The following is a 69,452-nucleotide window of genomic DNA, read 5'->3' as shown; positions in this document are numbered from 1 at the left end:
AAAAGCTGCATTGTACTTTTGCATTTTTCTCCCAAACGAAAGACACTAGAATGAAAATTTTAAAGCCTCCTGTTAGTGCTTCATCTACACGTTATAGCCCTGAATTTTCCAATGCCTATCTCTTTGCCAAAGAGAGATATCGGCAAGGAAAAACTGTATTGTACCTTTGCATTTTTCTCCCAAACGAAAGACACTAGAATTAAAATTTTAAAGCCTCCTGTTAGTGCTTCATCTACACGTTATAGCCCTGAATTTTCCAATGCCTATCTCTTTGCAAAAGAGAGATATCGGCAAGGAAAAGCTGTATTGTACCTTTGCATTTTTCTCCCAAACGAAGGACACTAGAATGAAAATTTAAAAGCCTCCTGTTAGTGCTTCATCTACACGGTATAGCCCTGAATTTTCCAATGCCTAGCTCTTTGCAAAAGAGAGATATTGGCAAGGAAAAGCTGTATTGTACCTTTGCATTTTTCTCCCAAACGAAAGACACTAGAATGAAAATTTTAAAGCCTACTGTTAGTGCTTCATCTACACGTTATAGCCCTGAATTTTCCAATGCCTAGCTCTTTGCAAAAGAGAGATATCGGCAAGGAAAAGCTGTATTGTACCTTTGCATTTTTCTCCCAAACGAAAGACACTAGAATGAAAATTTTAAAAAGCCTCCTGTCAGTGCTTCATCTACACGTTATAGCCCTGAATTTTCCAATGCCTATCTCTTTGCAAAAGAGAGATATCGGCAAGGAAAAGCTGTTTTGTACCTTTGCATTTTTCTCCCAAACGAAGGACACTAGAATGAAAATTTAAAAGCCTCCTGTTAGTGCTTCAACTACACGTTATAGCCCTGAATTTTCCAATGCCTATCTCTTTGCAAAAGAGAGATATCGGCAAGGAAATGCTGTATTATACCTTTGCATTTTTCTCCCAAACGAAAGACACTAGAATGAAAATTTTAAAGCCTCCTGTTAGTGCTTCATCTACACGTTATAGCCCTGCATTTTCCAATGCCTATCTCTTTGCAAAAGAGAGATATCGGCAAGGAAAAGCTGCATTGTACTTTTGCATTTTTCTCCCAAACGAAAGACACTAGAATGAAAATTTTAAAGCCTCCTGTTAGTGCTTCATCTACACGTAATAGCCCTGAATTTTCCAATGCCTATCTCTTTACAAAAGAGAGATATCGGCAAGGAAATGCTGTATTGTACCTTTGCATTTTTCTCCCAAACGAAAGACACTAGAATGAAAATTTTAAAGCCTCCTGTTAGTGCTTCATCTACACGTAATAGCCCTGAATTTTCCAATGCCTATCTCTTTGCAAAAGAGAGATATCGGCAAGGAAAAGCTGTATTGTACCTTTGCATTTTTCTCCCAAACGAAAGACACTAGAATGAAAATTTTAAAGCCTCCTGTTAGTGCTTCATCTACACGTTATAGCCCTGAATTTTCCAATGCCTATCTCTTTGCCAAAGAGAGATATCGGCAAGGAAAAACTGTATTGTACCTTTGCATTTTTCTCCCAAACGAAAGACACTAGAATTAAAATTTTAAAGCCTCCTGTTAGTGCTTCATCTACACGTAATAGCCCTGAATTTTCCAATGCCTATCTCTTTACAAAAGAGAGATATCGGCAAGGAAATGCTGTATTGTACCTTTGCATTTTTCTCCCAAACGAAAGACACTAGAATGAAAATTTTAAAGCCTCCTGTTAGTGCTTCATCTACACGTTATAGCCCTGCATTTTCCAATGCCTATCTCTTTGCAAAAGAGAGATATCGGCAAGGAAAAGCTGCATTGTACTTTTGCATTTTTCTCCCAAACGAAAGACACTAGAATGAAAATTTTAAAGCCTCCTGTTAGTGCTTCATCTACACGTTATAGCCCTGAATTTTCCAATGCCTATCTCTTTGCCAAAGAGAGATATCGGCAAGGAAAAACTGTATTGTACCTTTGCATTTTTCTCCCAAACGAAAGACACTAGAATTAAAATTTTAAAGCCTCCTGTTAGTGCTTCATCTACACGTTATAGCCCTGAATTTTCCAATGCATATCTCTTTGCAAAAGAGAGATATCGGCAAGGAAAAGCTGTATTGTACCTTTTCATTTTTCTCCCAAACGAAGGACACTAGAATGAAAATTTAAAAGCCTCCTGTTAGTGCTTCATCTACACGGTATAGCCCTGAATTTTCCAATGCCTAGATCTTTGCAAAAGAGAGATATTGGCAAGGAAAAGCTGTATTGTACCTTTGCATTTTTCTCCCAAACGAAAGACACTAGAATGAAAATTTTAAAGCCTACTGTTAGTGCTTCATCTACACGTTATAGCCCTGAATTTTCCAATGCCTAGCTCTTTGCAAAAGAGAGATATCGGCAATGAAAAGCTGTATTGTACCTTTGCATTTTTCTCCCAAACGAAAGACACTAGAATGAAAATTTTAAAAAGCCTCCTGTCAGTGCTTCATCTACACGTTATAGCCCTGAATTTTCCAATGCCTATCTCTTTGCAAAAGAGAGATATCGGCAAGGAAAAGCTGTATTGTACCTTTGCATTTTTCTCCCAAACGAAGGACACTAGAATGAAAATTTAAAAGCCTCCTGTTAGTGCTTCAACTACACGGTATAGCCCTGAATTTTCCAATGCCTAGCTCTTTGCAAAAGAGAGATATTGGCAAGGAAAAGCTGTATTGTACCTTTGCATTTTTCTCCCAAACGAAGGACACTAGAATGAAAATTTTAAAGCCTCCTGTTAGTGCTTCATCTACACGTTATAGCCCTGAATTTTCCAATGCCTAGCTCTTTGCAAAAGAGAGATATCGGCAAGGAAAATCTGTATTGTACCTTTGCATTTTTCTCCCAAACGAAAGACACTAGAATGAAAATTTTAAAGCCTCCTGTTAGTGCTTCATCTACACGTTATAGCCCTGCATTTTCCAATGCCTATCTCTTTGCAAAAGAGAGATATTGGCAAGGAAAAGCTGTATTGTACCTTTGCATTTTTCTCCCAAACGAAAGACACTAGAATGAAAATTTTAAAGCCTACTGTTAGTGCTTCATCTACACGTTATAGCTCTGAATTTTCCAATGCCTAGCTCTTTGCAAAAGAGAGATATCGGCAAGGAAAAGCTGTATTGTACCTTTGCATTTTTCTCCCAAACGAAAGACACTAGAATGAAAATTTTAAAGCCTCCTGTTAGTGCTTCGTCTACACGTTATAGCCCTGAATTTTCCAATGCCTATCTCTTTGCAAAAGAGAGATATCGGCAAGGAAAAGCTGTATTGTACCTTTGCATTTTTCTCCCAAACGAAGGACACTAGAATGAAAATTTTAAAGCCTCCTATTAGTGCTTCATCTACACGTTATAGCCCTGAATTTTCCAATGCCTATCTCTTTGCAAAAGAGAGATATCGGCAAGGAAAAGCTGTATTGTACCTTTGCATTTTTCTCCCAAACGAAAGACACTAGAATGAAAATTTTAAAGCCTCCTGTTAGTGCTTCATCTACACGTTATAGCGCTGCATTTTCCAATGCCTATCTCTTTGCAAAAGAGAGATATCGGCAAGGAAAAGCTGCATTGTACTTTTGCATTTTTCTCCCAAACGAAAGACACTAGAATGAAAAATTTAAAGCCTCCTGTTAGTGCTTCATCTACACGTAATAGCCCTGAATTTTCCAATGCCTATCTCTTTGCAAAAGAGAGATATCGGCAAGGAAATGCTGTATTGTACCTTTGCATTTTTCTCCCAAACGAAAGACACTAGAATGAAAATTTTAAAGCCTCCTGTTAGTGCTTCATCTACACGTTATAGCCCTGCATTTTCCAATGCCTATCTCTTTGCAAAAGAGAGATATCGGCAAGGAAAAGCTGCATTGTACTTTTGCATTTTTCTCCCAAACGAAAGACACTAGAATGAAAATTTTAAAGCCTCCTGTTAGTGCTTCATCTACACGTTATAGCCCTGAATTTTCCAATTCCTATCTCTTTGCAAAAGAGAGATATCGGCAAGGAAAAGCTGTATTGTACCTTTGCATTTTTCTCCCAAACGAAGGACACTAGAATGAAAATTTTAAAGCCTCCTATTAGTGCTTCATCTACACGTTATAGCCCTGAATTTTCCAATGCCTATCTCTTTGCAAAAGAGAGATATCGGCAAGGAAAAGCTGTATTGTACCTTTGCATTTTTCTCCCAAACGAAGGACACTAGAATGAAAATTTTAAAGCCTCCTATTAGTGCTTCATCTACACGTTATAGCCCTGAATTTTCCAATGCCTATCTCTTTGCAAAAGAGAGATATCGGCAAGGAAAAGCTGTATTGCACCTTTGCATTTTTCTCCCAAACGAAGGACACTAGAATGAAAATTTTAAAGCCTCCTGTTAGTGCTTCATCTACACGTTATAGCCCTGCATTTTCCAATGCCTATCTCTTTGCAAAAGAGAGATATCGGCAAGGAAAAGCTGCATTGTACTTTTGCATTTTTGTCCCAAACGAAAGACACTAGAATGAAAATTTTAAAGCCTCCTATTAGTGCTTCATCTACACGTAATAGCCCTGAATTTTCCAATGCCTATCTCTTTGCAAAAGAGAGATATCGGCAAGGAAATGCTGTATTGTACCTTTGCATTTTTCTCCCAAACGAAAGACACTAGAATGAAAATTTTAAAGCCTCCTGTTAGTGCTTCATCTACACGTTATAGCCCTGCATTTTCCAATGCCTATCTCTTTGCAAAAGAGAGATATCGGCAAGGAAAAGCTGCATTGTACTTTTGCATTTTTCTCCCAAACGAAAGACACTAGAATGAAAATTTTAAAGCCTCCTGTTAGTGCTTCATCTACACGTTATAGCCCTGAATTTTCCAATTCCTATCTCTTTGCAAAAGAGAGATATCGGCAAGGAAAAGCTGTATTGTACCTTTGCATTTTTCTCCCAAACGAAGGACACTAGAATGAAAATTTTAAAGCCTCCTATTAGTGCTTCATCTACACGTTATAGCCCTGAATTTTCCAATGCCTATCTCTTTGCAAAAGAGAGATATCGGCAAGGAAAAGCTGTATTGTACCTTTGCATTTTTCTCCCAAACGAAGGACACTAGAATGAAAATTTTAAAGCCTCCTATTAGTGCTTCATCTACACGTTATAGCCCTGAATTTTCCAATGCCTATCTCTTTGCAAAAGAGAGATATCGGCAAGGAAAAGCTGTATTGCACCTTTGCATTTTTCTCCCAAACGAAGGACACTAGAATGAAAATTTTAAAGCCTCCTGTTAGTGCTTAATCTACACGTTATAGCCCTGAATTTTCCAATGCCTATCTCTTTGCAAAAGAGAGATATCGGCAAGGAAATGCTGTATTGTACCTTTGCATTTTTCTCCCAAACGAAAGACACTAGAATGAAAATTTTAAAGCCTCCTGTTAGTGCTTCATCTACACGTTATAGCCCTGCATTTTCCAATGCCTATCTCTTTGCAAAAGAGAGATATCGGCAAGGAAAAGCTGCATTGTACTTTTGCATTTTTGTCCCAAACGAAAGACACTAGAATGAAAATTTTAAAGCCTCCTATTAGTGCTTCATCTACACGTAATAGCCCTGAATTTTCCAATGCCTATCTCTTTGCAAAAGAGAGATATCGGCAAGGAAATGCTGTATTGTACCTTTGCATTTTTCTCCCAAACGAAAGACACTAGAATGAAAATTTTAAAGCCTCCTGTTAGTGCTTCATCTACACGTTATAGCCCTGCATTTTCCAATGCCTATCTCTTTGCAAAAGAGAGATATCGGCAAGGAAAAGCTGCATTGTACTTTTGCATTTTTCTCCCAAACGAAAGACACTAGAATGAAAATTTTAAAGCCTCCTGTTAGTGCTTCATCTACACGTTATAGCCCTGAATTTTCCAATGCCTATCTCTTTGCAAAAGAGAGATATCGGCAAGGAAAAGCTGTATTGTACCTTTGCATTTTTCTCCCAAACGAAGGACACTAGAATAAAAATTTTAAAGCCTCCTGTTAGTGCTTCATCTACACGTTATAGCCCTGAATTTTCCAATGCCTATCTCTTTGCAAAAGAGAGATATCGGCAAGGAAAAGCTGTATTGTACCTTTGCATTTTTCTCCCAAACGAAGGACACTAGAATGAAAATTTTAAAGCCTCCTGTTAATGCTTCATCTACACGTTATAGCCCTGAATTTTCCAATGCCTATCTCTTTGCAAAAGAGAGATATCGGCAAGGAAAAGCTGTATTGTACCTTTGCATTTTTCTCCCAAACGAAAGACACTAGAATGAAAATTTTAAAGCCTCCTGTTAGTGCTTCATCTACTTGTTATAGCCCTGAATTTTCCAATGCCTATCTCTTTGTTATCATGCTGTTAACTGGGTTCAGATCACAAGTTGTACGGTGTGATTGGTGTGGCTGGTATGAGTCTTACCCGGGATTCAAAATCCTTCCTTATTGTGTACGCTCGTCCGGGCACAGTATCCTAACTGAGGCTTGGAGGAGGGTCATAGGGGGAGGAGCCAGTGCACACCAGCTAGTCCTAAAGCTTTTACTTTGTGCCCAGTCTCCTGCGGAGCCGCTATTCCCCATGGTCCTTTCGGAGTCCCCAGCATCCACTACGGACTATGAGAAATAGAATTATCGGTAAGTAAATTCTTATTTTCTGGACTGTGTCCAGGATCATCCTTAGGAATAGAAGACGTGTCGTCGGGATCAGCTGCGATTTTGGAATATTAAGAATCCAACCGTGCTGCCGCAACACTACCTGAGATAGTGCTACCCCGACTACCAACTGTTCCCTGGATCTTTCCCTTATCCGGAGATCGTCCAAGTAAGGGATAATTAAAACTCCCTTCCTTCGAAGGAGTATCATCATTTCGGCCATTACTTTGGTAAAGACCCGGGGTGCCGTGGACAAACCAAACGGCAGCGTCTGAAACTGATAGTGACAGTTCTGTACCACAAACCTGAGGTACCCTTGGTGAGAAGGGTAATTTGGGACATGGAGATAAGCATCCTTGATGTCCAGAGACACCATATAATCCCCTTCTTCCCGGTTTGCCATCACCGCTCTGAGTGACTCCATCTTGAATTTGAACCTTTGTATGTAAGTGTTCAAGGATTTCAGATTTAAATTAGGTCTCACCGAGCCGTCCGGCTTCGGTACCACAAACAGCGTGGAATAATACCCCTTTCCCTGTTGTAGGAGGGGTACCTTGATTATCACCTGCTGGGAATACAGCTTGTGAATGGCTTCCCATACCGCCTCCCTGTCGGAGGGAGACGTCGGTAAAGCAGACTTTAGGAAAACGGCGAAGGGGAGACGTCTCGAATTCCAATTTGTACCCCTGAGATACCACCTGAAGGATCCAGGGGTCCACCTGTGAGTGAGCCCACTGCACGCTGAAATTTATGAGACGGGCCCACACCGTTTCTGTTCCTGGGAACTGGCTGTTTGCTGCAGCCTTTTTCCTCTCCCTCTGCCACGGGGCAGAAATGAGGAGCCTTTTGCCCGCTTGCCCTTATGGGGCCCAAAGGACTGCGCCTGATAATACGGCGTCTTCTTATGTTGAGAGGCTACCTGGGGTAAAAATGTGGATTTCCCAGCCGTTGCCGTGGCCACCAGGTCTGTTAGACCTACCCCAAATAACTCCTCCCTTTTATAAGGCGATACTTCCATATGCCTTTTGGAATCAGCATCACCTGACCACTGTCTTGTCCATAACCCTCTTCTGGCAGAAATGGACAGCGCACTTACTCTTGATGCCAGTCGGCAAATATCCCTCTGTGCATCACGCATATATAGAAAGCATATTTTAAATGCTCTATAGTCAGTAATATACTGTCCCTATCTAGGGTATCAATATTGTCAGTCAGGGAATCCGACCAAGCCACCCCAGCACTGCACATCCAGGCTGAGGCGATTGCTGGTCGCAGTATCACACCCGTGTGAGTGTATATACATTTTAGGATATTTTACTGCTTTCTGTCAGCAGGTTCCTTAAGGGCGGCCGTATCCGGGGACGGTAGTGCCACCTGTTTAGACAAGCGTGTGAGCGCTTTATTCACCCTAGGGGGTGTTTCCCAATGTGCCCTATCCTCTGGCGGGAAGGGGTATGATGCTAATAACTTTTTAGGAATTAACAGTTTTTATCGGGGGAAACCCACGCATCATCACACACTTCATTTAATTCCTCAGATGCAGGAAAAACTACAGGCAGTTTTTTCTCACCCAACATAATACCCTTTTTAGTGGTACTGGTATTATCAGAAATGTGTAAAAACATTTTCCATAGCCTCAATCATGTAACGTGTGGCCCTACTGGAAGTCACATTCGTCTCTTAATCGTCGACACTGGAATCAGTATCCGTGTCGGCGTCTGTATCTGCCATCTGCGGTAACGGGCGTTTTAGAGCCCCTGATGGCTTTTGAGACACCTGGACAGGCACAGGCTGAGTAGCCGGCTGTCTCATGTCATCAATCTTTTGTAAAGAGCTGACACTGTCACGTAATTCCTTCCATAAGCTCAGCCACTCAGGTGTTGACTCCCTAGGGGGTGACAACTCCATTACAGGCAATTGCTCCGCCTCCACACCATTTTCCTCCTCATACATGTCGACACAATCGTACCGACACACAGCACACACACAGGGAATGCTCTGATAGAGGACAGGACCCCACTAGCCCTTTGGGGAGACAGAGGGAGAGTATGCCAGCACACACCAGAGCGCTAATAATATATATACAGGGATAACCTTATATAAGTGTTTTTCCCCTTATAGCTGCTGTATTGTTATACTACGCCTAATTAGTGCCCCCCTCTCTTTTTTAACCCCTTTCTGTAGTGTAGTAACTGCAGGGGAGAGCCAGGGAGCTTCCCTCCAACGGAGCTGTGAGAGAAAATGGCGCCAGTGTGCTGAGGAGATAGGCTCCGCCCCCTTCTCGGCGGCCTTTTCTCCCGTTTTTCTGTGGAATCTGGCAGGGGTTAAAATTCATCCATATAGCCCTGGGGGCTATATGTGATGTATTTTCGCCAGCCAAGGTGTTTCTATTGCTGCTCAGGGCGCCCCCCCCTAGCGCCCTGCACCCTCAGTGACCGAAGTGTGAAGTGTGCTGAGGAGCAATGGCGCACAGCTGCAGTGCTGTGCGCTACCTTGGTGAAGACAGGATGTCTTCTGCCGCCGATTTTCCGGACCTCTTCTTGCTTCTGGCTCTGTAAGGGGGCCGGCGGCGCGGCTCTGGGACCGAGCTCCGAGGCTGTGCCTGTGTTCGGTCCCTCTGGAGCTAATGGTGTCCAGTAGCCTAAGAAGCCCAATCCACTCTGCACGCAGGTGAGTTCGCTTCTTCTCCCCTTAGTCCCTCGATGCAGTGAGCCTGTTGCCAGCAGGTCTCACTGAAAATAAAAAACCTAAAACTAAACTTTCACTAAGAAGCTCAGGAGAGCCCCTAGTGTGCACCCTTCTCGGCCGGGCACAAAAATCTAACTGAGGCTTGGAGGATTGTCATAGGGGGAGGAGCCAGTGCACACCAGGTAGTCCTAAAGCTTTACTTTTGTGCCCAGTCTCCAGCGGAGCCGCTAATCCCCATGGTCCTTATGGAGTTCCCAGCATCCACTAGGACGTCAGAGAAACACTGATAGAGTACATTATATTTATGAATTAATTGCTTCCAGATTCTGCAGCAGCATCATCAGCACCACCAGTGTTACTCACAGTCACTTCACACTGACTGCTGCACAACACATCACTTAATTTCCGGGCCGCCCGCCACCTGGTGAAGAGACATGGGAGATGAAGGACCAGCAGTGCCACGTTGAGCGGAAGTATTGTGAATTAGTTACCCACACACTCCTTGTGACACCTGCTCCCCGTCTGCCCTCCCACCCGCCGCCTGCCGTCCGGAACCCGCACTGACAAGTAAGTCTCAGCAGAATGTGTCTGCCAGCAGCTCCCAGTCCCTCCTAGAGGAACACTGCCAGTGGTGTGGCGGCCGCGGCACACTAGGACTGAGAGACCGCAGCAGGAGGAAAGCACAGGTGGGCGGGAGGAGAGCATGGGCGGACATCACCATGTCACATTGCAAGGTGACGCCAGTCCCCCCAGTGAGGCCGCCGACGAATGCACTCAGCATAGTATTAGCAGCAGGCAGAGGGGGGTCGGGTGCAGCGGTGGTGGGAGGTACGGAAATGAGCTGCAGGCTAGGCTCCACCGATCACACACTCAGCGATCACTGTGCTACAGCAAGCGTGGCGTGCAGCGGTGCTGGACATTAGGGAGTGCCTGTGCGCACCAGGCACCCCCTGTACGCACGCCTATGCGCTACCACCACCCATATGCCACACTACATCACTATGCTACAGCCCTCCCATATGCTGCACTTCATAATTACACTATACCCCCCATACAACATACTACATCACCACACTACACTACTCACAATAAAATTAAAACATCCCAGTTCCTCATTCTTAATGAGCTCACGTGAGTTCTCTCCCCAACGGAGCTCCAGACCAAGTAACAATGAAGACACCAGCAGCGTGTAGGGGGCAGGCCTGGTCCACTTGTCAGGAGAGAGCAGTCACAGGAGGGTAAGAAGGGGGCGGGGCCTAGTCCTACAGACGGGAGAGAGCACAGACAGGAGAGAGCAAGGTACAGGGGTAGAAGGGGACGGAGCCTATTCTTACACGCTTTCAAAATTCGACTTTAAAATTCGACATTTGACAAATTCGACTTTTCTGCAATGGTACAAATGCGGCAATTCGACAAAAGTATATTCAATTGAAGTTTGTAAATTCGACAACAGTGCTTTTAAACAGTAAATTCGTCATTTTCAATCCGCCACACTTTGCTGGCGGAATCTAATAAAAAAAATTTAAAAACATGTTTTTTTTTTTGCAGTTTTTTTTTTTTGGTAATAGCATATCTATTTATATTAGAAGGGATTAGGTACTTGGTTTGTCTTTTTTGGAGGCACAAGTATTATTTATATATTTTTTAAAATATTATTTATTTTTTAAATGGAATGTGAAAAACCCGAAAAAAAATTGCGTGGGTCCCCCCTCCAAAGCATAACCAGCCTCGGGCTCTTCGAGCCGGTCCTGGTTCTAAAAATCTGGGGGAAAAACGGACAGGGGATCCCCCGTATTTTTAAAACCAGCACCGGGCTCTGCGCCTGGTGCTGGTGCAAAAAATACGGGGAACAAAAAGAGTAGGGGTCCCCCGTATTTTTTACACCAGCATCGGGCTCCACTAGCTGGACAGATAATGCCACAGCCGGGGGTCACTTTTATACAGTGCCCTGCGGCCGTGGCATTAAATATCCAACTAGTCACCCCTGGCCGGGGTACCCTTGGGGAGTGGGGACCCCTTCAATCAAGGGGTCCCCCCCAGCCACCCAAGGGCCAGGGGTGAAGCCCGAGGCTGTCCCCCCCATCCAAGGGCTGCGGATGGGAGGCTGATAGCCTTGAGAAAATTTAAAGAATATTGTTTTTTCTAGTAGTACTACAAGTCCCAGCAAGCCTCCCCCGCAAGCTGGTACTTGGAGAACCACAAGTACCAGCATGCAGGAGAAAAACGGGCCCGCTGGTACCTGTAGTTCTACTGGGGAAAAAATACCCAAATAAAAACAGGACACAGACACCGTAAAAATTTAACTTTATTTCCCACCTGCCGACACACCCATACTTACCTATGTTGACATGAAGCAGTCGGTCCTCTTCTCCAAGTAGAATCCACGGGTACCTGAAAATAAAAGATAATTATACTCACCTGATCCAGGTTCCAGATTAAATCCACGTACTTGGCAAAACAACAAACCGAACACCCGGACCAGACGGACTGAAAGGGGTCCCATGTTTACACATGGGATCCCTTTCCACGAATGCAGACATCCGAATCTCGCGAGAATCCGACAGCGGGATGATGACGTTCGTGCGCGCTCGGGCTAGCCGAGCAAGGCGGGAAGGTTCGAACCTGCCTCGGACCCGTGTAAAATGGGTGAAGTTCGGGGGGTTCGGATTCCGACGAACCGAACCCACTCATCACTAGTATGTACGTGAGTGTCAGGTGCCGTGCGCGTACATACGTGTCAGTGCCGTGCGTGTACGTACGTGTGTGTCAAGTGTCGTGCGTGTACGTGTGTGTGTGTGTGTCAGGTGGCGCGTACCTACATGTGTGTATGTCAGGTGCTGTGCATGTGTGTACGTACAGGCGTGTGTCAGGTGCCGCGCGTGTACGTACGTGTGTGTGTGTGTGCCAGGAGCCGCGCGTGTACATGCGTGTGGGTGTCAGGAGCCGTGCGTATACGTACATACGTGTAGGTGTCAGGTGCCGTGCGTATACGTATATACGTGTGTGTGTCAGGAGCCGCGCGTGTTCGTACATGTGTGTGTGTGTCAGGAGCCACGCGTGTGTGTGTGTGTGTCAGGAGCCGCGCGTGTTCGTACATGTGTGTCAGGTGCCGCACGTGTATGTGTGTGTGTGTGTTAAATTCCGCGTGTGTACGTACGTATGTGTGTGCCTGGAGCCGCGCGTGTACATACATGTGTGTGTGTGTCAGGTGCTGTACGTGTATGTGTGTGTCTCAGGTGCTGCACGTGTATATGTGTGTATCTCAGGTGCTGCATTTGTATGCGTCAGCTGCCACGTGGGTGTCAGGTGTTGAGCGTGTATGTGTTTGTGTCGCATCTGTATGTGTGTGACTGTCAGGTGCTGCACGTGTATGTGTGTGTCAGGTGCTGCATGTATATATGTGTGTGTTAGGTGCTGTTCATGTATGTGGGAGTGGCAGGTGCTACATGTGTATATATGTGTGAGTGGCAGGTGCTGCGTGTGTATACGAGTGTGTGTGAGGTGCTGCGAGTGTATGTGTGTGTTAGGTGCTCTGAGTGTATATGATTGTGTGTCAGGTGCTGTGCGTGTGTGCGTTAAATGCCACATGTATGTATGTATGTGTGTCAGGTGCTGCGTGTGTGTGTGGGTGTGTCAGGTGCTGCATGTGTGTGTGTGTGTGTGTCTGTCAGGTGCTGCATGTGTGTGTCAGGTGCTGCATGTCTGCGTGTGTGTCAGGCGCTGCATGTCTGTGTCAGGTGCTGCGTGTGTGTGTGTGTGTGTGTGTGTGTGTGTGTGTCAGGTGCTGTGTGTGTGTGTGTGTGTGTGTCAGGTGCTGCGTGTCTGCGTGTGTGTGTCAGGTGCTGCGTGTCTGCGTGTGTGTGTCAGGTGCTGCGTGTGTGTGTGTGTGTGTCAGGTGCTGCGTGTCTGCGTGTGTGTGTCAGGTGCTGCATGTCTGCGTGTGTGTGTCAGGCGCTGCATGTCTGTGTGTCAGGTGCTGCGTGTGTGTGTGTCAGGTGCTGTGTGTGTGTGTCAGGTGCTGCGTGCCGTGTGCGTGTGTCAGGTGCGTGAGTGTGCGTGTGTCAGGTGCGTGAGTGTGTGTGTGTCAGGTGCGTGAGTGTGTGTGTGTGTGTCAGGTGCGTGAGTGTGTGTGTCAGGTGCGTGAGTGTGTGTGTGTCAGGCGCTGCGTGTCTGTGTGTGTCAGGCGCTGCGTGTCTGTGTGTGTAAGGCGCTGCGTGTGAGTGTGTGCGTGTGTGTCAGGTCCGTGTGAGTGTCAGGTGCTGCGTCTGTGTGTGTGTGTCAGGTGCTGCGTGTGTGCGTGTGTGTCAGGCGCTGCGTGTGCGTGTGTCAGGCGCTGCAGAGAGGGCGGGGGGGACGGACAGCAGGGAGGGCGGGGGGGGGACGGACACACAGCAGGGAGGGCGGGGGGAGAACGGACACACAGCAGAGAGGAGGAGGGGGGGTGGCCGGACACAGCGGGAGGAGGGGGGGTGGCCGGACACAGCGGGAGGAGGGGGGTGGCCGGACACAGCGGGAGGAGGGGGGGTGGCCGGACACAGCGGGAGGAGAGGGGGTGGCCGGACACAGCGGGAGGGGGGGGTGGCCGGACACAGCGGGAGGGGGGGGTGGCCGGACACAGCGGGAGGGGGGGGTGGACGGACACAGCGGGAGGGGGGGTGGCCGGACACAGCGGGAGGGGGGGGGTGGCCGGACACAGCGGGAGGAGGGGAGGGTGGCATGACACAGCGGGAGGGGGGGGTGGCCAGACACAGCGGGAGGAAGGGGTGGCCGGACACAGCGGGAGGGGGGGGTGGCCGGACACAGCGGGAGGGGGGGTGGACGGACACAGCGAGAGGGGGGGGTGGCCGGACACAGCGGGAGGGGGGGGTGGCCGGACACAGCGGGAGGAGGGGAGGGTGGCCGGACACAGCGGGAGGAGGGGAGGGTGGCCGGACACACAGCAGGGAGGGCGCGGGGGGGAACACACTGCAGGGAGGAGGGGGGGGACACACAGCAGGGAGGGCAAGGGGGGGGCGACGGACACACAGCAGGGGGGGGGAGGGAGACGGACACACAGCAGGGAGGGCGAGAGGGGGAGGGGGGGGTGACTGGTGACCATAGAGACCTTGATAAATACCGCATACTGCACGGAGGGAGGGCCGGACACAGCGGGAGGAGGAGAAGGGAGGAGTGGCCGGACACAGCTGCCCGAGGCGCCTCCTACTGCCAGCCGCACTACAGACGCGGGGAGGAGACGCAGGCAGCCACCAGGGAAGGTCCGGCGGGCGGCCGGGCACACAGCGGGCGAGCGGGCGGGCGAGCGGGCGGGCGGGCGGGAGGGGAGGGTGGCCGGGCGGGCGGGAGGGGAGGGTGGCCGGACACGCGGGGGAGAAGTGGAAGCTGGGTACACAGCGGTGGGCTGCCTGACAGAACTCACCCAGTGCTACGCAGCTCCGGCGATCTCCTCCCGCTTTATGGACCTCAATGAACTCACACGCCGGGAACCGCTGGCTGTCCTCCTGCAGCTCCACGTGACTCCTTCCCGCTCTGTCTCCTCGTGCCCAACTGCCAGAGCTACTCTCTGTACACCCCCTGCTGGCGGTCACTGCGCAGGCGCAACAAATTGAAATGCCCTATCTCTATAATGGGGCATATTTCTCTTAATTAAAAAAACCCTATAACTTTCTGAAAAACCACAACCCCAAAAGGCACTACACTGGGGCATACTCTATCTAGTAAAACAAACCCCAAGTCTTAATTCGTCCTCTATCCTGACTTATGCCTTCCCAAAAAAATCTTCATTCACTCTATGGGAAAACGTTGTCAAAAAGCCACAGAGGGAGTGGCAGAAAAAAACTGACAGTTGGAAATTTAGCTTACTCCCAATTCCTCATTTTTTATTATTTTGCCCTGAAATTTGTCCTGCAGCAGCGGGTGACGATTCTACGCGTCCATACCAAATTTCAGCTCAGTACGTCCAATCAGTTTTGAGGTGTAGCCCCTCAAACACCATGCCCCCATCTCAGAAGTTCCCTATGGGAGAATTCCGTTTGTTCGATTCAGCCTTAATATAAGGGCACGACCGTGCCCTTATAATTGACTGTATTGTTTTCTTTCAAAAATCCACTTAATTTTCTTTACCCGATTATTAAAATGGTAATTGACAAAAACAAACTACATTGTCACCAGAAGAGCAATACAAAATGTACAAGTGATATATTAAAATCATCTTTCCAGCTTGAATTTCAATGATGCATTGGGGCAACGATTTTGTGAGAAACATCTTCACCCTTAAATAAAGATTTTCTTAATTCCTTACCTGTGTGCTAATTAGATATCACCTTGTTTTCACATTAAACAGACTTCCACATGAGAAAACAGCAAAGATGCAGTAGCGTTAATGTTTCCTGGTGTCAACCTGTATTATTTCCGTAGATATTGAAATGAGGATGCATCTTGCTGCCTTTCCAATGAAGCAAGTTTAATTTAGTAATAGGTGAAAAACCATCCCTACAAAGATGTTAATCAGATACTTGGCTTTGTGGACACTTTTCAGAGAACAAATTTGTTATCATAAAAATAAAGCCAGAAAATGAAGAGCTGTTTAATCACTCAATTGGATTTTTCTGCCAGCATTTTTCTTTTTCTCTGCAACCCACTGCTAAATTGTGCTTCCTAGCTGTTTTTTTTATAAAATCACTTAATCAAATCTAACTCTGATTACATCAGAGAAGGCCAGGTACCCTACACCATAAGAGGGGGTTTGCAATTTTGACTTGTCTACTTAAATATCACCAAAATCTGATCACAAGGTCAATTACGTCCCTGGGTGGGATTGAACCACCAACCTTTTGATTAATAGCTGAACACACTAACCGATTGCGCCACAGAGACACTTTGCAAAAGCTATATACTGACAAAGACTAATAAGCATTCATCTAGAACGTTTCCTAGAAAAACTTTAAAAAGTCAATAATCTGGAGAGTTTTTGTAAGATGTTTCTTCCAGCAACCAATGAAGAAACACATTGGTACTTTCGCATGATGAGTGAGTGCTTCAGGATCTCTTGCACTTACATGTGCAGCAGAGTACTGCAATGGAAGCATGCTGGGCCCATAACCCAGAGGTAGGCAGATTGAAACTATCCTTTGCTATATGCATTTTTTTTTGTTCATTAAAGTAATCCAAAACTGGGATTGATATTTTAGCTTTTATTTTTACTTAAAGTACAATAACTTTTACCATTTTAATTTGTTTTAATAGTATATTGACAGTATTGTTTTCTTTCAAAAATCCACTTAATTTTCTTTACCCTATTATTAAAATGGTAATTGACAAAAACAAACTACATTGTCACCAGAAGAGCAATACAAAATGTACAAGTGATATATTAAAATCATCTTTCCAGCTTGAATTTCAATGATGCATTGGGGCAACGATTTTGTGAGAAACATCTTCACCCTTAAATAAAGATTTTCTTAATTCCTTACCTGTGTGCTAATTAGATATCACCTTGTTTTCACATTAAACAGACTTCCACATGAGAAAGCAGCAAGGATGCAGTGGCGTTAATGTTTCCTGGTGTCAACCTGTATTATTTCAGTAGATATTGAAATGAGGATGCATCTTGCTGCATTTCCAATGAAGCAAGTTTAATTTAGTAATAGGTGAAAAACCATCCCTACAAATATGTTAATCAGATACTTGGCTTTGTGGACACTTTTCAGAGAACAAATTAGTTAGCATAAAAATAAAGCCAGAAAATGAAGAGCTGTTTAATCACTCAATTGGATTTTTCTGCCAGCATATTTCTTTTTCTCTGCAACCCACTGCTAAATTGTGCTTCCTAGCTGTTTTTATAAAATCACTGAATCAAATCTAACTCTGATTACATCAGAGAAGGCCAGGTACCCTACACCATAACAGGGGGTTTGAAATTTTGACTTGTCTACTTAAAGATCACCAAAATCTGATAACAAGGTCAATTAAGTCCCTGGGTGGAATTGAACCACCAACCTTTTGGTTAATAGCCTTACACACTAACTGATTGCGCCACAGCAACACTTTGCAAAAGTAGATACTGACAAAGGCTAATAAGCATTCATCTAGAACGATTCCTAGAAATATTTTAAAAAGTCAATAATGTGGAGAGTTTTTGTAAGATGTTTCTTCCATCAACCAATGAAGAAACACATTGGTACTTTCCCATGATGAGTGAGTGCTTCAGGATCTCTTGCACTTACATGTGCAGCAGAGTACTGTAATGGAAGCATGCTGGGTCCATAACCCAGAGGTAGGCAGATTGAAACTATCCTCTGCTATATGCATTTTTTTTTGTTAATTAAAGTAATCCAAAACTGGGATTGATATTTTTGCTCTTTTATTTTTACTTAAAGTACAATAACTTTTACCATTTTAATTTGTTTTAATAGTATATTGACAGTATTGTTTTCTTTCAAAAATCCAATTAATTTTCTTTACCCGATTATTAAAATGGTAATTGACAAAAGCAAACTACATTGTCACCAGAAGAGCAATACAAAATGTACAAGTGATATATTAAAATCATCTTTCCAGCTTGAATTTCAATGATGCATTGGGGCAACGATTTTGTGAGAAACATCTTCACCCTTAAATAAAGATTTTCTTAATTCCTTACCTGTGTGCTAATTAGATATCTCCTTGTTTTCACATTAAACAGACTTCCACATGAGAAAGCAGCAAGGATGCAGTGGCGTTGATGTTTCCTGGTGTCAACCTGTATTATTTCAGTAGATATTGAAATGAGGATGCATCTTGCTGCCTTTCCAATGAAGCAAGTTTAATTTAGTAATAGGTGAAAAACCATCCCTACAAAGATGTTAATCAGATACTTGGCTTTGTGGACACTTTTCAGAGAACAAATTTGTTAGCATAAAAATAAAGCCAGAAAATGAAGAGCTGTTTAATCACTCAATTGGATTTTTTTGCCAGCATATTTCTTTTTCTCTGCAACCCACTGCTAAATTGTGCTTCCTAGCTGTTTTTATAAAATCACTGAATCAAATCTAATTCTGATTACATCAGAGAAGGCCAGGTACCCTACACCATAACAGGGGTATTCGAAATTTTTACTTGTCTACTTAAAGATCAACAAAATCTGATAACAAGGTCAATTACGTCCCTGGGTGGGATTGAACCACCAACCTTTTGGTTAATTGCCGTACACACTAACTGATTGCGCCACAGCGATACTTTTCAAAAGTACATACTGACAAAGGCTAATAAGCATTCATCTAGAACGTTTCCTATAAAAACTTTAAATAGTCAATAATCTGGAGAGTTTTTGTAAGATGTTTCTTCCATCAACCAATGAAGAAACACATTGGTACTTTCCCATGATGAGTGAGTGCTTCAGGATCTCTTGCACTTACATGTGCAGCAGAGTACTGTAATGGAAGCATGCTGGGTCCATAACCCAGAGGTAGGCAGATTGAAACTATCCTCTGCTATATGCATTTTTTTTTGTTAATTAAAGTAATCCAAATTTGGGATTGACATTTTTGCTCTTTTATTTTTACTTAAAGTACAATAACTTTTACCATTTTAATTTGTTTTAATAGTATATTGACAGTATTGTTTTCTTTCAAAAATCCAATTAATTTTCTTTACCCGATTATTAAAATGGTAATTGACAAAAACAAACTACATTGTCACCAGAAGAGCAATACAAAATGTACAAGTGATATATTAAAATCATCTTTCCAGCTTGAATTTCAATGATGCATTGGGGCAACGATTTTGTGAGAAACATCTTCACCCTTAAATAAAGATTTTCTTAATTCCTTACCTGTGTGCTAATTAGATATCACCTTGTTTTCACATTAAACAGACTTCCACATGAGAAAACAGCAAAGATGCAGTGGCGTTAATGTTTCCTGGTGTCAACCTGTATTATTTCCGTAGATATTGAAATGAGGATGCATCTTGCTGCCTTTCCAATGAAGCATGTTTAATTTAGTAATAGGTGAAAAACCATCCCTACAAAGATGTTAATCAGATACTTGGCTTTGTGGACACTTTTCAGAGAACAAATTTGTTATCATAAAAATAAAGCCAGAAAATGAAGAGCTGTTTAATCACTCAATTGGATTTTTCTGCCAGCATTTTTCTTTTTCTCTGCAACCCACTGCTAAATTGTGCTTCCTAGCTGTTTTTTTATAAAATCACTTAATCAAATCTAACTCTGATTACATCAGAGAAGGCCAGGTACCCTACACCATAAGAGGGGGTTTGCAATTTTGACTTGTCTACTTAAATATCACCAAAATCTGATCACAAGGTCAATTACGTCCCTGGGTGGGATTGAACCACCAACCTTTTGATTAATAGCTGAACACACTAACCGATTGCGCCACAGAGACACTTTGCAAAAAGTACATACTGACAAAGACTAATAAGCATTCATCTAGAACGTTTCCTAGAAAAACTTTAAAAAGTCAATAATCTGGAGAGTTTTTGTAAGATGTTTCTTCCAGCAACCAATGAAGAAACACATTGGTACTTTCGCATGATGAGTGAGTGCTTCAGGATCTCTTGCACTTACATGTGTAGCAGAGTACTGCACTGGAAGCATGCTGGGCCCATAACCCAGAGGTAGGCAGATTGAAACTATCCTTTGCTATATGCATTTTTTTTTGTTCATTAAAGTAATCCAAAACTGGGATTGATATTTTAGCTTTTATTTTTACTTAAAGTACAATAACTTTTACCATTTTAATTTGTTTTAATAGTATATTGACAGTATTGTTTTCTTTCAAAAATCCAATTAATTTTCTTTACCCGATTATTAAAATGGTAATTGACAAAAACAAACTACATTGTCACCAGAAGAGCAATACAAAATGTACAAGTGATATATTAAAATCATCTTTCCAGCTTGAATTTCAATGATGCATTGGGGCAACGATTTTGTGAGAAACATCTTCACCCTTAAATAAAGATTTTCTTAATTCCTTACCTGTGTGCTAATTAGATATCACCTTGTTTTCACATTAAACAGACTTCCATATGAGAAAACAGCAAAGATGCAGTGGCTTGGATTTTTGAAAGAAAACAATACTGTCAATATACTATTAAAACAAATTAAAATGGTAAAAGTTATTGTACTTTAAGTAAAAATAAAAGCTAAAATATCAATCCCAGTTATGAATTACTTTAATGTACAAAAAAATAATGCATATAGCAAAGGATAGTTTCAATCTGCCTACCTCTGGGTTATGGGCCCAGCATGCTTCCATTGCAGTACTCTGCTGCACATGTAAGTGCAAGAGATCCTGAAGCACTCACTCATCATGCGAAAGTACCAATGTGTTTCTTCATTGGTTGCTGGAAGAAACATCTTACAAAAACTCTCCAGATTATTGACTTTTTAAAGTTTTTCTAGGAAACGTTCTAGATGAATGCTTATTAGTCTTTGTCAGTATGTATTTTCTGCAAAGTGTCTCTGTGGCGCAATCGGTTAGTGTGTTCAGCTATTTATCAAAAGGTTGGTGGTTCAATCCCACCCAGGGACGTAATTGACCTTGTGATCAGATTTTGGTGATATTTAAGTAGACAAGTCAAAATTGCAAACCCCCTCTTATGGTGTAGGGTACCTGGCCTTCTCTGATGTAATCAGAGTTAGATTTGATTTAGTGATTTTATAAAAAAAACAGCTAGGAAGCACAATTTAGCAGTGGGTTGCAGAGAAAAAGAAAAATGCTGGCAGAAAAATCCAATTGAGTGATTAAACAGCTCTTCATTTTCTGGCTTTATTTTTATGATAACAAATTTGTTCTCAGAAAAGTGTCCACAAAGCCAAGTATCTGATTAACATCTTTGTAGGGATGGTTTTTCACCTATTACTAAATTAAACTTGCTTCATTGGAAAGGCAGCAAGATGCATCCTCATTTCAATATCTACGGAAATAATACAGGTTGACACCAGGAAACATTAACGCCACTGCATCTTTGCTGTTTTCTCATGTGGAAGTCTGTTTAATATGAAAACAAGGTGATATCTAATTAGCACACAGGTAAGGAATTAAGAAAATCTTTATTTAAGGGTGAAGATGTTTCTCACAAAATCGTTGCCCCAATGCATCATTGAAATTCAAGCTGGAAAGATGATTTTAATATATCACTTGTACATTTTGTATTGCTCTTCTGGTGACAATGTAGTTTGTTTTTGTCAATTACCATTTTAATAATCGGGTAAAGAAAATTAATTGGATTTTTGAAAGAAAACAATACTGTCAATATACTATTAAAACAAATTAAAATGGTAAAAGTTATTGTACTTTAAGTAAAAATAAAAGAGCAAAAATATCAATCCCAGTTTTGGATTACTTTAATTAACAAAAAAAAATGCATATAGCAGAGGATAGTTTCAATCTGCCTACCTCTGGGTTATGGACCCAGCACTTCCATTACAGTACTCTGCTGCACATGTAAGTGCAAAAGATCCTGAAGCACTCACTCATCATGGGAAAGTACCAATGTGTTTCTTCATTGGTTGATGGAAGAAACATCTTACAAAAACTCTCCACATTATTGACTTTTTAAAATGTTTCTAGGAATCGTTCTAGATGAATGCTTATTAGCCTTTGTCAGTATGGACTTTTGCAAAGTGTTGCTGTGGCGCAATCAGTTAGTGTGTAAGGCTATTAACCAAAAGGTTGGTGGTTCAATCCCACCCAGAGACTTAATTGACCTTGTTATCAGATTTTGGTGATCTTTAAGTAGACAAGTCAAAATTTCAAACCCCCTGTTATGGTGTAGGGTACCTGGCCTTCTCTGATGTAATCAGAGTTAGATTTGATTCAGTGATTTTATAAAAACAGCTAGGAAGCACAATTTAGCAGTGGGTTGCAGAGAAAAAGAAATATGCTGGCAGAAAAATCCAATTGAGTGATTAAACAGCTCTTCATTTTCTGGCTTTATTTTATGCTAACAAATTTGTGCTCTGAAAAGTGTCCACAAAGCCAAGTATCTGATTAACACCTTTGTAGGGATGGTTTTTCACCTATTATTAAATTAAACTTGCTTCATTGGAAAGGCAGCAAGTGATGTCATCCAAGCAGTGGGTCAAAGTTGGCTTCAAACCTCGTCTGCTTATGAAAAGAGAAAAGGGGTATGCAGGGCATGGCGGCCTTTTGCGGTGCTTGGATGACCCCTAGTTCGCATTAAATAATGCAGTCGAGTTTCCCACATTTGGGGAAATCACAGGGGTCAGCATACCCAGAATGCAATGAATGAACCGCTCCCTGGGAGAACAGTCTTCATGACCATGGTATCTCCTATGCAAAATAAGTATGATTTGGGATAGGGCTGGGGAGGGCCGCTGCTCAGGCACATCTCTGTCAAGTAAAGGAGATTCAACTGAGGCAGCACAAGGGAACTCTCATCTGGGGACAACAACTGCAGGGAGAACACATATTTTCAGATGAACATGGGAGGGCAGAAGGCTGCCTAATACTGAAGCACCCCCAAACAACAAACCAAATGCAACAACTAGTGCAAGCATTCCTGGGGGAAGGCCTGCAGCAGATGGATTTGCATATGGCGATGTCATCCAAGCAGTGGGTCAAAGTTGGCTTCAACCCTCGTCTGCATATGAAAAGAGAAAAGGGGCGTGCAGGGCATGGCGGCCTTTTGCGGCACTTGGATGACCCCTAGTTCACATTTCTTGCAGCAGCTGGGCACTGTAACAGCTCCAGAGCTGCTCTGTAAGGCAAGTAAAAGGGTGTGGGCCCTGCAGCACTACCTGTAGTTCGCATTGTGCGAGACCCCTAGTTCGCATTAAACACCCCCACCCTCCTTCGGTGTGGGGCTCATGTTGGCCATGCCCCAGCCCCTGAAGCATTCACGCTGATTTCTTGCAGCAGCTGGGCACTGTAACAGCTCAAGAGCTGCTCTGTAAGGCAAGTAAAAGGGTGTGGGCCCTGCAGCACTACCTGTAGTTTGCATTTTGCTTTGGAAGGCACAAAGTAAGCAGACGGGAAGAGAAGTCAGGATAGTGCACAAGGGTATAGACGGGAGGGGCTCAAGAAAAAAGAAGTGGAAACAGACAGCAAACTAGGCTTCCAATGCACAATGCAAACTACAGGTAGTGCTGCAGGGCCCACACCCTTTTACTTGCCTTACAGAGCAGCTCTGGAGCTGTTTAATCACTCAATTGGATTTTTCTGCCAGCATAATTTTTCTCTTACGTCCTAGAGGATGCTGGGGACTCCGTAAGGACCATGGGGGATAGACGGGCTCCGCAGGAGACATGGGCACTTTAAGAAAGACTTTAGATCTGGGTGTGCACTGGCTCCTCCCTCTATGCCCCTCCTCCAGACCTCAGTTTACTACTGTGCCCAGAGGAGACTGGGTGCTTTTCAGGGAGCTCTCCTGAGTTTCCTGACAGAAAGTATATTTGTTAGATTTTTTTATTTTCAGGGAGCCTGCTGGCAACAGACTCCCTGCATCGAGGGGCGGAGGGGAGAGATGCACACCTACTTCTGTGAGTTGATAGGCTCTGCTTCTTAGGCTACTGTACAGCATTAGCTCCAGAGGGATCGGTACGCAGGTCTCACCCTCGCCGTCTGTCCCAGCGCCGCGCCGCCGTCCCCCTCGCAGAGCCGGAAGATAGAAGCCGGGTGAGTATGAGAAGAAAAGAAGACTTCAGAGGCGGCGGAAGACTTCATGATCTTCACTGAGGTAACGCACAGCAGTAAAGCTGTGCTCCATTGCTCCCATACACCTCTCACACGGCAGTCAGTGTAAGGGTGAAGGGCGCAGGGGGGACGCCCTGGGCAGCAATATAGACCTCTCTTTGGCAAAATAAATATATATGCAGCTAGGCACTGTATATATATATATAAGAGCCCCCGCCTTTTTTTTACTATATTTGAGCGGGACAGAAGCCCGTCGCTGAGGGGGTGGGGCTTCTCCCTCAGCACTCACCAGCGCCATTTTCTCCACAGCACCGCTGAGGGGAAGCTCCACGGACTCTCCCCTGCTTATACCACGGTAGAAAGAGGGTCTTAAAGAAGAGGGGGGCACATAATTAGGCGCATATATATATGGAAATACAGCGCTACTGGGTAAACATAAAATTATTGTGTTTTTTTCCTGGGTCATATAGCGCTGGGGTGTGTGCTGGCATACTCTCTCTCTCTGTCTCTCCAAAGGGCCTTGTTGGGGAACTGTCCTCAGATAAGAGGATTCCCTGAGTGTATGGTGTGTCGGTACACGTGTGTCGACATGTCTGAGGTAGAAGGCTCTCCTAGAGAGGAGCAGGAGCAAATTAATGTGGTGTCTCCATCGACAACGCCGACACCTGACTGGATGGATATGTGGAATGTTTTAAGTGCTAATGTAAACTTATTACACAAGAGATTAGACAAAGCTGAAGCTAGGGAACAGTCAGGGAGTCAACCCATGCCTGTCCCTATGTCGCAGGGACCTTCGGGGTCTCAAAAGCGCCCACTATCCCAAATAGTTGACACAGATACCGACACGGATTCTGACTCCAGTGTCGACTACGATGATGCAAAGTTACAGCCAAAATTGGCTAAATGTATTCGATATATGATCATTGCACTAAAAGATGTTTTGCACATCACAGAGTCCCCTGTCCCTGACACGAGGGTACACATGTATAAGGGAAAGAAACCTGAGATAACCTTTCCCCCCTCACATGAGTTGAACGAATTATGTGAAAAAGCTTGGGAATCTCCAGACAAAAAGCTGCAGATTCCCAAAAGGATTCTTATGGCGTATCCTTTCCCGCCAATGGACAGGATACGGTGGGAATCCTCCCCTAGGGTGGATAAAGCATTGACACGCTTATCCAAAAAGGTAGCGCTGCCATCCCAGGATACGGCTACCATCAGGGACCCTGCTGACCGCAAGCAGGAGGTTACCCTAAAGTCCATTTACACACATTCTGGTACCTTACTCAGACCGGCAATTGCGTCGGCCGGGGTTGTAGCGCGGTGGCAGCGGAATTGCAGACCCGTCCTCAATTCCTGCTAAAAGTGGAATCATCCTTTCATATGAACCAACCTATTGTGATGCCTGTGGCTACGCGTGACTTGGAGGATTCCGAGTCCCTTGATGTGGTCAGGGCTTTGAAAATTTACGTGGCCAGAACGGCTAGAGTCAGAAAAACAGAAGCACTGTTTGTCCTGTATGCAGCCAACAAGATTGGCACCCCTGCTTCAAAGCAGACTATTGCTCTCTGGATCTGTAACACGATTCAGCAGGCGCATTCTATGGCGGCAAATCCATCTGCGAACTACAGGTAGTGCTGCAGGGCCCACACCCTTTTACTTGCCTTACAGAGCAGCTCTGGAGCTGTTACAGTGCCCAGCTGCTGCAAGAATTCAGCTTGAATGCTTCAGGGGCTGGGGCATAGCCAACATGAGCCCCACACCAAAGGAGGGTGGAGGTGTTTAATGCAAACTAGGGGTCAGCCAAGCGCCGCAAAAGGCCACCATGCCCTGCACGCCCCTTTTCTCTTTTCATATGCAGACGAGGGTTGAAGCCAACTTTGACCAACTGCTTGGATGACATCACCATATGCAAATCCATCTGCGGCAGGCCTTCCCCCAGGAATGCTTGCACTAGTTGTTGCATTTGGTTTGTTGTTTGGGGGTGCTTCAGTATTAGGCAGCCTTCTGCCCTCCCATGTTCATCTGAAAATATATGTTCTCCCTGCAGTTGTTGTCCCAAGATGAGAGTTCCCTTGTGCTGCCTCAGTTGAATCTCCTTTACTTGACAGAGATGTGCATGAGCAGCGGCCCTCCCCAGCCCTATTCCAAATCATACTTATTTTGCATAGGAGATACCATGGTCATGAAGATTTTTCTCCCAGGGTGAGGTTCATTCATTGCATTTTGGGTATGCTGACCCCTGTGATTTCCCCAAATGTGGGAAACTCGACTGCATTATTTGTGGTAGTGGGAGGCTGTGTTTGTGATTTCTTCTGGTCAGCTCTGGTAAAAGTCAGATTTCTTTGTTTCAGATTTTCCTTTAGCCTTGTTCTTCTTTCGAGAGTTCCCTTGTGCTGCCTCAGTTGGATCTCCTTCACTTAACAGGGGGGTGCCCGAGCAGCGACCCTCCCCAGCTCTAGCCCAACTCCTACTTACCTGCCAGGTGAGATACTATGATCATGAAGGTGCTTCTCCCAGGGCAAGGCTCACCCATTGCACTCTGGGTGTGCTGCCCCTGCGATTTCCCCAAATGTGGGAAACTTGACTGCATAATTTGTGTTTCCCCTGGTCGGCTCTCGTATAATTCAGATCTCTTTGTCTCAGATCTCTCTCCAGCCTAGTTTGCTGTCTGTTTCCACTTCTCTTTTCTTCAGCCGCTCCCTTCTATACCCTTGTGCACTATCCTGACTTCTCCTCCCGTCTGCTTACTTTGTGCCTTCCAATGCACAATGCAAACTACAGGTAGTGCTGCAGGGCCCACACCCTTTTACTTGCCTTACAGAGCGTCTCTGGAGCTGTTACAGTGCCCAGCTGCTGCAAGAAATCTGCTTGAATGCTTCAGGGGATGGGACATGGCCAACATGAGCCCCACACCAAAGGAGGGTGGAGCAGAAGGCTGCCTAATACTGAAGCACCCCCAAACAACAAACCAAATGCAACAACTAGTGCAAGCATTCCTGGGGGAAGGCCTGCCGCAGATGGATTTGTGGTGATGTCATCCAAGCAGTTGGTCAAAGGTGGCTTCAACCCTCGTCTGCATATGAAAACAGAAAAGGGGCGTGCAGGGCATGGTGGCCTTTTGCGGCGCTTGACTGACCCCTAGTTTGCATTAAACACCTCCACCCTCCTTCGGTGTGGGGCTCATGTTGGCTATGCCCCAGCCCCTGAAGCATTCAAGCTGATTTCTTGCAGCAGCTGGCCACTGTAACAGCTCCAGAGCTGCTCTGTAAGGCAAGTAAAAGGGTGTGGGCCCTGCAGCACTACCTGTAGTTTGCATTGTGCATTGGAAGGCACAAAGTAAGCAGACGGGAGGAGAAGTCAGGATAGTGCACAAGGGTATAGAAGGGAGCGGCTGAAGAAAAGAGAAGTGGAAACAGACAGCAAACTAGGCTGGAGAGAGACCTGAGACAAAGAGATCTGAATTATACGAGAGCCGACCAGGGGAAACACAAATTATGCAGTCAAGTTTCCCACATTTGGGGAAATCGCAGGAGCAGCACACCCAGAGTACAATGGGTGAGCCTTGCCCTGGGAGAAGCACCTTCATGATCATAGTATCTCACCTGGCAGGTAAGTAGGAGTTGGGCTAGAGCTGGGGAGGGTCGCTGCTCGGGTACCCCCCTGTAAAGTGAAGGAGATCCAACTGAGGCAGCACAAGGGAACTCTCGAAAGAAGAACAAGGCTAAAGGAAAATCTGAGACAAAGAAATCTGACTTTTACCAGAGCTGACCAGAAGAAATCACAAACACAGCCTCCCACTACCACAAATAATGCAGTCAAGTTTCCCACATTTGGGGAAATCACAGGGGTCAGCATACCCAAAATGCAATGAATAAACCTCACCCTGGGAGAAAAATCTTCATGACCATGGTATCTCCTATGCAAAATAAGTATGATTTGGAATAGGGCTGGGGAGGGCCGCTGCTCATGCACATCTCTGTCAAGTAAAGGAGATTTAACTGAGGCAACACAAGGGAACTCTCATCTGGGGACAACAACTGCAGGGAGAACATATATTTTCAGATGAACATGGGAGGGCAGAAGGCTGCCTAATACTGAAGCACCCCCAAACAACAAACCAAATGCAACAACTAGTGCAAGCATTCCTGGGGGAAGGCCTGCCGCAGATGGATTTGCATATGGTGATGTCATCCAAGCAGTGGGTCAAAGTTGGCTTCAACCCTCGTCTGCATATGAAAAGAGAAAAGGGGCGTGCAGGGCATGGTGGCCTTTTGCGGCGCTTGGCTGACCCCTAGTTTGCATTAAACACCTCCACCCTCCTTTGGTGTGGGGCTCATGTTGGCTATGCCCCAGCCCCTGAAGCATTCAAGCTGATTTCTTGCAGCAGCTGGGCACTGTAACAGCTCCAGAGCTGCTCTGTAAGGCAAGTAAAAGGGTGTGGGCCCTGCAGCACTACCTGTAGTTCGCATTGTGCGTTGGAAGGCACAAAGTAAGCAGACAGGAGGAGAAGTCAGGATAGTGCGCAAGGGCATAGAAGGGAGCGGCTCAAGAAAAGAGAAGTGGAAACAGACAGCAAACTAGGCTGGAGAGAGACCTGAGACAAAGAGATCTGAATTATACGAGAGCCGACCAGGGGAAACACAAATTATGCAGTCAAGTTTCCCACATTTGGGGAAATCGCAGGAGCAGCACACCCAGAGCAATGGGTGAGCCTTGCCCTGGGAGAAGCACCTTCATGATCATAGTATCTCACCTGGCAGGTAAGTAGGAGTTGGGCTAGAGCTGGGGAGGGTCGCTGCTCGGGTACCCCCCTGTAAAGTGAAGGAGATCCAACTGAGGCAGCACAAGGGAACTCTCGAAAGAAGAACAAGGCTAGAGGAAAATCTGAGACAAAGAAATCTGACTTTTACCATAGCTGACCAGAGGAAAGCACAAACACAGTCCCCCACTACCACAAATAATGCAGTCAAGTTTCCCACATTTGGGGAAATCACAGGGGTCAGCATACCCAAAATGCAATGAATGAACCTCACCCTGGGAGAACAATCTTCATGACCATGGTATCTCCTATGCAAAATAAGTATGATTTGGAATAGGGCTGGGGAGGGCCGCTGCTCATGCACATCTCTGTCAAGTAAAGGAGATTCAACTGAGGCAGCACAAGGGAACTCTCATCTGGGGACAACAACTGCAGGGAGAACACATATTTTCAGATGAACATGGGAGGGCAGAAGGCTGCCTAATACTGAAGCACCCCCAAACAACAAACCAAATGCAACAACTAGTGCAAGCATTCCTGGGGGAAGTTCTGCAGAAGACGGATTTGCATACGGTGATGTCATCCAAGCAGTGGGTCAAAGTTGGCTTCAACCCTCATCTGCATATGAAAAGAGAAAAGGGGCGTGCAGGGCATGGCGGCCTTTTGCGGTGCTTGGATGACCCCTAGTTCGCATTAAACACCTCCACCCTCCTTTGGTGTGGGGCTCATGTTGGCCATGCCCCATCCCCTGAAGCATTCAAGCAGATTTCTTGCAGCAGCTGGGCACTGTAACAGCTCCAGAGCTGCTCTGTAAGGCAAGTAAAAGGGTGTGGGCCCTGCAGCACTACCTGTAGTTTGCATTGTGCATTGGAAGGCACAAAGTAAGCAGACGGGAGGAGAAGTCAGGATAGTGCACAAGGGTATAGAAGGGAGCGGCTGAAGAAAAGAGAAGTGGAAACAGACAGCAAACTAGGCTGGAGAGAGACCTGAGACAAAGAGATCTGAATTATACGAGAGCCGACCAGGGGAAACACAAATTATGCAGTCAAGTTTCCCACATTTGGGGAAATCGCAGGGGCAGCACACCCAGAGTGCAATGGGTGAGCCTTGCCCTGGGAGAAGCACCATCATGATCATAGTATCTCACCTGGCAGGTAAGTAGGAGTTGGGCTAGAGCTGGGGAGGGTCTCTGCTCGGGCACCCCCCTGTCAAGTGAAGGAGATCCAACTGAGGCAGCACAAGGGAACTCTCAAAAGAAGAACAAGGCTAGAGGAAGATCTGAAACAAAGAAATCTGACTTTTACCAGAGCTGACCAGAGGAAAACACAAACACAGTCCCCCACTACCACAAATAAAGCAGTCGAGTTTCCCACATTTGGGGAAATCACAGGGGTCAGCATACCCAGAATGCAATGAATGAACCTCACCCTGGGAGAATAATCTTCATGACCATGGTATCTCCTATGCAAAATAAGTATGATTTGGGATAGAGCTGGGGTGGCCCGCTGCTCAGGCACATCTCTGTCAAGTAAAGGAGATTCAACTGAGGCAGCACAAGGGAACTCTCATCTGGGGACAACAACTGCAGGGAGAACACATATTTTCAGATGAACATGGGAGGGCAGAAGGCTGCCTAATACTGAAGCACCCCCAAACAACAAACCAAATGCAACAACTAGTGCAAGCATTCCTGGGGGAAGGCCTGCCGCAGATGGATTTGCATATGGTGATGTCATCCAAGCAGTGGGTCAAAGTTGGCTTCAACCCTCGTCTGCATATGAAAACAGAAAAGGGGCGTGCAGGGCATGGTGGCCTTTTGCGGCGCTTGTCTGACCCCTAGTTTGCATTAAACACCTCCACCCTCCTTCGGTGTGGGGCTCATGTTGGCTATGCCCCAGCCCCTGAAGCATTCAAGCTGATTTCTTGCAGCAGCTGGGCACTGTAACAGCTCCAGAGCTGCTCTGTAAGGCAAGTAAAAGGGTGTGGGCCCTGCAGCACTACCTGTAGTTTGCATTGTGCATTGGAAGGCACAAAGTAAGCAGACGGGAGGAGAAGTCAGGATAGTGCACAAGGGTATAGAAGGGAGCGGCTGAAGAAAAGAGAAGTGGAAACAGACAGCAAACTAGGCTGGAGAGAGACCTGAGACAGAGAGATCTGAATTATACGAGAGCCGACCAGGGGAAACACAAATTATGCAGTCAAGTTTCCCACATTTGGGGAAATTGCAGGAGCAGCACACCCAGAGTACAATGGGTGAGCCTTGCCCAGGGAGAAGCACCTTCATGATCATAGTATCTCACCTGGCAGGTAAGTAGGAGTTGGGCTAGAGCTGGGGAGGGTCGCTGCTCGGGTACCCCCCTGTAAAGTGAAGGAGATCCAACTGAGGCAGCACAAGGGAACTCTCGAAAGAAGAACAAGGCTAAAGGAAAATGTGAGACAAAGAAATCTGACTTTTACCAGAGCTGACCAGAGGAAAGCACAAACACAGTCTCCCACTACCACAAATAATGCAGTCAAGTTTCCCACATTTGGGGAAATCACAGGGGTCAGCATACCCAAAATGCAATGAATGAACCTCACCCTGGGAGAAAAATCTTCATGACCATGGTATCTCCTATGCAAAATAAGCATGATTTGGAATAGGGCTGGGGAGGGCCGCTGCTCATGCACATCTCTGTCAAGTAAAGGAGATTCAACTGAGGCAGCACAAGGGAACTCTCATCTTGGGTCAACAACTGCAGGGAGAACACATATTTTCAGATGAACATGGGAGGGCAGAAGGCTGCCTAATACTGAAGCACCCCCAAACAACAAACCAAATGCAACAACTAGTGCAAGCATTCCTGGGGGAAGTTCTGCAGAAGACGGATTTGCATACGGTGATGTCATCCAAGCAGTGGGTCAAAGTTGGCTTCAACCCTCATCTGCATATGAAAAGAGAAAAGGGGCGTGCAGGGCATGGCGGCCTTTTGCGGTGCTTGGATGACCCGTAGTTCGCATTAAACACCTCCACCCTCCTTTGGTGTGTGGCTCATGTTGGCCATGCCCCATCCCCTGAAGCATTCAAGCTGATATCTTGCAGCAGCTGGGCACTGTAACAGCTCCAGAGCTGCTCTGTAAGGCAAGTAAAAGGGTGTGGGCCCTGCAGCACTACCTGTAGTTTGCATTGTGCATTGGAAGGCACAAAGTAAGCAGACGGGAGGAGAAGTCAGGATAGTGCACAAGGGTATAGAAGGGAGCGGCTCAAGAAAAGAGAAGTGGAAACAGACAGCAAACTAGGCTGGAGAGAGACCTGAGACAAAGAGATCTGAATTATACGAGAGCCGACCAGGGGAAACACAAATTATGCAGTCAAGTTTCCCACATTTGGGGAAATCGCAGGAGCAGCACACCCAGAGTACAATGGGTGAGCCTTGCCCTGGGAGAAGCACCTTCATGATCATAGTATCTCACCTGGCAGGTAAGTAGGAGTTGGGCTAGAGCTGGGGAGGGTCGCTGCTTGGGTACCCCCCTGTAAAGTGAAGGAGATCCAACTGAGGCAGCACAAGGGAACTCTCGAAAGAAGAACAAGGCTAAAGGAAAATCTGAGACAAAGAAATCTGACTTTTACCAGAGCTGACCAGAGGAAAGCACAAACACAGTCTCCCACTACCACAAATAATGCAGTCAAGTTTCCCACATTTGGGGAAATCACAGGGGTCAGCATACCCAAAATGCAATGAATGAACCTCACCCTGGGAGAAAAATCTTCATGACCATGGTATCTCCTATGCAAAATAAGTATGATTTGGAATAGGGCTGGGGAGGGCCGCTGCTCATGCACATCTCTGTCAAGTAAAGGAGATTCAACTGAGGCAGAAAAAGGGAACTCTCATCTTGGGACAACAACTGCAGGGAGAACACATATTTTCAGATGAACATGGGAGGGCAGAAGGCTGCCTAATACTGAAGCACCCCCAAACAACAAACCAAATGCAACAACTAGTGCAAGCATTCCTGGGGGAAGGCCTGCAGCAGATGGATTTGCATACGGTGATGTCATCCAAGCAGTGGGTCAAAGTTGGCTTCAACCCTCGTCTGCATATGAAAACAGAAAAGGGGCGTGCAGGGCATGGTGGCCTTTTGCGGCGCTTGTCTGACCCCTAGTTTGCATTAAACACCTCCACCCTCCTTCGGTGTGGGGCTCATGTTGGCTATGCCCCAGCCCCTGAAGCATTCAAGCTGATTTCTTGCAGCAGCTGGGCACTGTAACAGCTCCAGAGCTGCTCTGTAAGGCAAGTAAAAGGGTGTGGGCCCTGCAGCACTACCTGTAGTTTGCATTGTGCATTGGAAGGCACAAAGTAAGCAGACGGGAGGAGAAGTCAGGATAGTGCACAAGGGTATAGAAGGGAGCGGCTGAAGAAAAGAGAAGTGGAAACAGACAGCAAACTAGGCTGGAGAGAGACCTGAGACAAAGAGATCTGAATTATACGAGAGCCGACCAGGGGAAACACAAATTATGCAGTCAAGTTTCCCACATTTGGGGAAATTGCAGGAGCAGCACACCCAGAGTACAATGGGTGAGCCTTGCCCTGGGAGAAGCACCTTCATGATCATAGTATCTCACCTGGCAGGTAAGTAGGAGTTGGGCTAGAGCTGGGGAGGGTCGCAGCTCGGGTACCCCCCTGTAAAGTGAAGGAGATCCAACTGAGGCAGCACAAGGGAACTCTCGAAAGAAGAACAAGGCTAAAGGAAAATCTGAGACAAAGAAATCTGACTTTTACCAGAGCTGACCAGAGGAAAGCACAAACACAGTCTCCCACTACCACAAATAATGCAGTCAAGTTTCCCACATTTGGGGAAATCACAGGGGTCAGCATACCCAAAATGCAATGAATGAACCTCACCCTGGGAGAAAACTCTTCATGACCATGGTATCTCCTATGCAAAATAAGTATGATTTGGAATAGGGCTGGGGAGGGCCGCTGCTCATGCACATCTCTGTCAAGTAAAGGAGATTCAACTGAGGCAGCACAAGGGAACTCTCATCTTGGGACAACAACTGCAGGGAGAACACATATTTTCAGATGAACATGGGAGGGCAGAAGGCTGCCTAATACTGAAGCACCCCCAAACAACAAACCAAATGCAACAACTAGTGCAAGCATTCCTGGGGGAAGTTCTGCAGAAGACGGATTTGCATACGGTGATGTCATCCAAGCAGTGGGTCAAAGTTGGCTTCAACCCTCATCTGCATATGAAAAGAGAAAAGGGGCATGCAGGGCATGGCGGCCTTTTGCGGCGCTTGGATGACCCTTAGTTCGCATTAAACACCCCCACCCTCCTTCGGTGTGGGGCTCATGTTGGCCATGCCCCATCCCCTGAAGCATTCAAGCTGATTTCTTGCAGCAGCTTGGCACTGTAACAGCTCCAGAGCTATTCTGTTAGGCAAGTAAAAGGGTGTGGGCCCTGCAGCACTACCTGTAGTTTGCATTGCGCATTGGAAGGCACAAAGTAAGCAGACAGGAGGAGAAGTCAGGATAGTGCACAAGGGTATAAAAGGGAGCGGCTCAAGAAAAGAGAAGTTGAAACAGACAGCAAACTAGGCTGGAGAGAGACCTGAGACAAAGAGATCTGAATTATACGAGACCTGACCAGGGGAAACACAAATTATGCAGTCAAGTTTCCCACATTTGGGGAAATCGCAGGGGCAGCACACCCAGAGTGCAATGGGTGAGCCTTGCCCTGGGAGAAGCACCTTCATGATCATAGTATCTCACCTGGCAGGTAAGTAGGAGTTGGGCTAGAGCTGGGGAGGGTCGCTGCTCGGGCACCCCCCTGTCAAGTGAAGGAGATCCAACTGAGGCAGCACAAGGAAACTCTCGAAAGAAGAACAAGGCTAGAGGAAGATCTGAGACAAAGAAATTTGACTTTTACCAGAGCTGACCAGAGGAAAACACAAACACAGTCCCCCACTACCAACAAATAAAGCAGTCGCGTTTCCCACATTTGGGGAAATCACAGGGGTCAGCATACCCAGAATGCAATGAATGAACCTCACCCTGGGAGAGTAATCTTCATGACCATGGTATCTCCTATGCAAAATAAGTATGATTTGGGATAGGGCTGGGGAGGGCCGCTGCTCATGCACATCTCTGTCAAGTAAAGGAGATTCAACTGAGGCAGCACAAGGGAACTCTCATCTGGGGACAACAACTGCAGGGAGAACACATATTTTCAGATGAACATGGGAGGGCAGAAGGCTGCCTAATACTGAAGCACCCCCAAACAACAAACCAAATGCAACAACTAGTGCAAGCATTCCTGGGGTAAGTTCTGCAGAAGACGGATTTGCATACGGTGATGTCATCCAAGCAGTGGGTCAAAGTTGGCTTCAACCCTCATCTGCATATGAAAAGAGAAAAGGGGCGTGCAGGGCATGGCGGCCTTTTGCGGTGCTTGGATGACCCCTATTTCGCATTAAACACCCCCACCCTCCTTTGGTGTGGGGCTCATGTTGGCCATGCCCCATCCCCTGAAGCATTCAAGCTGATTTATTGCAGCAGCTGGGCACTGTAACAGCTCCAGAGCTGCTCTGAACGGCAAGTAAAAGGGTGTGGGCCCTGCAGCACTACCTGTAGTTTGCATTGTGCATTGGAAGGCACAAAGTAAGCAGACGGGAGAAGTCAGGATAGTGCGCAAGGGCATAGAAGGGAGCGGCTCAAGAAAAGAGAAGTTGAAACAGACAGCAAACTAGGCTGGAGAGAGACCTGAGACAAAGAGATCTGAATTATACGAGAGCCGACCAGGGGAAACACAAATTATGCAGTCAAGTTTCCCACATTTGGGGAAATCGCAGGAGCAGCACACCCAGAGTGCAATGGGTGAGCCTTGCCCTGGGAGAAGCACCTTCCTGATTATAGTATCTCACCTGGCAGGTAAGTAGGAGTTGGGCTAGAGCTTGGGAGGGTCGCTGCTCGGGCACCCCCCTGTCAAGTGAAGGAGATCCAACTGAGGCAGCACAAGGAAACTCTCGAAAGAAGAACAAGGCTAGAGGAAGATCTGAGACAAAGAAATCTGACTTTTACCAGAGCTGACCAGAGGAAAGCACAAACACAGTCCCCCACTACCACAAATAATGCAGTCGAGTTTCCCAAATTTGGGGAAATCACAGGGGTCAGCATACCCAGAATGCAATGAATGAACCTCACCCTGGGAGAACAATCTTCATGACCATGGTATCTCCTATGCAAAATAAGTATGATTTGGGATAGGGCTGGGGAGGGCCGCTGCTCAGGCACATCTCTGTCAAGTAAAGGAGATTCAACTGAGGCAGCACAAGGGAACTCTCATCTGGGGACAACAACTGCAGGGAGAACACATATTTTCAGATGAACATGGGAGGACAGAAGGCTGCCTAATACTGAAGCACCCCCAAACAACAAACCAAATGCAACAACTAGTAAAAGCATTCCTGGGTGAAGGTCTGCAGAAGACGGATTTGCATACGGTGATGTCATCCAAGCAGTGGGCCAAAGTTGGCTGGAACCCTCATCTGCATATGAAAAGAGAAAAGGGTTATGCAGGGCATGGCGGCCTTTTGCGGCGCTTGGATGACCCCTAGTTCGCATTAAACACCTCCACCCTCCTTCGGTGTGGGGCTCATGTTGGCTATGCCCCAGCCCCTGAAGCATTCAAGCTGATTTCTTGCAGCAGCTGGGCACTGTAACAGCTCCAGAGCTGCTCTGTAAGGCAACTAAAAGGGTGTGGGCCCTGCAGCACTACCTGTAGTTCGCATTGTGCGTAGGAAGGCACAAAGTAAGCAGACGGGAGAAGTCAGGATAGTGCGCAAGGGCATAGAAGGGAGCGGCTCAAGAAAAGAGAAGTGGAAACAGACAGCAAACTAGGCTGGAGAGAGACCTGAGACAAAGAGATCTGAATTATACGAGAGCCGACCAGGGGAAACACAAATTATGCAGTCAAGTTTCCCACATTTGGGGAAATCGCAGGGGCAGCACACCCAGAGTGCAATGGGTGAGCCTTGCCCTGGGAGAAGCACCTTCATGATCATAGTATCTCACCTGGCAGGTAAGTAGGAGTTGGGCAAGAGCTGGGGAGGGTCGCTGCTCGGGCACCCCCCTGTCAAGTGAAGGAGATCCAACTGAGGCAGCACAAAGGAACTCTCGAAAGAAGAACAAGGCTAGAGGAAGATCTGAGACAAAGAAATCTGACTTTTACCAGAGCTGACCAGAAGAAAGCACAAACACAGTCCCCCCACTACCAACAAATAAAGCAGTCGCGTTTCCCACATTTGGGGAAATCACAGGGGTCAGCATACCCAGAATGCAATGAATGAACCTCACCCTGGGAGAGTAATCTTCATGACCATGGTATCTCCTATGCAAAATAAGTATGATTTGGGATAGGGCTGGGGAGGGCCGCTGCTCATGCACATCTCTGTCAAGTAAAGGAGATTCAACTGAGGCAGCACAAGGGAACTCTCATCTGGGGACAACAACTGCAGGGAGAACACATATTTTCAGATGAACATGGGAGGGCAGAAGGCTGCCTAATACTGAAGCACCCCCAAACAACAAACCAAATGCAACAACTAGTGCAAGCATTCCTGGGGGAAGGCCTGCAGCAGATGGATTTGCATACGGTGATGTCATCCAAGCAGTGGGTCAAAGTTGGCTTCAACCCTCGTCTGCATATGAAAAGAGAAAAGGGGCGTGCAGGGCATGGCGGCCTTTTGCGACGCTTGGATGACCCCTAGTTCGCATTAAACACCTCCACCCTCCTTCGGTGTGGGGCTCATGTTGGCTATGCCCCAGCCCCTGAAGCATTCAAGCTGATTTCTTGCAGCAGCTGGGCACTGTAACAGCTCCAGAGCTGCTCTGTACGGCAAGTAAAAGGGTGTGGGCCCTGCAGCACTACCTGTAGTTTGCATTGTGCATTGGAAGGCACAAAGAAAGCAGACAGGAGGAGAAGTCAGGATAGTGCACAAGGGTATAAAAGGGAGGGGCTCATGAAAAAAGAAGTGGAAACAGACAGCAAATTAGGCTGGAGAGAGACCTGAGACAAAGAGATCTGAATTATACGAGAGCCGACCAGGGGAAACACAAATTATGCAGTCAAGCTTCCCACATTTGGGGAAATCAGAGTGCAATGGGTGAGCCTTGCCCTGGGAGAAGCACCTTCATGATCATAGTATCTCACCTGGCAGGTAAGTAGAAGTTGGGCTAGAGCTGGGGAGGGTCGCTGCTCGGGCACCCCCCTGTCAAGTGAAAGAGATCCAACTGAGGCAGCACAAGGGAACTCTCGAAAGAAGAACAAGGCTAGAGGAAGATCTGAGACAAATAAATCTGACTTTTACCAGAGCTGACCAGAGGAAAGCACAAACACAGTCCCCCACTACCACAAATAATGCAGTCGAGTTTCCCACATTTGGGGAAATCACAGGGGTCAGCATACCCAGAATACAATGAATGAACCTCACCCTGGGAGAACAATCTTCATGACCATGGTATCTCCTATGCAAAATAAGTATGATTTGGGATAGGGCTGGGGAGGGCCGCTGCTCAGGCACATCTCTGTCAAGTAAAGGAGATTCAACTGAGGCAGCACAAGGGAACTCTCATCTGGGGACAACAACTGCAGGGAGAACACATATTTTCAGATGAACATGGGAGGGCAGAAGGCTGCTTAATACTGAAGCACCCCCAAACAACAAACCAAATGCAACAACTAGTGCAAGCATTCCTGGGGGAAGGCCTGCAGCAGATGGATTTGCATACGGTGATGTCATCCAAGCAGTGGGTCAAAGTTGGCTTCAACCCTCGTCTGCATATGAAAAGAGAAAAGGGGCGTGCAGGGCATGGCGGCCTTTTGCGGCGCTTGGATGACCCCTAGTTCACATTAAACACCTCCACCCTCCTTCGGTGTGGGGCTCATGTTGGCTATGCCCCAGCCCCTGAAGCATTCAAGCTGATTTCTTGCAGCAGCTGGGCACTGTAACAGCTCCAGAGCTGCTCTGTACGGCAAGTAAAAGGGTGTGGGCCCTGCAGCACTACCTGTAGTTTGCATTGTGCATTGGAAGGCACAAAGTAAGCAGACAGGAGGAGAAGTCAGGATAGTGCACAAGGGTATAAAAGGGAGGGGCTCATGAAAAAAGAAGTGGAAACAGACAGCAAACTAGGCTGGAGAGAGACCTGAGACAAAGAGATCTGAATTATACGAGAGCTGACCAGGGGAAACACAAATTATGCAGTCAAGCTTCCCACATTTGGGGAAATCGCAGGGGCACCACACCCAGAGTGCAATGGGTGAGCCTTGCCCTGGGAGAAGCACCTTCATGATCAAAGTATCTCACCTGGCAGGTAAGTAGGAGTTGGGCTAGAGCTGAGGAGGGTCGCTGCTCTGGCACCCCCCTGTCAAGTGAAAGAGATCCAACTGAGGCAGCACAAGGGAACTCTCGAAAGAAGAACAAGGCTAGAGGAAGATCTGAGACAAATAAATCTGACTTTTACCAGAGCTGTCCAGAGGAAAGCACAAACACAGTCCCCCACTACCACAAATAATGCAGTCGAGTTTCCCACATTTGGGGAAATCACAGGGGTCAGCATACCCAGAATGCAATGAATGAACCTCACCCTGGGAGAACAATCTTCATGACCATGGTATCGCCTATGCAAAATAAGTATGATTTTGGATAGGGCTGGGGAGGGCCGCTGCTCAGGCACATCTCTGTCAAGTAAAGGAGATTCAACTGAGGCAGCACAAGGGAACTCTCATCTGGGGACAACAACTGCAGGGAGAACACATATTTCCAGATAAACATGGGAGGGCAGAAGGCTGCCTAATACTGAAGCACCCCCAAACAACAAACCAAATGCAACAACTAGTACAAGCATTCCTGGGGGAAGGCCTGCAGCAGATGGATTTGCATATGGTGATGTCATCCAAGCAGTGGGTCAAAGTTGGCTTCAACCCTCGTCTGCATATGAAAAGAGAAAAGGGGCGTGCAGGGCATGGCGGCCTTTTGCGGCGCTTGGATGACCCCTAGTTCGCATTAAACACCTCCACCCTCCTTCGGTGTGGGGCTCATGTTGGCTATGCCCCAGCCCCTGAAGCATTCAAGCTGATTTCTTGCAGCAGCTGGGCACTGTAACAGCTCCAGAGCTGCTCTGAACGGCAAGTAAAAGGGTGTGGGCCCTGCAGCACTACCTGTAGTTTGCATTGTGCATTGGAAGGCACAAAGTAAGCAGACGGGAGAAGTCAGGATAGTGCGCAAGGGCATAGAAGGGAGCGGCTCAAGAAAAGAGAAGTTGAAACAGACAGCAAACTAGGCTGGAGAGAGACCTGAGACAAAGAGATCTGAATTATATGAGAGCCGACCAGGGGAAACACAAATTATGCAGTCAAGTTTCCCACATTTGGGGAAATCGCAGGAGCAGCACACCCAGAGTGCAATGGGTGAGCCTTGCCCTGGGAGAAGCACCTACATGATCATAGTATCTCACCTGCCAGGTAAGTAGAAGTTGGGCTAGAGCTGGGGAGGGTCGCTGCTCGGGTACCCCCCTGTCAAGTGAAGGAGATCCAACTGAGGCAGCACAAGGGAACTCTCGAAAGAAGAACAAGGCTAGAGGAAGATCTGAGACAAAGAAATCTGACTTTTACCAGAGCTGACCAGAGGAAAGCACAAACACAGTCCCCCACTACCACAAATAATGCAGTCGAGTTTCCCACATTTGGGGAAATCACAGGGGTCAGCATACCCAGAATGCAATGAATGAACCTCACCCTGGGAGAACAATCTTCATGACCATGGTATCTCCTATGCAAAATAAGTATGATTTGGGATAGGGCTGGGGAGGGCCGCTGCTCAGGCACATCTCTGTCAAGTAAAGGAGATTCAACTGAGGCAGCACAAGGGAACTCTCATCTGGGGACAACAACTGCAGGGAGAACACAAATTTTCAGATGAACATGGGAGGGCAGAAGGCTGCCTAATAATGAAGCACCCCCAAACAACAAACCAAATGCAACAACTAGTGCAAGCATTCCTGGGGGAAGGCCTGCAGCAGATGGATTTGCATACGGTGATGTCATCCAAGCAGTGGGTCAAACAACAAACCAAATGCAACAACTAGTGCAAGCATTCCTGGGGGAAGGCCTGCAGCAGATGGATTTGCATACAGTGATGTCATCCAAGCAGTGGGTCAAAGTTGGCTTCAACCCTCGTCTGCATATGAAAAGAGAAAAGGGGCGTGCAGGGCATGGCGGCCTTTTGCGGCGCTTGGATGACCCCTAGTTCGCATTAAACACCTCCACCCTCCTTCGGTGTGGGGCTCATGTTGGCTATGCCCCAGCCCCTGAAGCATTCAAGCTGATTTCTTGCAGCAGCTGGGCACTGTAACAGCTCCAGAGCTGCTCTGTACGGCAAGTAAAAGGGTGTGGGCCCTGCAGCACTACCTGTAGTTTGCATTGTGCATTGGAAGGCACAAAGTAAGCAGGCAAGGTCCAGAGAACAGTTAGAGGTCGGAGTAGCACTATCTCAAGTAGTACTACGACAGCACGGATGGATTCTAAATATTCCAAAATCGCAGCTGATTCCGACGACACGTCTGCTGTTCCTAGGGATGATTCTGGACACAGTACAGAAAAAGGTGTTTCTCCCGGAGGAGAAAGCCAAGGAGTTATCCGACATAGTCAGGAACCTCCTAAGACCAGGCCAAGTGTCAGTACAATGCACAATGGTCCTGGGAAAGATGGTGGCTTCTTACGAAGCGATTCCATTCGGCAGATTCCATGCAAGAACTTTTCAGTGGGATCTGCTGGACAAATGGTCCGGATCGCATCTTCAAATGCATCAGCGGATAACCCTGTCTCCAAGGACAAGGATGTCTCTCCTGTGGGGGTTACAGAGTGCTCATCTCCTAGAGGGCCGCAGATTCGGCATTCAGGATTGGGTCCTGGTGACCACGGATGCCAGCCTGAGAGGCTGGGGAGCAGTCACACAGGGAAGAAATTTCCTGGGCTTGTGGTCAAGCATGGAAACGTCACTTCACATAAATATCCTGGAACTAAGGGCCATTTACAATGCCCTAAGTCAGGCAAGACCTCTGCTACAGGGTCAGCCGGTGTTGATCCAGTCGGACAACATCACGGCAGTCGCCCACGTAAACAGACAGGGCGGCACAAGAAGCAGGAGGGCAATGATGGAAGTGGCAAGGATTCTTCGCTGGGCGGAGAATCATGTGATAGCACTGTCAGCAGTGTTCATTCCGGGAGTGGACAACTGGGAAGCAGACTTCCTCAGCAGACACGATCTTCACCCGGGGGAGTGGGGACTTCACCCAGAAGTCTTCCACATGATTGTGAACCGTTGGGAAAAACCAAAGGGTGGACATGATGGCGTCCCGCCTCAACAAAAAGCTGGACAGATATTGCGCCAGGTCAAGGGACCCTCAGGCAATAGCTGTGGACTCTCTGGTAACACCGTGGGTGTACCAGTCAGTGTATGTGTTCCCTCCTCTTCCTCTCATACCAAAAGTACTGAGAATCATAAGAAGGAGAGGAGTAAAGACTATACTCGTGGCTCCGGATTGGCCAAGAAGGACTTGGTACCCGGAAATTCAAGAGATGCTCACGGAAGACCCGTGGCCTCTACCTCTAAGAAAGGACCTGCTCCAGCAGGGACCATGTCTGTTCCAAGACTTACCGCGGCTGCGTTTGACGGCATGGCGGTTGAACGCCGGATCCTGAAGGAAAAAGGCATTCCGGATGAAGTCATCCCTACCCTGATCAAAGCCAGGAAGGATGTAACCATACAACATTATCACCGTATTTGGCGTAAATATGTTGCGTGGTGCGAGGCCAGGAAGGCCCCTACAGAGGAATTTCAACTGGGTCGTTTCCTGCATTTCCTGCAAACAGGACTGTCTATGGGCCTCAAATTAGGGTCCATTAAGGTTCAAATTTCGGCCCTGTCAATATTCTTCCAAAAAGAACTGGCTTCTGTTCCTGAAGTTCAGACGTTTGTCAAGGGAGTACTGCATATACAGCCTCCTTTTGTGCCTCCAGTGGCACCTTGGGATCTCAATGTAGTTTTGGGATTCCTAAAATCACATTGGTTTGAACCACTCACCACTGTGGACTTAAAATATCTCACATGGAAAGTGGTAATGCTGTTAGCCCTGGCTTCAGCCAGGCGTGTCTCAGAATTGACCAAAACAAAAAACTGCAACAAACGAGCGCCTAATCATCAAAATAAAAAGTGAAAACCAATACGTGTTTCATAGAATTAAATAATCACAATTTTATGTTCCTGATAGTCTGCGCTTGCCGGAATACTATGTGTAGTATTGTGGTGATAGCATAGAAAAAGAACAAACGGCTGCGCTGAATATCAGGAACGAAACATGATGTACAGAGAGCCAACGTAAAAAATAACAATGTTTATTAATAAAACATATAAAAAGATTAATTGTCAAATAACCGGTGAAAAATATATACAAATATATATAAGAACAGTCACTAGACGTGAACTAGTGGTATATTGTAATGACTCAGCTTATTGGGGTGAAAAGTTCAGTGATTCACTTGTTAGATAGTTGATAAATACCAGGTGTGTTGGTAGGATCCTAATGAATAAAAAAGTCCCTCAGTTGAAATTGATATTCAATACCTTTCCAAAATGGGCTGGTAAGAGCCGAGCGTCCTCGGCTTCAATGTCCTGCAATGCCCATATACGCTGTGCAGCGGAAAGGAATGGACCGTCTCTCTCACAACCCGGTCGTGGCGGCGTGTGCGCTGAAGCCGCTGATGTCGGATGCTGTAGAAGGAGGGTGCAGCGGGGACCAAGGAACACCTGGAAGATTTCACCTGAGCTGAGTGTGGATAGGGGCGGGTCCTGACGCGTTTCGTCACGTTCACGTGACTTTCTCAAAGGTAGAATGTTCTTATATATATTTATATATATTTTTCACCGGTTATTTGACAATTAATCTTTTTATATGTTTTATTAATAAACATTGTTATTTTTTACGTTGGCTCTCTGTACATCGTGTCTCAGAATTGGCGGCTTTATCCTATAAAAGCCCTTACCTAATTTTTCATATGTGGTGCCTGCGGCTACTAGGGACTTGGAGGATTCCAAGTTGCTGGACGTAGTCAGGGCCCTGAAAATATATGTTTCCAGGACGGCTGGAGTCAGAAAATCTGATTCGCTGTTTATCCTGTATGCACCCAGCAAGCTGGGTGCTCCTGCTTCTAAGCAGACGATTGCTCGTTGGATTTGTAGTACAATTCAGCTTGCACATTCTGTGGCAGGCCTGCCACAGCCAAAATCTGTAAAAGCCCATTCCACACGGAAAGTGGGCTCATCTTGGGCGGCTGCCCGAGGGGTCTCGGCTTTACAACTTTGCCGAGCAGCTACTTGGTCAGGGGAAAACATGTTTGCTAAATTCTACAAATTTGATACCCTGGCTGAGGAGGACCTGGAGTTCTCTCATTCGGTGCTGCAGAGTCATCCGCACTCTCCCACCCGGTTGGGAGCTTTGGTATAATCCCCATGGTCCTTTCGGAGTCCCCAGCATCCACTAGGACGTTAGAGAAAATAAGAATTTACTTACCGATAATTCTATTTCTCATAGTCCATAGTGGATGCTGGGCGCCCATCCCAAGTGCGGATTGTCTGCATTACTTGTACATAGTTATTGTTACAAAAATCGGGTTATTGTTGTTGTGAGCCATCTTTTCAGAGGCTCCTTCTGTTATCATGCTGTTAACTGGGTTCAGATCACAAGTTGTACGGTGTGATTGGTGTGGCTGGTATGAGTCTTACCCGGGATTCAAAATCCTTCCTTATTGTGTACGCTCGTCCGGGCACAGTATCCTAACTGAGGCTTGGAGGAGGGTCATAGGGGGAGGAGCCAGTGCACACCAGCTAGTCCTAAAGCTTTTACTTTGTGCCCAGTCTCCTGCGGAGCCGCTATTCCCCATGGTCCTTTCGGAGTCCCCAGCATCCACTACGGACTATGAGAAATAGAATTATCGGTAAGTAAATTCTTATTTTCTGGACTGTGTCCAGGATCATCCTTAGGAATAGAAGACGTGTCGTCGGAATCAGCTGCGATTTTGGAATATTAAGAATCCAACCGTGCTGCCGCAACACTACTTGAGATAGTGCTACCCCGACTACCAACTGTTCCCTGGATCTTGCCCTTATCCGGAGATCGTCCAAGTAAGGGATAATTAAAACTCCCTTCCTTCGAAGGAGTATCATCATTTCGGCCATTACTTTGGTAAAGACCCGGGGTGCCGTGGACAAACCAAACGGCAGCGTCTGAAACTGATAGTGACAGTTCTGTACCACAAACCTGAGGTACCCTTGGTGAGAAGGGTAATTTGGGACATGGAGATAAGCATCCTTGATGTCCAGAGACACCATATAATCCCCTTCTTCCCGGTTTGCCATCACCGCTCTGAGTGACTCCATCTTGAATTTGAACCTTTGTATGTAAGTGTTCAAGGATTTCAGATTTAAATTAGGTCTCACCGAGCCGTCCGGCTTCGGTACCACAAACAGCGTGGAATAATACCCCTTTCCCTGTTGTAGGAGGGGTACCTTGATTATCACCTGCTGGGAATACAGCTTGTGAATGGCTTCCCATACCGCCTCCCTGTCGGAGGGAGACGTCGGTAAAGCAGACTTTAGGAAAACGGCGAAGGGGAGACGTCTCGAATTCCAATTTGTACCCCTGAGATACCACCTGAAGGATCCAGGGGTCCACCTGTGAGTGAGCCCACTGCACGCTGAAATTTATGAGACGGGCCCCCACCGTTTCTGTTCCTGGGAACTGGCTGTTTGCTGCAGCCTTTTTCCTCTCCCTCTGCCACGGGGCAGAAATGAGGAGCCTTTTGCCCGCTTGCCCTTATGGGGCCCAAAGGACTGCGCCTGATAATACGGCGTCTTCTTATGTTGAGAGGCTACCTGGGGTAAAAATGTGGATTTCCCAGCCGTTGCCGTGGCCACCAGGTCTGTTAGACCTACCCCAAATAACTCCTCCCTTTTATAAGGCGATACTTCCATATGCCTTTTGGAATCAGCATCACATGACCACTGTCTTGTCCATAACCCTCTTCTGGCAGAAATGGACAGCGCACTTACTCTTGATGCCAGTCGGCAAATATCCCTCTGTGCATCACGCATATATAGAAAGCATCTTTTAAATGCTCTATAGTCAGTAATATACTGTCCCTATCTAGGGTATCAATATTGTCAGTCAGGGAATCCGACCAAGCCACCCCAGCACTGCACATCCAGGCTGAGGCGATTGCTGGTCGCAGTATCACACCCGTGTGAGTGTATATACATTTTAGGATATTTTACTGCTTTCTGTCAGCAGGTTCCTTAAGGGCGGCCGTATCCGGGGACGGTAGTGCCACCTGTTTAGACAAGCGTGTGAGCGCTTTATTCACCCTAGGGGGTGTTTCCCAATGTGCCCTATCCTCTGGCGGGAAAGGGTATGATGCTAATAACTTTTTAGGAATTAACAGTTTTTATCGGGGGAAACCCACGCATCATCACACACTTCATTTAATTCCTCAGATGCAGGAAAAACTACAGGCAGTTTTTTCTCACCCAACATAATACCCTTTTTAGTGGTACTGGTATTATCAGAAATGTGTAAAAACATTTTCCATAGCCTCAATCATGTAACGTGTGGCCCTACTGGAAGTCACATTCGTCTCTTAATCGTCGACACTGGAATCAGTATCCGTGTCGGCGTCTGTATCTGCCATCTGCGGTAACGGGCGTTTTAGAGCCCCTGATGGCTTTTGAGACACCTGGACAGGCACAGGCTGAGTAGCCGGCTGTCTCATGTCATCAATCTTTTGTAAAGAGCTGACACTGTCACGTAATTCCTTCCATAAGCTCAGCCACTCAGGTGTCGACTCCCTAGGGGGTGACAACTCCATTACAGGCAATTGCTCCGCCTCCACACCATTTTCCTCCTCATACATGTCGACACAATCGTACCGACACACACACACACAGGGAATGCTCTGATAGAGGACAGGACCCCACTAGCCCTATGGGGAGACAGAGGGAGAGTATGCCAGCACACACCAGAGCGCTATATATATATATATATATATACAGGGATAACCTTATATAAGTGTTTTTCCCCTTATAGCTGCTGTATTGTTATACTACGCCTAATTAGTGCCCCCCTCTCTTTTTTAACCCCTTTCTGTAGTGTAGTAACTGCAGGGGAGAGCCAGGGAGTTTCCCTCCAACGGAGCTGTGAGAGAAAATGGCGCCAGTGTGCTGAGGAGATAGGCTCCGCCCCCTTCTCGGCGGCCTTTTCTCCCGTTTTTCTGTGGAATCTGCCAGGGGTTAAAATTCATCCATATAGCCCTGGGGGCTATATGTGATGTATTTTCGCCAGCCAAGGTGTTTCTATTGCTGCTCAGGGTGCCCCCCCCTAGCGCCCTGCACCCTCAGTGACCGAAGTGTGAAGTGTGCTGAGGAGCAATGGCGCACAGCTGCAGTGCTGTGCGCTACCTTGGTGAAGACAGGATGTCTTCTGCCGCCGATTTTCCGGACCTCTTCTTGCTTCTGGCTCTGTAAGGGGGCCGGCGGCGCGGCTCTGGGACCGAGCTCCGAGGCTGGGCCTGTGTTCGGTCCCTCTGGAGCTAATGGTGTCCAGTAGCCTAAGAAGCCCAATCCACTCTGCACGCAGGTGAGTTCGCTTCTTCTCCCCTTAGTCCCTCGATGCAGTGAGCCTGTTGCCAGCAGGTCTCACTGAAAATAAAAAACCTAAAACTAAACTTTCACTAAGAAGCTCAGGAGAGCCCCTAGTGTGCACCCTTCTCGGCCGGGCACAAAAATCTAACTGAGGCTTGGAGGATTGTCATAGGGGGAGGAGCCAGTGCACACCAGGTAGTCCTAAAGCTTTACTTTTGTGCCCAGTATCCTGCGGAGCCGCTAATCCCCATGGTCCTTACGGAGTTCCCAGCATCCACTAGGACGTCAGGGAAACACTGATAGAGTACATTATATTTATGAATTAATTGCTTCCAGATTCTGCAGCAGCATCATCAGCACCACCAGTGTTACTCACAGTCACTTCACACTGACTGCTGCACAACACATCACTTAATTTCCGGGCCGCCCGCCACCTGGTGAAGAGACATGGGAGATGAAGGACCAGCAGTGCCACGTTGAGCGGAAGTATTGTGAATTAGTTACCCACACACTCCTTGTGACACCTGCTCCCCGTCTGCCCTCCCACCCGCCGCCTGCCGTCCGGAACCCGCACTGACAAGTAAGTCTCAGCAGAATGTGTCTGCCAGCAGCTCCCAGTCCCTCCTAGAGGAACACTGCCAGTGGTGTGGCGGCCGCGGCACACTAGGACTGAGAGACCGCAGCAGGAGGAAAGCACAGGTGGGCGGGAGGAGAGCATGGGCGGACATCACCACGTCACATTGCAAGGTGACGCCAGTCCCCCCAGTGAGGCCGCCGACGAATGCACTCAGCATAGTATTAGCAGCAGGTAGAGGGGGGTCGGGTGCAGCGGTGGTGGGAGGTACGGAAATGAGCTGCAGGCTAGGCTCCACCGATCACACAGTCAGCGATCACTGTGCTACAGCAAGCGTGGCGTGCAGCGGTGCTGGACATTAGGGAGTGCCTGTGCGCACCAGGCACCCCCTGTACGCACGCCTATGCGCTACCACCACCCATATGCCACACTACATCACTATGCTACAGCCCTCCCATATGCTGCACTTCATAATTACACTATACCCCCCATACAACATACTACATCACCACACTACACTACTCACAATAAAATTAAAACATCCCAGTTCCTCATTCTTAATGAGCTCACGTGAGTTCTCTCCCCAACGGAGCTCCAGACCAAGTAACAATGAAGACACCAGCAGCATGTAGGGGGCAGGCCTGGTCCACTTGTCAGGAGAGAGCAGTCACAGGAGGGTAAGAAGGGGGCGGGGCCTAGTCCTACAGACGGGAGAGAGCACAGACAGGAGAGAGCAAGGTACAGGGGTAGAAGGGGACGGAGCCTATTCTTACAGGCTTTCAAAATTCGACTTTAAAATTCGACATTTGACAAATTCGACTTTTCTGCAATGGTACAAATGCGGCAATTCAACAAAAGTATATTCAATTGAAGTTTGTAAATTCGACAACAGTGCTTTTAAACAGTAAATTCGTCATTTTCAATCCGCCACACTTTGCTGGCGGAATCTAATAAAAAAAATTTAAAAACATGTTTTTTTTTTTGCAGTTTTTTTTTTTGGTAATAGCATATCTATTTATATTAGAAGGGATTAGGTACTTGGTTTGTCTTTTTTGGAGGCACAAGTATTATTTATATATTTTTTAAAATATTATTTATTTTTTAAATGGAATGTGAAAAACCCGAAAAAAAAATTGCGTGGGTCCCCCCTCCAAAGCATAACCAGCCTCGGGCTCTTCGAGCCGGTCCTGGTTCTAAAAATCCGGGGGAAAAACGGACAGGGGATCCCCCGTATTTTTAAAACCAGCACCGGGCTCTGCGCCTGGTGCTGGTGCAAAAAATACGGGGGACAAAAAGAGTAGGGGTCCCCCGTATTTTTTACACCAGCATCGGGCTCCACTAGCTGGACAGATAATGCCACAGCCGGGGGTCACTTTTATACAGTGCCCTGCGGCCGTGGCATTAAATATCCAACTAGTCACCCCTGGCCGGGGTACCCTGGGGGAGTGGGGACCCCTTCAATCAAGGGGTCCCCCCCCCAGCCACCTAAGGGCCAGGGGTGAAGCCCGAGGCTGTCCCCCCCATCCAAGGGCTGCGGATGGGAGGCTGATAGCCTTGAGAAAATTTAAAGAATATTGTTTTTTCTAGTAGTACTACAAGTCCCAGCAAGCCTCCCCCGCAAGCTGGTACTTGGAGAACCACAAGTACCAGCATGCAGGAGAAAAACGGGCCCGCTGGTACCTGTAGTTCTACTGGGGAAAAAATACCCAAATAAAAACAGGACACAGACACCGTGAAAGTATAACTTTATTTCCCACCTGCCGACACACACATACTTACCTATGTTGACATGAAGCAGTCGGTCCTCTTCTCCAAGTAGAATCCACGGGTACCTGAAAATAAAAGATAATTATACTCACCTGATCCAGGTTCCAGATTAAATCCACGTACTTGGCAAAACAACAAACCGAACACCCGGACCAGACGGACTGAAAGGGGTCCCATGTTTACACATGGGATCCCTTTCCACGAATGCAGACATCCGAATCTCGCGAGAATCCGACAGCGGGATGATGACGTTCGTGCGCGCTCAGGCTAGCCGAGCAAGGCGGGAAGGTTCGAACCTGCCTCGGACCCGTGTAAAATGGGTGAAGTTCGGGGGGTTCGGATTCCGACGAACCGAACCCACTCATCACTAGTATGTACGTGAGTGTCAGGTGCCGTGCGCGTACATACGTGTCAGTGCCGTGCGTGTACGTACGTGTGTGTCAAGTGTCGTACGTGTACGTGTGTGTGTGTGTGTGTGTCAGGTGGCGCGTACCTACATGTGTGTATGTCAGGTGCTGTGCATGTGTGTACGTACAGGCGTGTGTCAGGTGCCGCGCGTGTACGTACGTGTGTGTGTGTGTGTGTGCCAGGAGCCGCGCGTGTACATGCGTGTGGGTGTCAGGAGCCGTGCGTATACGTACATACGTGTAGGTGTCAGGTGCCGTGCGTATACGTATATACGTGTGTGTGTCAGGAGCCGCGCGTGTTCGTACATGTGTGTGTGTGTGTGTGTCAGGAGCCACGCGTGTGTGTGTGTCAGGAGCCACGCGTGTTCGTACATGTGTGTCAGGTGCCGCACGTGTATGTGTGTGTGTGTGTTAAATTCCGCGTGTGTACGTACGTATGTGTGTGCCTGGAGCCGCGCGTGTACATACATGTGTGTGTGTGTGTCAGGTGCTGTACGTGTATGTGTGTGTCTCAGGTGCTGCACGTGTATATGTGTGTATCTCAGGTGCTGCATTTGTATGCGTCAGCTGCCACGTGGGTGTCAGGTGTTGAGCGTGTATGTGTTTGTGTCGCATCTGTATGTGTGTGACTGTCAGGTGCTGCACGTGTATGTGTGTGTCAGGTGCTGCATGTATATATGTGTGTGTTAGGTGCTGTTCATGTATGTGGGAGTGGCAGGTGCTACATGTGTATATATGTGTGAGTGGCAGGTGCTGCGTGTGTATACGAGTGTGTGTGAGGTGCTGCGAGTGTATGTGTGTGTTAGGTGCTCTGAGTGTATATGATTGTGTGTCAGGTGCTGTGCGTGTGTGCGTTAAATGCCACATGTATGTATGTGTGTCAGGTGCTGCGTGTGTGTGTGGGTGTGTCAGGTGCTGCATGTCTGTGTGTGTGGGTGTGTCAGGTGCTGCATGTGTGTGTGTGTGTGTGTGTCTGTCAGGTGCTGCATGTGTGTGTCAGGTGCTGCATGTCTGCGTGTGTGTGTCAGGCGCTGCATGTCTGTGTCAGGTGCTGCGTGTGTGTGTGTCAGGTGCTGTGTGTGTGTGTGTCAGGTGCTGCGTATGTGTGTGTGTGTCAGGTGCTGCGTGTCTGTGTCAGGTGCTGCGTGTCTGCGTGTGTGTGTCAGGTGCTGCGTGTCTGCGTGTGTGTGTCAGGTGCTGCATGTCTGCGTGTGTGTGTCAGGTGCTGCGTGTGTGTGTGTGTGTCAGGTGCTGCGTGTCTGCGTGTGTGTGTCAGGTGCTGCGTGTCTGTGTGTGTGTGTCAGGCGCTGCATGTCTGTGTGTCAGGTGCTGCGTGTGTGTGTGTGTGTCAGGTGCTGTGTGTGTGTGTCAGGTGCTGCGTGCCGTGTGCGTGTGTCAGGTGCGTGAGTGTGCGTGTGTCAGGTGCGTGAGTGTGTGTGTGTCAGGTGCGTGAGTGTGTGTGTGTGTGTCAGGTGCGTGAGTGTGTGTGTCAGGTGCGTGAGTGTGTGTGTGTCAGGCGCTGCGTGTCTGTGTGTGTCAGGCGCTGTGTGTCTGTGTGTGTCAGGCGCTGCGTGTGAGTGTGTGCGTGTGTGTCAGGTCCGTGTGAGTGTCAGGTGCTGCGTCTGTGTGTGTGTGTCAGGTGCTGCGTGTGTGCGTGTGTGTCAGGCGCTGTGTGTGCGTGTGTCAGGCGCTGCAGGGAGGGCGGGGGGGGACGGACACACAGCAGGGAGGGCGGGGGGAGAACGGACACACAGCAGAGAGGAGGAGGGGGGGTGGACAGACACAGCGGTAGGAGGGGGGGTGGCCTGACACAGCGGGAGGAGGGGGGGTGGCCGGACACAGCGGGAGGAGGGGGGGGTGGCCGGACACAGCGGGAGGGGGAGGGTGGCCGGACACAGCGGGAGGGGGGGGTGGACGGACACAGCGGGAGGGGGGGTGGCCGGACACAGCGGGAGGGGGGGGTGGCCGGACACAGCGGGAGGAGGGGAGGGTGGCCGGACACAGCGGGAGGAGGGGAGGGTGGCCGGACACAGCGGGAGGGGGGGGGTGGCCAGACACAGCGGGAGTGGGGGGGGGTGGCCGGTCACAGCGGGAGGGGGGGGTGGCCGGACACAGCGGGAGGGGGGGGGTGGTGGACGGACACAGCGAGAGGGGGGGGTGGTGGCCGGACACAGCGGGAGGGGGGGTGGCCGGACACAGCGGGAGGAGGGGAGGGTGGCCGGACACACAGCAGGGAGGGCACGGGGGGGAACACACTGCAGGGAGGAGGGGGGGACACACAGCAGGGAGGGCAAGGGGGGGGGGCGACGGACACACAGCAGGGGGGGGGAGACGGACACACAGCAGGGAGGGCGAGAGGGGAAAGGGGGGGTGACTGGTGACCATAGAGACCTTGATAAATACCGCATACTGCAGGTAGGGAGGGCCGGACACAGCGGGAGGAGGAGGAGGGAGGAGTGGCCGGACACAGCTGCCCGAGACGCCTCCTACTGCCAGCCGCACCACAGACGCGGGGAGGAGACGCAGGCAGCCACCAGGGAAGGTCCGGCGGGCGGCCGGGCACACAGCGGGCAAGCGGGCGAGCGGGCGAGCGGGCGGGCGGGCGGGAGGGGAGGGTGGCCGGGCGGGCGGGAAGGGAGGGTGGCCGGACACGCGGGGGAGAAGTGGAAGCTGGGTACACAGCGGTGGGCTGCCTTACAGAACTCACCCAGTGCTACGCAGCTCCGGCGATCTCCTCCCGCTTCATGGACCTCAATGAACTCACACGCCGGGAACCGCTGGCTGTCCTCCTGCAGCTCCACGTGACTCCTTCCCGCTCTGTCTCCTCGTGCCCAACTGCCAGAGCTACTCTCTGTACACCCCCTGCTGGCGGTCACTGCGCAGGCGCAACAAATTGAAATGCCCTATCTCTATAATGGGGCATATTTCTCTTAATTAAAAAAACCCTATAACTTTCTGAAAAACCACAACCCCAAAAGGCACTACACTGGGGCATACTCTATCTAGTAAAACAAACCCCAAGTCTTAATTCGTCCTCTATCCTGAGTTATGCCTTCCCAAAAAAATCTTCATTCACTCTATAGGAAAACGTTGTCAAAAAGCCACAGAGGGAGTGGCAGAAAAAAACTGACAGTTGGAACTTTAGCTTACTCCCAATTCCTCATTTTTTATTATTTTGCCCTGAAATTTGGCCTGCAGCAGCGGGTGACGATTCTACGCGTCCATGCCAAATTTCAGCTCAGTACGTCCTATCAGTTTTGAGGTGTAGCCCCTCAAACACCATGCCCCCATCTCAGAAGTTCCCTATGGGAGAATTCCGTTTGTTCGATTCAGCCTTAATATAAGGGCACGACCGTGCCCTTATAATTGACAGTATTGTTTTCTTTCAAAAATCCACTTAATTTTCTTTACCCGATTATTAAAATGGTAATTGACAAAAACAAACTACATTGTCACCAGAAGAGCAATACAAAATGTACTAGTGATATATTAAAATCATCTTTCCAGCTTGAATTTCAATGATGCATTGGCGCAACGATTTTGTGAGAAACATCTTCACCCTTAAATAAAGATTTTCTTAATTCCTTACCTGTGTGCTAATTAGATATCACCTTGTTTTCACATTAAACAGACTTCCACATGAGAAAACAGCAAAGATGCAGTGGCGTTAATGTTTCCTGGTGTCAACCTGTATTATTTCCGTAGACATTGAAATGAGGATGCATCTTGCTGCCTTTCCAATGAAGCAAGTTTAATTTAGTAATAGGTGAAAAACCATCCCTACAAAGATGTTAATCAGATACTTGGCTTTGTGGACACTTTTCAGAGAACAAATTAGTTAGCATAAAAATAAAGCCAGAAAATGAAGAGCTGTTTAATCACTCAATTGGATTTTTCTGCCAGCATTTTTCTTTTTCTCTGCAACCCACTGCTAAATTGTGCTTCCTAGCTGTTTTTTTATAAAATCACTGAATCAAATCTAACTCTGATTACATCAGAGAAGGCCAGGTACCCTACACCATAAGAGGGGGTTTGCAATTTTGACTTGTCTACTTAAATATCACCAAAATCTGATCACAAGGTCAATTACGTCCCTGGGTGGGATTGAACCACCAACCTTTTGATTAATAGCTGAACACACTAACCGATTGCGCCACAGAGACACTTTGCAAAAAGTATATACTGACAAAGACTAATAAGCATTCATCTAGAACGTTTCCTAGAAAAACTTTAAAAAGTCAATAATCTGGAGAGTGTTTGTAAGATGTTTCTTCCAGCAACCAATGAAGAAACACATTGGTACTTTCGCATGATGAGTGAGTGCTTCAGGATCTCTTGCACTTACATGTGCAGCAGAGTACTGCAATGGAAGCATGCTGGGTCCATAACCCAGAGGTAGGCAGATTGAAACTATCCTTTGCTATATGCATTTTTTTGTTGTTCATTAAAGTAATCCAAAACTGGGATTGATATTTTAGCTTTTATTTTTACTTAAAGTACAATAACTTTTACCATTTTAATTTGTTTTAATAGTATATTGACAGTATTGTTTTCTTTCAAAAATCCACTTAATTTTCTTTACCCTATTATTAAAATGGTAATTGACAAAAACAAACTACATTGTCACCAGAAGGGCAATACAAAATGTACAAGTGATATATTAAAATCATCTTTCCAGCTTGAATTTCAATGATGCATTGGGGCAACGATTTTGTGAGAAACATCTTCACCCTTAAATAAAGATTTTCTTAATTCCTTACATGTGTGCTAATTAGATATCACCTTGTTTTCACATTAAACAGACTTCCACATGAGAAAGCAGCAAGGATGCAGTGGCGTTAATGTTTCCTGGTGTCAACCTGTATTATTTCAGTAGATATTGAAATGAGGATGCATCTTGCTGCCTTTCCAATGAAGCAAGTTTAATTTAGTAATAGGTGAAAAACCATCCCTACAAATATGTTAATCAGATACTTGGCTTTGTGGACACTTTTCAGAGAACAAATTAGTTAGCATAAAAATAAAGCCAGAAAATGAAGAGCTGTTTAATCACTCAATTGGATTTTTCTGCCAGCATTTTTCTTTTTCTCTGCAACCCACTGCTAAATTGTGCTTCCTAGCTGTTTTTATAAAATCACTGAATCAAATCTAACTCTGATTACATCAGAGAAGGCCAGGTACCCTACACCATAACAGGGGGTTTGAAATTTTGACTTGTCTACTTAAAGATCACCAAAATCTGATAACAAGGTCAATTAAGTCCCTGGGTGGGATTGAACCACCAACCTTTTGGTTAATAGCCTTACACACTAACTGATTGCGCCACCGCGACACTTTGCAAAAGTACATACTGACAAAGGCTAATAAGCATTCATCTAGAACGATTCCTAGAAACATTTTAAAAAGTCAATAATGTGGAGAGTTTTTGTATGATGTTTCTTCCATCAACCAATGAAGAAACACATTGGTACTTTCCCATGATGAGTGAGTGCTTCAGGATCTCTTGCACTTACATGTGCAGCAGAGTACTGTAATGGAAGCATGCTGGGTCCATAACCCAGAGGTAGGCAGATTGAAACTATCCTCTGCTATATGCATTTTTTTTTTGTTAATTAAAGTAATCCAAAACTGGGATTGATATTTTTGCTCTTTTATTTTTACTTAAAGTACAATAACTTTTACCATTTTAATTTGTTTTAATAGTATATTGACAGTATTGTTTTCTTTCAAAAATCCAATTAATTTTCTTTACCCGATTATTAAAATGGTAATTGACAAAAGCAAACTACATTGTCACCAGAAGAGCAATACAAAATGTACAAGTGATATATTAAAATCATCTTTCCAGCTTGAATTTCAATGATGCATTGGGGCAACGATTTTGTGAGAAACATCTTCACCCTTAAATAAAGATTTTCTTAATTCCTTACCTGTGTGCTAATTAGATATCACCTTGTTTTCACATTAAACAGACTTCCACATGAGAAAGCAGCAAGGATGCAGTGGCGTTAATGTTTCCTGGTGTCAACCTGTATTATTTCAGTAGATATTGAAATGAGGATGCATCTTGCTGCCTTTCCAATGAAGCAAGTTTAATTTAGTAATAGGTGAAAAACCATCCCTACAAAGATGTTAATCAGATACTTGGCTTTGTGGACACTTTTCAGAGAACAAATTTGTTAGCATAAAAATAAAGCCAGAAAATGAAGAGCTGTTTAATCAGTCAATTGGATTTTTTTGCCAGCATATTTCTTTTTCTCTGCAACCCACTGCTAAATTGTGCTTCCTAGCTGTTTTTATAAAATCACTGAATCAAATCTAACTCTGATTACATCAGAGAAGGCCAGGTACCCTACACCATAACAGGGGTTTTCGAAATTTTGACTTGTCTACTTAAAGATCACCAAAATCTGATAACAAGGTCAATTAAGTCCCTGGGTGGGATTGAACCACCAACCTTTTGGTTAATAGCCTTACACACTAACTGATTGCGCCACCGCAACACTTTGCAAAAGTACATACTGACAAAGGCTAATAAGCATTCATCTAGAACGATTCCTAGAAACATTTTAAAAAGTCAATAATGTGGAGAGTTTTTGTATGATGTTTCTTCCATCAACCAATGAAGAAACACATTGGTACTTTCCCATGATAAGTGAGTGCTTCAGGATCTCTTGCACTTACATGTGCAGCAGAGTACTGTAATGGAAGCATGCTGGGTCCATAACCCAGAGGTAGGCAGATTGAAACTATCCTCTGCTATATGCATTTTTTTTTGTTAATAAAAGTAATCCAAAACTGGGATTGATATTTTTGCTCTTTTATTTTTACTTAAAGTACAATAACTTTTACCATTTTAATTTGTTTTAATAGTATATTGACAGTATTGTTTTCTTTCAAAAATCCAATTAATTTTCTTTACCCGATTATTAAAATGGTAATTGACAAAAGCAAACTACATTGTCACCAGAAGAGCAATACAAAATGTACAAGTGATATATTAAAATCATCTTTCCAGCTTGAATTTCAATGATGCATTGGGGCAACGATTTTGTGAGAAACATCTTCACCCTTAAATAAAGATTTTCTTAATTCCTTACCTGTGTGCTAATTAGATATCACCTTGTTTTCACATTAAACAGACTTCCACATGAGAAAGCAGCAAGGATGCAGTGGCGTTAATGTTTCCTGGTGTCAACCTGTATTATTTCAGTAGATATTGAAATGAGGATGCATCTTGCTGCCTTTCCAATGAAGCAAGTTTAATTTAGTAATAGGTGAAAAACCATCCCTACAAAGATGTTAATCAGATACTTGGCTTTGTGGACACTTTTCAGAGAACAAATTTGTTAGCATAAAAATAAAGCCAGAAAATGAAGAGCTGTTTAATCAGTCAATTGGATTTTTTTGCCAGCATATTTCTTTTTCTCTGCAACCCACTGCTAAATTGTGCTTCCTAGCTGTTTTTATAAAATCACTGAATCAAATCTAACTCTGATTACATCAGAGAAGGCCAGGTACCCTACACCATAACAGGGGTTTTCGAAATTTTGACTTGTCTACTTAAATATCACCAAAATCTGATCACAAGGTCAATTACATCCCTGGGTGGGATTGAACCACCAACCTTTTGATTAATAGCTGAACACACTAACCGATTGCGCCACAGAGACACTTTGCAAAAAGTACATACTGACAAAGACTAATAAGCATTCATCTAGAACGTTTCCTAGAAAAACTTTAAAAAGTCAATAATCTGGAGAGTTTTTGTAAGATGTTTCTTCCAGCAACCAATGAAGAAACACATTGGTACTTTCGCATGATGAGTGAGTGCTTCAGGATCTCTTGCACTTACATGTGCAGCAGAGTACTGCACTGGAAGCATGCTGGGCCCATAACCCAGAGGTAGGCAGATTGAAACTATCCTTTGCTATATGCATTTTTTTTTTTGTTCATTAAAGTAATCCAAAACTGGGATTGATATTTTAGCTTTTATTTTTACTTAAAGTACAATAACTTTTACCATTTTAATTTTTTTTAATAGTATATTGACAGTATTGTTTTCTTTCAAAAATCCAATTAATTTTCTTTACCCGATTATTAAAATGGTAATTGACAAAAACAAACTACATTGTCACCAGAAGAGCAATACAAAATGTACAAGTGATATATTAAAATCATCTTTCCAGCTTGAATTTCAATGATGCATTGGGGCAACGATTTTGTGAGAAACATCTTCACCCTTAAATAAAGATTTTCTTAATTCCTTACCTGTGTGCTAATTAGATATCACCTTGTTTTCACATTAAACAGACTTCCACATGAGAAAGCAGCAAGGATGCAGTGGCGTTAATGTTTCCTGGTGTCAACCTGTATTATTTCAGTAGATATTGAAATGAGGATGCATCTTGCTGCCTTTCCAATGAAGCAAGTTTAATTTAGTAATAGGTGAAAAACCATCCCTACAAATATGTTAATCAGATACTTGGCTTTGTGGACACTTTTCAGAGAACAAATTAGTTAGCATAAAAATAAAGCCAGAAAATGAAGAGCTGTTTAATCACTCAATTGGATTTTTCTGCCAGCATTTTTCTTTTTCTCTGCAACCCACTGCTAAATTGTGCTTCCTAGCTGTTTTTATAAAATCACTGAATCAAATCTAACTCTGATTACATCAGAGAAGGCCAGGTACCCTACACCATAACAGGGGGTTTGAAATTTTGACTTGTCTACTTAAAGATCACCAAAATCTGATAACAAGGTCAATTAAGTCCCTGGGTGGGATTGAACCACCAACCTTTTGGTTAATAGCCTTACACACTAACTGATTGCGCCACCGCGACACTTTGCAAAAGTACATACTGACAAAGGCTAATAAGCATTCATCTAGAACGATTCCTAGAAACATTTTAAAAAGTCAATAATGTGGAGAGTTTTTGTATGATGTTTCTTCCATCAACCAATGAAGAAACACATTGGTACTTTCCCATGATGAGTGAGTGCTTCAGGATCTCTTGCACTTACATGTGCAGCAGAGTACTGTAATGGAAGCATGCTGGGTCCATAACCCAGAGGTAGGCAGATTGAAACTATCCTCTGCTATATGCATTTTTTTTTGTTAATTAAAGTAATCCAAAACTGGGATTGATATTTTTGCTCTTTTATTTTTACTTAAAGTACAATAACTTTTACCATTTTAATTTGTTTTAATAGTATATTGACAGTATTGTTTTCTTTCAAAAATCCAATTAATTTTCTTTACCCGATTATTAAAATGGTAATTGACAAAAGCAAACTACATTGTCACCAGAAGAGCAATACAAAATGTACAAGTGATATATTAAAATCATCTTTCCAGCTTGAATTTCAATGATGCATTGGGGCAACGATTTTGTGAGAAACATCTTCACCCTTAAATAAAGATTTTCTTAATTCCTTACCTGTGTGCTAATTAGATATCACCTTGTTTTCACATTAAACAGACTTCCACATGAGAAAGCAGCAAGGATGCAGTGGCGTTAATGTTTCCTGGTGTCAACCTGTATTATTTCAGTAGATATTGAAATGAGGATGCATCTTGCTGCCTTTCCAATGAAGCAAGTTTAATTTAGTAATAGGTGAAAAACCATCCCTACAAAGATGTTAATCAGATACTTGGCTTTGTGGACACTTTTCAGAGAACAAATTTGTTAGCATAAAAATAAAGCCAGAAAATGAAGAGCTGTTTAATCAGTCAATTGGATTTTTTTGCCAGCATATTTCTTTTTCTCTGCAACCCACTGCTAAATTGTGCTTCCTAGCTGTTTTTATAAAATCACTGAATCAAATCTAACTCTGATTACATCAGAGAAGGCCAGGTACCCTACACCATAACAGGGGTTTTCGAAATTTTGACTTGTCTACTTAAATATCACCAAAATCTGATCACAAGGTCAATTACGTCCCTGGGTGGGATTGAACCACCAACCTTTTGATTAATAGCTGAACACACTAACCGATTGCGCCACAGAGACACTTTGCAAAAAGTACATACTGACAAAGACTAATAAGCATTCATCTAGAACGTTTCCTAGAAAAACTTTAAAAAGTCAATAATCTGGAGAGTTTTTGTAAGATGTTTCTTCCAGCAACCAATGAAGAAACACATTGGTACTTTCGCATGATGAGTGAGTGCTTCAGGATCTCTTGCACTTACATGTGCAGCAGAGTACTGCACTGGAAGCATGCTGGGCCCATAACCCAGAGGTAGGCAGATTGAAACTATCCTTTGCTATATGCATTTTTTTTTTGTTCATTAAAGTAATCCAAAACTGGGATTGATATTTTAGCTTTTATTTTTACTTAAAGTACAATAACTTTTACCATTTTAATTTTTTCTAATAGTATATTGACAGTATTGTTTTCTTTCAAAAATCCAATTAATTTTCTTTACCCGATTATTAAAATGGTAATTGACAAAAACAAACTACATTGTCACCAGAAGATCAATACAAAATGTACAAGTGATATATTAAAATCATCTTTCCAGCTTGAATTTCAATGATGCATTGGGGCAACGATTTTGTGAGAAACATCTTCACCCTTAAATAAAGATTTTCTTAATTCCTTACCTGTGTGCTAATTAGATATCACCTTGTTTTCACATTAAACAGACTTCCACATGAGAAAGCAGCAAGGATGCAGTGGCGTTAATGTTTCCTGGTGTCAACCTGTATTATTTCAGTAGATATTGAAATGAGGATGCATCTTGCTGCCTTTCCAATGAAGCAAGTTTAATTTAGTAATAGGTGAAAAACCATCACTACAAATATGTTAATCAGATACTTGGCTTTGTGGACACTTTTCAGAGAACAAATTAGTTAGCATAAAAATAAAGCCAGAAAATGAAGAGCTGTTTAATCATTCAATTGGATTTTTCTGCCAGCATATTTCTTTTTCTCTGCAACCCACTGCTAAATTGTGCTTCCTAGCTGTTTTTATAAAATCACTGAATCAAATCTAACTCTGATTACATCAGAGAAGGCCAGGTACCCTACACCATAAGAGGGGGTTTGCAATTTTGACTTGTCTACTTAAATATCACCAAAATCTGATCACAAGGTCAATTACGTCCCTGGGTGGGATTGAACCACCAACCTTTTGATTAATAGCTGAACACACTAACCGATTGCGCCACAGAGACACTTTGCAAAAAGTATATACTGACAAAGACTAATAAGCATTCATCTAGAACGTTTCCTAGAAAAACTTTAAAAAGTCAATAATCTGGAGAGTGTTTGTAAGATGTTTCTTCCAGCAACCAATGAAGAAACACATTGGTACTTTCGCATGATGAGTGTGTGCTTCAGGATCTCTTGCACTTACATGTGCAGCAGAGTACTGCAATGGAAGCATGCTGGGTCCATAACCCAGAGGTAGGCAGATTGAAACTATCCTTTGCTATATGCATTTTTTTTTGTTCATTAAAGTAATCCAAAACTGGGATTGATATTTTAGCTTTTATTTTTACTTAAAGTACAATAACTTTTACCATTTTAATTTGTTTTAATAGTATATTGACAGTATTGTTTTCTTTAAAAAATCCACTTAATTTTCTTTACCCTATTATTAAAATGGTAATTGACAAAAACAAACTACATTGTCACCAGAAGAGCAATACAAAATGTACAAGTGATATATTAAAATCATCTTTCCAGCTTGAATTTCAATGATGCATTGGGGCAACGATTTTGTGAGAAACATCTTCACCCTTAAATAAAGATTTTCTTAATTCCTTACCTGTGTGCTAATTAGATATCACCTTGTTTTCACATTAAACAGACTTCCACATGAGAAAGCAGCAAGGATGCAGTGGCGTTAATGTTTCCTGGTGTCAACCTGTATTATTTCAGTAGATATTGAAATGAGGATGCATCTTGCTGCCTTTCCAATGAAGCAAGTTTAATTTAGTAATAGGTGAAAAACCATCCCTACAAATATGTTAATCAGATACTTGGCTTTGTGGACACTTTTCAGAGAACAAATTAGTTAGCATAAAAATAAAGCCAGAAAATGAAGAGCTGTTTAATCACTCAATTGGATTTTTCTGCCAGCATTTTTCTTTTTCTCTGCAACCCACTGCTAAATTGTGCTTCCTAGCTGTTTTTATAAAATCACTGAATCAAATCTAACTCTGATTACATCAGAGAAGGCCAGGTACCCTACACCATAACAGGGGGTTTGAAATTTTGACTTGTCTACTTAAAGATCACCAAAATCTGATAACAAGGTCAATTAAGTCCCTGGGTGGGATTGAACCACCAACCTTTTGGTTAATAGCCTTACACACTAACTGATTGCGCCACCGCGACACTTTGCAAAAGTACATACTGACAAAGGCTAATAAGCATTCATCTAGAACGATTCCTAGAAACATTTTAAAAAGTCAATAATGTGGAGAGTTTTTGTATGATGTTTCTTCCATCAACCAATGAAGAAACACATTGGTACTTTCCCATGATGAGTGAGTGCTTCAGGATCTCTTGCACTTACATGTGCAGCAGAGTACTGTAATGGAAGCATGCTGGGTCCATAACCCAGAGGTAGGCAGATTGAAACTATCCTCTGCTATATGCATTTTTTTTTTGTTAATTAAAGTAATCCAAAACTGGGATTGATATTTTTGCTCTTTTATTTTTACTTAAAGTACAATAACTTTTACCATTTTAATTTGTTTTAATAGTATATTGACAGTATTGTTTTCTTTCAAAAATCCAATTAATTTTCTTTACCCGATTATTAAAATGGTAATTGACAAAAGCAAACTACATTGTCACCAGAAGAGCAATACAAAATGTACAAGTGATATATTAAAATCATCTTTCCAGCTTGAATTTCAATGATGCATTGGGGCAACGATTTTGTGAGAAACATCTTCACCCTTAAATAAAGATTTTCTTAATTCCTTACCTGTGTGCTAATTAGATATCACCTTGTTTTCACATTAAACAGACTTCCACATGAGAAAGCAGCAAGGATGCAGTGGCGTTAATGTTTCCTGGTGTCAACCTGTATTATTTCAGTAGATATTGAAATGAGGATGCATCTTGCTGCCTTTCCAATGAAGCAAGTTTAATTTAGTAATAGGTGAAAAACCATCCCTACAAAGATGTTAATCAGATACTTGGCTTTGTGGACACTTTTCAGAGAACAAATTTGTTAGCATAAAAATAAAGCCAGAAAATGAAGAGCTGTTTAATCAGTCAATTGGATTTTTTTGCCAGCATATTTCTTTTTCTCTGCAACCCACTGCTAAATTGTGCTTCCTAGCTGTTTTTATAAAATCACTGAATCAAATCTAACTCTGATTACATCAGAGAAGGCCAGGTACCCTACACCATAACAGGGGTTTTCGAAATTTTGACTTGTCTACTTAAATATCACCAAAATCTGATCACAAGGTCAATTACGTCCCTGGGTGGGATTGAACCACCAACCTTTTGATTAATAGCTGAACACACTAACCGATTGCGCCACAGAGACACTTTGCAAAAAGTACATACTGACAAAGACTAATAAGCATTCATCTAGAACGTTTCCTAGAAAAACTTTAAAAAGTCAATAATCTGGAGAGTTTTTGTAAGATGTTTCTTCCAGCAACCAATGAAGAAACACATTGGTACTTTCGCATGATGAGTGAGTGCTTCAGGATCTCTTGCACTTACATGTGCAGCAGAGTACTGCACTGGAAGCATGCTGGGCCCATAACCCAGAGGTAGGCAGATTGAAACTATCCTTTGCTATATGCATTTTTTTTTTGTTCATTAAAGTAATCCAAAACTGGGATTGATATTTTAGCTTTTATTTTTACTTAAAGTACAATAACTTTTACCATTTTAATTTGTTTTAATAGTATATTGACAGTATTGTTTTCTTTCAAAAATCCAATTAATTTTCTTTACCCGAGTATTAAAATGGTAATTGACAAAAACAAACTACATTGTCACCAGAAGAGCAATACAAAATGTACAAGTGATATATTAAAATCATCTTTCCAGCTTGAATTTCAATGATGCATTGGGGCAACGATTTTGTGAGAAACATCTTCACCCTTAAATAAAGATTTTCTTAATTCCTTACCTGTGTGCTAATTAGATATCACCTTGTTTTCACATTAAACAGACTTCCACATGAGAAAGCAGCAAGGATGCAGTGGCGTTAATGTTTCCTGGTGTCAACCTGTATTATTTCAGTAGATATTGAAATGAGGATGCATCTTGCTGCCTTTCCAAAGAAGCAAGTTTAATTTAGTAATAGGTGAAAAACCATCCCTACAAAGATGTTAATCAGATACTTGGCTTTGTGGACACTTTTCAGAGAACAAATTTGTTAGCATAAAAATAAAGCCAGAAAATGAAGAGCTGTTTAATCAGTCAATTGGATTTTTTTGCCAGCATATTTCTTTTTCTCTGCAACCCACTGCTAAATTGTGCTTCCTAGCTGTTTTTATAAAATCACTGAATCAAATCTAACTCTGATTACATCAGAGAAGGCCAGGTACCCTACACCATAACAGGGGTTTTCGAAATTTTGACTTGTCTACTTAAATATCACCAAAATCTGATCACAAGGTCAATTACGTCCCTGGGTGGGATTGAACCACCAACCTTTTGATTAATAGCTGAACACACTAACCGATTGCGCCACAGAGACACTTTGCAAAAAGTACATACTGACAAAGACTAATAAGCATTCATCTAGAACGTTTCCTAGAAAAACTTTAAAAAGTCAATAATCTGGAGAGTTTTTGTAAGATGTTTCTTCCAGCAACCAATGAAGAAACACATTGGTACTTTCGCATGATGAGTGAGTGCTTCAGGATCTCTTGCACTTACATGTGCAGCAGAGTACTGCACTGGAAGCATGCTGGGCCCATAACCCAGAGGTAGGCAGATTGAAACTATCCTTTGCTATATGCATTTTTTTTTTGTTCATTAAAGTAATCCAAAACTGGGATTGATATTTTAGCTTTTATTTTTACTTAAAGTACAATAACTTTTACCATTTTAATTTGTTTTAATAGTATATTGACAGTATTGTTTTCTTTCAAAAATCCAATTAATTTTCTTTACCCGATTATTAAAATGGTAATTGACAAAAACAAACTACATTGTCACCAGAAGAGCAATACAAAATGTACAAGTGATATATTAAAATCATCTTTCCAGCTTGAATTTCAATGATGCATTGGGGCAACGATTTTGTGAGAAACATCTTCACCCTTAAATAAAGATTTTCTTAATTCCTTACCTGTGTGCTAATTAGATATCACCTTGTTTTCACATTAAACAGACTTCCACATGAGAAAGCAGCAAGGATGCAGTGGCGTTAATGTTTCCTGGTGTCAACCTGTATTATTTCAGTAGATATTGAAATGAGGATGCATCTTGCTGCCTTTCCAATGAAGCAAGTTTAATTTAGTAATAGGTGAAAAACCATCACTACAAATATGTTAATCAGATACTTGGCTTTGTGGACACTTTTCAGAGAACAAATTAGTTAGCATAAAAATAAAGCCAGAAAATGAAGAGCTGTTTAATCACTCAATTGGATTTTTCTGCCAGCATATTTCTTTTTCTCTGCAACCCACTGCTAAATTGTGCTTCCTAGCTGTTTTTATAAAATCACTGAATCAAATCTAACTCTGATTACATCAGAGAAGGCCAGGTACCCTACACCATAACAGGGGGTTTGAAATTTTGACTTGTCTACTTAAAGATCACCAAAATCTGATAACAAGGTCAATTAAGTCCCTGGGTGGGATTGAACCACCAACCTTTTGGTTAATAGCCTTACACACTAACTGATTGCGCCACAGCGACACTTTGCAAAACTGTATACTGACAAAGGCTAATAAGCATTCATCTAGAACGATTCCTAGAAACATTTTAAAAAGTCAATAATGTGGAGAGTTTTTGTAAGATGTTTCTTCCATCAACCAATGAAGAAACACATTGGTACTTTCCCATGATGAGTGAGTGCTTCAGGATCTCTTGCACTTACATGTGCAGCAGAGTACTGTAATGGAAGCATGCTGGGTCCATAACCCAGAGGTAGGCAGATTGAAACTATCCTCTGCTATATGCATTTTTTTTGTTAATTAAAGTAATCCAAAACTGGGATTGATATTTTTGCTCTTTTATTTTTACTTAAAGTACAATAACTTTTACCATTTTAATTTGTTTTAATAGTATATTGACAGTATTGTTTTCTTTCAAAAATCCAATTAATTTTCTTTACCCGATTATTAAAATGGTAATTGACAAAAACAAACTACATTGTCACCAGAAGAGCAATACAAAATGTACAAGTGATATATTAAAATCATCTTTCCAGCTTGAATTTCAATGATGCATTGGGGCAACGATTTTGTGAGAAACATCTTCACCCTTAAATAAAGATTTTCTTAATTCCTTACCTGTGTGCTAATTAGATATCACCTTGTTTTCACATTAAACAGACTTCCACATGAGAAAACAGCAAAGATGCAGTGGCGTTAATGTTTCCTGGTGTCAACCTGTATTATTTCCGTAGATATTGAAATGAGGATGCATCTTGCTGCCTTTCCAATGAAGCAAGTTTAATTTAGTAATAGGTGAAAAACCATCCCTACAAAGATGTTAATCAGATACTTGGCTTTGTGGACACTTTTCAGAGAACAAATTTGTTATCATAAAAATAAAGCCAGAAAATGAAGAGCTGTTTAATCACTCAATTGGATTTTTCTGCCAGCATTTTTCTTTTTCTCTGCAACCCACTGCTAAATTGTGCTTCCTAGCTGATTTTTTATAAAATCACTTAATCAAATCTAACTCTGATTACATCAGAGAAGGCCAGGTACCCTACACCATAAGAGGGGGTTTGCAATTTTGACTTGTCTACTTAAATATCACCAAAATCTGATCACAAGGTCAATTACGTCCCTGGGTGGGATTGAACCACCAACCTTTTGACTAATAGCTGAACACACTAACCGATTGCGCCACAGAGACACTTTGCAAAAAGTCCATACTGACAAAGACTAATAAGCATTCATCTAGAACGTTTCCTAGAAAAACTTTAAAAAGTCAATAATCTGGAGAGTTTTTGTAAGATGTTTCTTCCAGCAACCAATGAAGAAACACATTGGTACTTTCCCATGATGAGTGAGTGCTTCAGGATCTCTTGCACTTACATATGCAGCAGAGTACTGTAATGGAAGCATGCTGGGTCCATAACCCAGAGGTAGGCAGATTGAAACTATCCTCTGCTATATGCATTTTTTTTTTGTTAATTAAAGTAATCCAAAACTGGGATTGATATTTTTGCTCTTTTATTTTTACTTAAAGTACAATAACTTTTACCATTTTAATTTGTTTTAATAGTATATTGACAGTATTGTTTTCTTTCAAAAATCCAATTAATTTTCTTTACCCGATTATTAAAATGGTAATTGACAAAAGCAAACTACATTGTCACCAGAAGAGCAATACAAAATGTACAAGTGATATATTAAAATCATCTTTCCAGCTTGAATTTCAATGATGCATTGGGGCAACGATTTTGTGAGAAACATCTTCACCCTTAAATAAAGATTTTCTTAATTCCTTACCTGTGTGCTAATTAGATATCACCTTGTTTTCACATTAAACAGACTTCCACATGAGAAAGCAGCAAGGATGCAGTGGCGTTAATGTTTCCTGGTGTCAACCTGTATTATTTCAGTAGATATTGAAATGAGGATGCATCTTGCTGCCTTTCCAATGAAGCAAGTTTAATTTAGTAATAGGTGAAAAACCATCCCTACAAAGATGTTAATCAGATACTTGGCTTTGTGGACACTTTTCAGAGAACAAATTTGTTAGCATAAAAATAAAGCCAGAAAATGAAGAGCTGTTTAATCAGTCAATTGGATTTTTTTGCCAGCATATTTCTTTTTCTCTGCAACCCACTGCTAAATTGTGCTTCCTAGCTGTTTTTATAAAATCACTGAATCAAATCTAACTCTGATTACATCAGAGAAGGCCAGGTACCCTACACCATAACAGGGGTTTTCGAAATTTTGACTTGTCTACTTAAATATCACCAAAATCTGATCACAAGGTCAATTACGTCCCTGGGTGGGATTGAACCACCAACCTTTTGATTAATAGCTGAACACACTAACCGATTGCGCCACAGAGACACTTTGCAAAAAGTACATACTGACAAAGACTAATAAGCATTCATCTAGAACGTTTCCTAGAAAAACTTTAAAAAGTCAATAATCTGGAGAGTTTTTGTAAGATGTTTCTTCCAGCAACCAATGAAGAAACACATTGGTACTTTCGCATGATGAGTGAGTGCTTCAGGATCTCTTGCACTTACATGTGCAGCAGAGTACTGCACTGGAAGCATGCTGGGCCCATAACCCAGAGGTAGGCAGATTGAAACTATCCTTTGCTATATGCATTTTTTTTTTGTTCATTAAAGTAATCCAAAACTGGGATTGATATTTTAGCTTTTATTTTTACTTAAAGTACAATAACTTTTACCATTTTAATGTTTTCTAATAGTATATTGACAGTATTGTTTTCTTTCAAAAATCCAATTAATTTTCTTTACCCGATTATTAAAATGGTAATTGACAAAAACAAACTACATTGTCACCAGAAGAGCAATACAAAATGTACAAGTGATATATTAAAATCATCTTTCCAGCTTGAATTTCAATGATGCATTGGGGCAACGATTTTGTGAGAAACATCTTCACCCTTAAATAAAGATTTTCTTAATTCCTTACCTGTGTGCTAATTAGATATCACCTTGTTTTCACATTAAACAGACTTCCACATGAGAAAGCAGCAAGGATGCAGTGGCGTTAATGTTTCCTGGTGTCAACCTGTATTATTTCAGTAGATATTGAAATGAGGATGCATCTTGCTGCCTTTCCAATGAAGCAAGTTTAATTTAGTAATAGGTGAAAAACCATCACTACAAATATGTTAATCAGATACTTGGCTTTGTGGACACTTTTCAGAGAACAAATTAGTTAGCATAAAAATAAAGCCAGAAAATGAAGAGCTGTTTAATCATTCAATTGGATTTTTCTGCCAGCATATTTCTTTTTCTCTGCAACCCACTGCTAAATTGTGCTTCCTAGCTGTTTTTATAAAATCACTGAATCAAATCTAACTCTGATTACATCAGAGAAG

At 44.7% G+C, this 69,452-nt stretch overlaps 24 non-coding genes and 2 pseudogenes across 24 annotated transcripts; 2 read left to right on the top strand and 24 right to left on the bottom strand.

Moving 5' to 3' along the window:
* Nucleotides 1-22,471: 22,471 nt before the first annotated feature.
* On the bottom strand, nt 22,472-22,650 carry LOC135032042 (U1 spliceosomal RNA; annotated as a pseudogene).
* Nucleotides 22,651-26,149: 3,499 nt separating this feature from the next.
* LOC135032128 (U1 spliceosomal RNA) lies at nt 26,150-26,313 on the top strand. The gene has a single exon (XR_010227683.1). It is a non-coding gene; the product is annotated as a U1 spliceosomal RNA (small nuclear RNA).
* A 152-nt stretch (nt 26,314-26,465) lies between these two features.
* LOC135031993 (U1 spliceosomal RNA) lies at nt 26,466-26,628 on the top strand. Its single transcript, XR_010227564.1, has one exon. It is a non-coding gene; the product is annotated as a U1 spliceosomal RNA (small nuclear RNA).
* Nucleotides 26,629-27,452: 824 nt separating this feature from the next.
* Nucleotides 27,453-27,615, bottom strand: LOC135032009 (U1 spliceosomal RNA). The gene has a single exon (XR_010227577.1). It is a non-coding gene; the product is annotated as a U1 spliceosomal RNA (small nuclear RNA).
* Nucleotides 27,616-27,767: 152 nt separating this feature from the next.
* Nucleotides 27,768-27,931, bottom strand: LOC135032127 (U1 spliceosomal RNA). The gene has a single exon (XR_010227682.1). It is a non-coding gene; the product is annotated as a U1 spliceosomal RNA (small nuclear RNA).
* Nucleotides 27,932-28,605: 674 nt separating this feature from the next.
* LOC135032032 (U1 spliceosomal RNA) lies at nt 28,606-28,766 on the bottom strand. Its single transcript, XR_010227596.1, has one exon. It is a non-coding gene; the product is annotated as a U1 spliceosomal RNA (small nuclear RNA).
* Nucleotides 28,767-28,918: 152 nt separating this feature from the next.
* LOC135032096 (U1 spliceosomal RNA) lies at nt 28,919-29,082 on the bottom strand. The gene has a single exon (XR_010227652.1). It is a non-coding gene; the product is annotated as a U1 spliceosomal RNA (small nuclear RNA).
* Nucleotides 29,083-29,756: 674 nt separating this feature from the next.
* LOC135032004 (U1 spliceosomal RNA) lies at nt 29,757-29,919 on the bottom strand. Its single transcript, XR_010227575.1, has one exon. It is a non-coding gene; the product is annotated as a U1 spliceosomal RNA (small nuclear RNA).
* Nucleotides 29,920-30,071: 152 nt separating this feature from the next.
* LOC135032117 (U1 spliceosomal RNA) lies at nt 30,072-30,235 on the bottom strand. Its single transcript, XR_010227673.1, has one exon. It is a non-coding gene; the product is annotated as a U1 spliceosomal RNA (small nuclear RNA).
* A 674-nt stretch (nt 30,236-30,909) lies between these two features.
* On the bottom strand, nt 30,910-31,072 carry LOC135031996 (U1 spliceosomal RNA). The gene has a single exon (XR_010227567.1). It is a non-coding gene; the product is annotated as a U1 spliceosomal RNA (small nuclear RNA).
* Nucleotides 31,073-31,224: 152 nt separating this feature from the next.
* On the bottom strand, nt 31,225-31,388 carry LOC135031977 (U1 spliceosomal RNA). The gene has a single exon (XR_010227550.1). It is a non-coding gene; the product is annotated as a U1 spliceosomal RNA (small nuclear RNA).
* Nucleotides 31,389-32,062: 674 nt separating this feature from the next.
* Nucleotides 32,063-32,225, bottom strand: LOC135032008 (U1 spliceosomal RNA). The gene has a single exon (XR_010227576.1). It is a non-coding gene; the product is annotated as a U1 spliceosomal RNA (small nuclear RNA).
* A 152-nt stretch (nt 32,226-32,377) lies between these two features.
* On the bottom strand, nt 32,378-32,541 carry LOC135032124 (U1 spliceosomal RNA). The gene has a single exon (XR_010227680.1). It is a non-coding gene; the product is annotated as a U1 spliceosomal RNA (small nuclear RNA).
* Nucleotides 32,542-33,215: 674 nt separating this feature from the next.
* Nucleotides 33,216-33,378, bottom strand: LOC135032002 (U1 spliceosomal RNA). The gene has a single exon (XR_010227573.1). It is a non-coding gene; the product is annotated as a U1 spliceosomal RNA (small nuclear RNA).
* A 152-nt stretch (nt 33,379-33,530) lies between these two features.
* Nucleotides 33,531-33,694, bottom strand: LOC135031978 (U1 spliceosomal RNA). Its single transcript, XR_010227551.1, has one exon. It is a non-coding gene; the product is annotated as a U1 spliceosomal RNA (small nuclear RNA).
* A 674-nt stretch (nt 33,695-34,368) lies between these two features.
* Nucleotides 34,369-34,531, bottom strand: LOC135031995 (U1 spliceosomal RNA). Its single transcript, XR_010227566.1, has one exon. It is a non-coding gene; the product is annotated as a U1 spliceosomal RNA (small nuclear RNA).
* Nucleotides 34,532-34,683: 152 nt separating this feature from the next.
* Nucleotides 34,684-34,848, bottom strand: LOC135031998 (U1 spliceosomal RNA). Its single transcript, XR_010227569.1, has one exon. It is a non-coding gene; the product is annotated as a U1 spliceosomal RNA (small nuclear RNA).
* Nucleotides 34,849-35,519: 671 nt separating this feature from the next.
* On the bottom strand, nt 35,520-35,682 carry LOC135032016 (U1 spliceosomal RNA). Its single transcript, XR_010227583.1, has one exon. It is a non-coding gene; the product is annotated as a U1 spliceosomal RNA (small nuclear RNA).
* A 152-nt stretch (nt 35,683-35,834) lies between these two features.
* LOC135032094 (U1 spliceosomal RNA) lies at nt 35,835-35,998 on the bottom strand. The gene has a single exon (XR_010227650.1). It is a non-coding gene; the product is annotated as a U1 spliceosomal RNA (small nuclear RNA).
* Nucleotides 35,999-36,669: 671 nt separating this feature from the next.
* Nucleotides 36,670-36,832, bottom strand: LOC135031991 (U1 spliceosomal RNA). Its single transcript, XR_010227562.1, has one exon. It is a non-coding gene; the product is annotated as a U1 spliceosomal RNA (small nuclear RNA).
* Nucleotides 36,833-36,984: 152 nt separating this feature from the next.
* LOC135031989 (U1 spliceosomal RNA) lies at nt 36,985-37,150 on the bottom strand. Its single transcript, XR_010227560.1, has one exon. It is a non-coding gene; the product is annotated as a U1 spliceosomal RNA (small nuclear RNA).
* A 972-nt stretch (nt 37,151-38,122) lies between these two features.
* Nucleotides 38,123-38,286, bottom strand: LOC135032095 (U1 spliceosomal RNA). Its single transcript, XR_010227651.1, has one exon. It is a non-coding gene; the product is annotated as a U1 spliceosomal RNA (small nuclear RNA).
* A 674-nt stretch (nt 38,287-38,960) lies between these two features.
* Nucleotides 38,961-39,123, bottom strand: LOC135032033 (U1 spliceosomal RNA). The gene has a single exon (XR_010227597.1). It is a non-coding gene; the product is annotated as a U1 spliceosomal RNA (small nuclear RNA).
* Nucleotides 39,124-39,275: 152 nt separating this feature from the next.
* On the bottom strand, nt 39,276-39,439 carry LOC135032113 (U1 spliceosomal RNA). The gene has a single exon (XR_010227669.1). It is a non-coding gene; the product is annotated as a U1 spliceosomal RNA (small nuclear RNA).
* A 692-nt stretch (nt 39,440-40,131) lies between these two features.
* Nucleotides 40,132-40,273, bottom strand: LOC135031986 (U1 spliceosomal RNA; annotated as a pseudogene).
* Nucleotides 40,274-40,425: 152 nt separating this feature from the next.
* LOC135032060 (U1 spliceosomal RNA) lies at nt 40,426-40,589 on the bottom strand. The gene has a single exon (XR_010227617.1). It is a non-coding gene; the product is annotated as a U1 spliceosomal RNA (small nuclear RNA).
* Nucleotides 40,590-69,452: the final 28,863 nt, after the last annotated feature.

The sequence above is a fragment of the Pseudophryne corroboree genome, unplaced genomic scaffold (genome assembly GCF_028390025.1).
Source record: "Pseudophryne corroboree isolate aPseCor3 unplaced genomic scaffold, aPseCor3.hap2 scaffold_539, whole genome shotgun sequence".
Lineage (NCBI taxonomy): Eukaryota > Metazoa > Chordata > Amphibia > Anura > Myobatrachidae > Pseudophryne > Pseudophryne corroboree.
Note: the sequence above shows the minus strand (reverse complement) of the source record. Positions and strands in the feature narration are given on the sequence as shown.